The 58,691-nt window shown below is 34.2% G+C and overlaps 5 protein-coding genes and 1 long non-coding RNA gene across 7 annotated transcripts; 2 read left to right on the top strand and 4 right to left on the bottom strand.

The window, feature by feature from the left end:
• The first annotated feature begins 4,018 nt into the window (after nucleotides 1-4,018).
• Nucleotides 4,019-12,257, top strand: LOC129306135 (alpha-L-arabinofuranosidase 1-like). The gene is given in 19 exon segments (XM_054946515.1): nucleotides 4,019-4,325; nucleotides 4,906-5,091; nucleotides 5,094-5,113; nucleotides 5,731-5,785; nucleotides 6,411-6,622; nucleotides 6,767-6,888; nucleotides 6,989-7,142; nucleotides 7,548-7,617; nucleotides 8,152-8,297; nucleotides 8,409-8,454; nucleotides 8,545-8,597; nucleotides 8,709-8,853; nucleotides 9,212-9,330; nucleotides 9,456-9,527; nucleotides 9,615-9,718; nucleotides 10,432-10,488; nucleotides 10,640-10,838; nucleotides 11,230-11,376; nucleotides 11,912-12,257. Coding segments are annotated over 18 exon segments (2,025 nt in total). The 5' UTR covers nucleotides 4,019-4,325; nucleotides 4,906-4,937; the 3' UTR covers nucleotides 12,062-12,257.
• A 487-nt stretch (nucleotides 12,258-12,744) lies between these two features.
• On the bottom strand, nucleotides 12,745-13,690 carry LOC129306136 (50S ribosomal protein 5, chloroplastic). The gene is made up of 2 exons (XM_054946516.1): nucleotides 13,490-13,690; nucleotides 12,745-13,225 (listed from the first exon to the last, which is right to left on the bottom strand). The coding sequence occupies exons 1-2, from the start codon at nucleotides 13,563-13,565 to the stop codon at nucleotides 12,870-12,872; spliced, it is 432 nt and encodes a 143-aa protein (XP_054802491.1). The 5' UTR covers nucleotides 13,566-13,690; the 3' UTR covers nucleotides 12,745-12,869.
• A 1,512-nt stretch (nucleotides 13,691-15,202) lies between these two features.
• On the top strand, nucleotides 15,203-20,188 carry LOC129304531 (protein sym-1). Its single transcript, XM_054944217.1, has 7 exons — nucleotides 15,203-15,684; nucleotides 16,607-16,694; nucleotides 17,115-17,209; nucleotides 17,428-17,500; nucleotides 17,617-17,709; nucleotides 17,812-17,898; nucleotides 19,102-20,188. The coding sequence occupies exons 1-7, from the start codon at nucleotides 15,290-15,292 to the stop codon at nucleotides 19,180-19,182; spliced, it is 912 nt and encodes a 303-aa protein (XP_054800192.1). The 5' UTR covers nucleotides 15,203-15,289; the 3' UTR covers nucleotides 19,183-20,188.
• Nucleotides 20,189-27,040: 6,852 nt separating this feature from the next.
• LOC129306818 (calmodulin-binding protein 25-like) lies at nucleotides 27,041-28,251 on the bottom strand. Its single transcript, XM_054947565.1, has one exon. It carries the CDS (start codon nucleotides 28,009-28,011, stop codon nucleotides 27,307-27,309), a length of 705 nt encoding a protein of 234 aa, XP_054803540.1. The 5' UTR covers nucleotides 28,012-28,251; the 3' UTR covers nucleotides 27,041-27,306.
• An 11,011-nt stretch (nucleotides 28,252-39,262) lies between these two features.
• LOC129304705 (uncharacterized) lies at nucleotides 39,263-44,528 on the bottom strand. 2 transcript variants are annotated; one of them, XR_008591752.1, is made up of 5 exons: nucleotides 44,341-44,528; nucleotides 44,040-44,191; nucleotides 40,034-40,101; nucleotides 39,921-39,955; nucleotides 39,263-39,832 (listed from the first exon to the last, which is right to left on the bottom strand). It is a non-coding gene; the product is annotated as an uncharacterized LOC129304705 (long non-coding RNA). The 2 variants fall into 2 exon arrangements; XR_008591751.1 differs by having other exon boundaries at nucleotides 44,040-44,198.
• A 937-nt stretch (nucleotides 44,529-45,465) lies between these two features.
• On the bottom strand, nucleotides 45,466-47,380 carry LOC129306253 (nascent polypeptide-associated complex subunit alpha-like protein 1). Its single transcript, XM_054946729.1, has 4 exons — nucleotides 47,221-47,380; nucleotides 46,686-46,761; nucleotides 46,102-46,232; nucleotides 45,466-46,014 (listed from the first exon to the last, which is right to left on the bottom strand). Exons 1-4 carry the CDS (start codon nucleotides 47,278-47,280, stop codon nucleotides 45,682-45,684), a joined length of 600 nt encoding a protein of 199 aa, XP_054802704.1. The 5' UTR covers nucleotides 47,281-47,380; the 3' UTR covers nucleotides 45,466-45,681.
• Between the last annotated feature and the right edge of the window lie 11,311 nt (nucleotides 47,381-58,691).

Below are 58,691 nucleotides of genomic sequence, written 5' to 3' on the forward strand. Positions count from 1 at the left end.
TCTCCTCAAGTTTTGTGAGCAGTGTTAAGTACTAGCTAATTGATACTTAATATAAAACAAATTTTGAAAGCTTTCTTTGTATTAGAAAAATAAAAAATAAAACCAGGATAGATTTATGAAAAACACAATAATGCAGACAATAATTTGTATCACCCTCAAGGTCAAAAAATTTGTATGCTCACTCCAAAGAGTACTAAGCGCGTGTTTTTCCAATAGTCAACTTTTGCGGTGGAATTATGAAGGCATGTAAGAGAATCACAAGAAAGGCCTACGAAAAAAATTATAAAAAAGATATAAAATTTAATAAAAATAAAATAAAAATTTACTCTTTTTTATTTTTTTAATAAAATTCAAACTTTAAATCCTCAAAAAAATTACTAATATAAGTTTTTATTAACTATCACCCTTTACTTAGCACTTACTATAAAATTAATTTTAATAAAATATTAATTTAATTTAATTTAAAATTAAGGATCATTATAAAAATTGTTACAAAAGTTCAGAGTAGGAGAGAGAAATTTTACATCATTCATTATATTACTATATTTTTTAAATTGTCAAAATTTTTAGGCAATGTTTAATATCTTTTTCAGATATGATTTATATTTATGATGTCATTAGAGATTAACTTATATATTATCATCTTCATTAGTTAATGTAAAATTGATATTTGGTATTTAAGAATTAAATTTTTATCTTGTATTAAATTTATTTACACTAAAATATATTGAGTTATTTATTTATGTACATTAAAATTATTAATATTAATAGAATTTAAATTTTTATAATTAATCAGAGATATAAGTTAAATAATATAATTTAATTTTAAAATAAAATTTAATAAATTTAATAATATTAGATATAAATTTATCAATAATTTAATTTTGAAAAACAATCTTCTTTACAATAATTTACATAGCTAAATTTAATTCTAAATAAATTATCCAAACATCATCAATTATGTTAAAATTAATTTTAAAAAAATAGTATCCAAACAGATTGTGTTATAATATAATTAATTTTAATTAAATTAAATTATTTAATTAATTATTTTTATAATCAATTATACTCAACTGAAATTCAAACGGACCTTAAATAATGCACACTTAAAATAATGCTTCCGTGCGTGAATATCTTAACATACATGAATATCTTTAGAAATATTAATAAATCAGAAAGTGACGCATTCACGAACCTGTTTGATTACTTAGGGCGATGGATGCCATGACCAGTTGTGGATAAGAACTGAATGTCAGCAATGCTTAATTTTACCAGCAAGCACTTGGAGTAAACGCAAGCTAAGGCCTTGACAAAAGGAGCACACGACGCGTCGTTTATGTGCCTTCATGATTGGAGCGAACAATGTTAGTATTATTTAGGGGGAAAGGAATCCAAAAGGTATCTGAAAGTAGCCCTGCCTTCACTTAGAATATTTTGCAACATTGTTAAAATGGATAATATTCCTTCTCTCTCTTTCAAGGAATGACCATGCCTTGCTACTGGACGATTACTAGTTTACATCCCTTCAAAGGAAAACTTATTTTTTTTTGAAAGTTATAATTTCTTTTTCATTTTAATCAACTTAAGTTGAGAAAATGAGACGAAAGGCAAAAAGGAAATGGTTCCACTTGGCGTTTTCACCAATAATGATCTCATTTTTTGGGGGCCCGCAATCTCATTTTCAGGGTATAGCTTTTGTTATATGATGTAGTACAATTATTTAAAAAAAATATTAATTTATGATAATTTATAATTTTATTATATATATAATATATTAGATATGTTTAAAAAATATATTATAAAAATTTTAAATATAATTTTTTAAAAGCCGTATGAAGGTTTTATGTGGATAATTTTTTTTTGAAATAGATGAAATTTATTTTGATAATTTTGCAATAAAACATAATTTCAATTGGATTCCTCAATCCGTAAAAGTTATTTTAGATTTATTCATCTACTGTTTTCAGGAAAGATCAATTATTATTGACAGTGAGATAAACAATAATTATACAAAAAATAGTTCTAGGAGTGAAAAAAATTAAAAAGGAGGTTAAAAGCCAAAAAGTGATTGAAAGACATGGTTATATAAAAGATTAAGGAGTGATACCATATGATTTTCACCAAATCCACATTTAATAATATTTACACATTTGAGAAATACTTTTCAAAAGTTGATTTGGGATAAATTGTATTATCCAAATAATTCAAAAGTGAAAAGTATTTTTAAAATGTCGGATGTTAAATACCCAAACAAGCTCTTAATCTTGTTCGCTCAGGTTTGAGTTTTAATTAAATAATGTTTTCTTCTCATTACAAATAACTATTAACAAAGCTTGAATTTAGTGCAAGATGATAATTCATCACAACATGAGGGGTGAATGTTTGAACACTCGCCGAAAAAAATATCTACATTTAATTTTAATCATGTTTTAAATATGATTGCATTTATAAAAAAATACCTATAACTATAAACAAAAAATAATAATTAAGTTAAAACGTCATCTTTTTATTGATGGTTTCATTTATTTAATTTAATAAATATTGTATATACCTGATATTTTAAACAAAAAAATGCATCATTAGAAGAATGTTAAAAAATTATAAAAAAGGCATTATTAAGGGAATATAAAAAAAATACCTTAGTTAAAACGCTCGATTAAACTATAAAGGAAATCTATATTTGAGTATATAAGCAGATTTTCTTTAACTATTCAAATGAAAAATCAAACACATCTAAATAAAAAATAATCACGCTTTGTACCAAATGATAAAATATATCAATGACCGAGAAATAAATCCAATACCAAAAACTTGGACAGGCTGCATTACTCGAGAACAAGACAAGTAATGCAGCATGCAAATCAATTTGACACCATTATCTTACCAAACTCCTTTAAGAAACTAACTTATTTTACCTAACCAGAGATTATTGGAAATTTGCCTCGACTATTTACAGTCTGGTCTCTGGTGAGCTTCAATTTTCAACGGCCTCCAGAGCAGGTTTGTTACCAACAAAACCCCAAACTATAAAGTTAAAATTTAAAAATAAACTGATAGTAATGATTGGAAGTGATTAATAATAGTGATTTATAATACAAATCAATTAAAATGATTATTTTTTTAATAATAGAATATAGGGTGTTTTAAAAATAAGAAAAATAGAATGAAAATAACTTTAAAATGTCTCCACTTTTTATTCAAAAAACAAAAATGATAACTATTTAAAAATAATTAAATTCAAAATACTTAACTAAACAATTTTTTTTATTTTTTTGAACAGAAATAATTTTTAAAAATTGAAACCAAATGGGCCCTTATACTCTACAGAATACAAATATTTTTTTGTCTTATAAGTCATTCTGGTTGACATGCAATGCGTGTTGATAACAGCTTAAAATATTGTTCTCGTAAAAGTAATTCATACTATTAATAATTTATAAATTATTTTTTTAATAAATTTTACATTACATGCAGCAAAAGATCTACATCCAACATCTTTACAGTACTACTATTTTGTGCCTGACGGTCCATAAAGTCTGATTGAGAAGGAAATTACTGGTGATTAATGCATCATGGCGTTGTTTACCTTCAAAGTCTAAAGTCACATCCCCATGTTATTATATTATAAAAGACTTTTAGTTACCTAACTAAAATTAAAAAGAATGACCAACTTATTAATTTTATCATAAAAGTAAAATAAATTATTTATTTTATTTTTATTTAAATAAAAACATTTTAAATTTGAATTATATTCTCTGTTATAATTAATAATTTAAACATGATTAATGTTGAAAAATCCTAGTACCAATCAAGTGACTGTTAAATGTTAATAGTTAAATGAGAGAGAATTGTGTTGATGGGGCACGCGCTGTCCACTGCGCGTTTGCTTCAAACCAAGACCGCAGCAATTGTGGCAGTGGGGTACCCAGGTTCCAGAGATACAATCTTTATTCTTTAATGACTTGAAGACCAACGAAGCCGTTCAGTCATAAGTCATAACTCGCTAATCGCTTGTATTTTCTTCCTCCGCTTCTTTTATTGCAGAGTGGCCCTTCACTTATTTGCGACAGCCAAGATTAGCCGCAACAAGCGTGGAAGCAAAGGCAAATCCAAATCCTAGTCCAATAAGCCATCGCTATTTGCCGATGATCCCACGTTACCACCATATAAAGAGACAAACCTCCAGACGCTGATCCTCATCGATAACTCACTCTCTCTTTGAGTTGAAGTCCTCCCTCATCACTTCCCACCTCTTCCTGTAGCTCCGCGAATTTCAGCTCTCTTTGACTTTTCAGTAACATTGCATTTCAATTCTGATTATACTGGTGATCTCCTTCTCCTTCTCCTGCAATTTCGTCTTGTTTTAAACCTCCTCAATGTAAAAGGAGTGAACTTGATTGACTTGCTGTCAACTGTCAATTCCTTCCTCTTCGCTTTTAAGAGGATTGGTCAATTCTTTTGTGAAAAATTAGTTACATGCATTGTGCAGGATTTATTCAAAACGAGCAATTTGAGATTATTGAAAGGTTTTCGTATATATATGATCACGCATATTTCTTTTTTCGTGGGATTAAAGAGCTCTGATAACTTTTAGCCGCAAATACTGTCTAACTTTGCTTAGCTTTCCAACTCTCATCCTTTCCTCGTTCTTGGTGTTTGTCATGTCCTTCTAAGAGCCATAAAGAAAGAGAAGAAGGGAGAAAAGTGTCGGTATTTTCTGTCAAATTGTAGGATATAGTGAATATGATGCATTAGGTGTCACCTAAGTTTCTATTTTGGAGCATTCCTTATCCTGATTATCTGGAAGGTCATTTTGTTGCTAGCGTTGATTTTTGTTTGCCCTTTCTATCTCTTCTATATATTCGTACCCATCCCATTAGCTTCCATTATCTTGTGTTGTTTCAGGCTGCGTCTAGATTGAATGTTGTGAACAAACTATGGGTTTCAAGCCTTCATGCAGTGTTGCTCTGCTTCAACTCCTTATAGCTGTTTACGTTTGTTCTCAATGTTTTACTGTTGAAGTCGGGGCTGACCAGAACGCTACGCTAGTTGTAGATGCTTCTGGTGCATCTGGAAAGCCAATACCTGAAACATTTTTGGAATATTCTTTGAGGTCAGCAATAAACCTGTACCTTTGACTTCTTCTTCTTCTTCTTCTTCTTCTTCTTCTTTTTTCCCCTTTTTGCCTCATTTTCTTGATAACACTTTCTGCTGCAAACCTATCAGCTTGTAGCATCAACCGTCAAAGTTGGTCTCTCTATTCTTCTGTATATGCCATGTTTGTTTAACGTCTAATTGATTCATGCAGTTACATTAAGGTGTTTTTTTCACCGTGACTATCATGACAAAAAAAGCACGGTAATGAAAGTACCGGTGTGTCTTGTTCCCTATGAAATGCATTAACTGAGACGCGCAAAAGCCTTAGAACTTTTCTATTTTTGTTTTCGGCCCAAGGATCTGAAATTATGTATTGAAAAAAGAAATAAAAAATCATCAATTCTGTTCACCAAAAATAAATAAAAAAATAAATCATCAATCCTGTTCAGGACGTCATCTGCGTGATGTTATGTTTGATTAAACCAGACACACCCTTCAGTTAATTGTCTTGAATATTCCTGAACATTTCTTTCAGTTTTTATAGTCAACAGGGACGTATGAGGATTCAATTTGATAGCCCAGCACACTTCACATCTTGGAAAATGATTGATTTTTTTCAAATCTGTTCTGCAGGAGATCAATCATGCCGGAGCAGGGGGATTGTGGGCAGAGCTTGTCAGTAACCGAGGTCACTTCCATGATTCTAAACTTCTAAATTGGGAAAAAATATGCTGAAATATCTCTCTCAGAATTTCCTTTATAATTTTGCCAGACCACAGCTTATGTTTATGATTGCACAACATTCCTGTCTTAATTGGTGTTAAGAATAGCTAAGAATTTGGGAGAGTCCTGTAGGTGAAGAAAATATTTACTATGTTAAGAGAGGAAGTGCTAGTTTTAAAAGTTTTGCAGGTTAATGAGGTGGTTGATTATAGTGACTCCAAAGTGAAGTGTCTTTGTGGTTGTAGTATTAACATAAGTAGAAATTGGAGTTAATGTTAAATACAATCGAGTATTCTGGTAATATATTTTGTTTGGTCCCTTCCTCTTCTCCCTAACCTTTTCTCTTCTTTTGTTCTTAACAAACGGAAAACAGTTGAAGTGCCGTTCTCATCAATGCAAACAGAACTTAAAATGATGACTGAAGAAAAAATGAAGATAAAGGACTAAAATTTCACAGTCCGATATACTTTGACTATCTTCAGTCATTCAAATTTTTTGACATTTTCATTGGCAGTCTCAAAAAAGAAATGAACATCTTATTTCTTACTCAAATTTTTGAATATTGTGGTTGATGGAAATTTGTATTTCAGGTTTTGAAGCTGGTGGTCCTAACATTCCCTCCAATATTGATCCTTGGGCAATTATTGGAAATGAATCAACCATAAATGTATCAACTGACCGTACCTCATGTTTTGAACGTAATAAGGTGGCACTTCAATTGGAGGTGCTCTGTGACAGTGAAGGTGACAACATCTGCCCGGCTGATGGTGTTGGCATCTGCAACCCTGGTTTCTGGGGCATGGTAAATCTAATTGATACCTTTCACCGTTTGAGATCATGATTTTAAATCTATGCTGCTTTTAATTTTCAATCGTTAACTCACTCATTGTCATTCACGGTTGGGACTGAAAAAAACTCGTACATCGGTGCTTTTACCTTCTTTCAGAATATTGAGCAGGGGAAGAAATACAAAGTGATCTTCTATGTTCGCTCAACTGGATCAATTAATCTGAAAGTTTCGTTGACTGATTCTAATGGTACAGCAAAGATTGCTTCGACTGACATCAAGTGAGCTTGGTTTTAATTTGTTGCCTGTCAAGACACGACAGTCTTTCCCCAAAATGCCATATTTTGCATCTATGAGTAATATATATAGTTGATCTTGCAGAGCTTCGGCATCTGATGTCTCAAACTGGACAAAGGTGGAGACTTTACTAGAAGCCAATCAAACAAATCACAATGCGAGACTTCAATTCACAACAACCAGCAAGGGTGTAATATGGTTGGATCAAGTGTCTGCTATGCCCACTGACACATATAAGGTCTGTGTTTATAAGCAAGAAAAGCCTTTATGATGACCATAATTGATATTGCATTAGCTTTCATGTGATGAAACAACAACTAGGTTCCACATGCAAGGTTAACGGTTATCTTTCCATATCTCATTTCCATCTTGCGATCTCTAATTTGATCATTAGCTACACGTAATCTTGGAATTGAAGGTATGATAATGGAAATATTGAAAAAACCCACGTGCTCTTGAAATTCAACATGGGAGATGGATTGTTATTCTAAAAGTTCAACAATAAGCATATGTACAGAGGTTTTGGACTCTTGCTTAAATACAATTACTTTTTAAGTCAGTATCTGTTGCAGTGATTTACTGTAGAATAGGATTTCTTATTTGACATTCGTATTGGTGACATATATAATTTATTTTTGCTCAGGGACATGGTTTCCGAAGTGATCTTGCCAAAATGCTTGCAGATTTAAAACCAAGTTTTATGAGATTTCCAGGTATAATGAATATATTGGCTTAAATTTCATGATTATAAACTTTGGTTTAATCAAAAAAAAAAAAAAAACGTTTTATAGTGCAAATCTTGTGCATTGCCATGTTCTATACCCTCCACCCTATTTATGTGTCTCCAAAAGGCATATACTTGATTTAGATTGTGCTTGTTAGGGAGAATGGAAAATATAGTGGACTGTGAAGTGGAAGGTTTTGGTTTTCACTTCTTTTAGTTAATAAAGGTGGTAGAAATTAACAGGTGCACCCATATTCAACCATCTTTCTTTTTTGTTTTTTTTTTCCTACCAAGGAAGTGCAAAACGGAGGGATGTTCTTGAGAGCCAGAATGATCCTTTTTCTTTCTTTCTTTCCCTTCTTTTTTGTTTTGGTGTTAAAGGATCTATTGAGCCTGATTTTATGAATTTCACGTAAAATAGTATTTTTGAAATGCATCTTGAGGCATTTCATCTACTAATTCTCTCTTCCGGTTTGTGTAACTAGTATTTTAGCTAACTTCTTCTCTTCAAACATTGCTCTAGGTGGTTGTTTTGTTGAGGGAGAATGGTTAAGAAATGCATTTAGGTGGAAGGAAACTGTTGGACCTTGGGAAGAAAGACCTGGGCACTTTGGTGATGTTTGGATGTACTGGACAGATGATGGACTTGGCTATTTTGAGTTTCTTCAAGTGGGTTGCTCTTTCCAATTGTTGAGTCATGTGATTCGGATGTTTATATTTTGTGGAAAGTTTTGTAAAAATTGAACAAGTTGATTATTATTTCTTTTTCTTGTTGAGCAGCTAGCAGAGGACCTTGGCACATTGCCAATATGGGTGTTTAACAATGGTATTTGTATTTCTTGATATCTTAAATAAGGTTGACTGTTAACAAGAAGTGGTGAACTTTTGTTTTTACTGATCGAGTCTCTCATTTCAGGTATCAGCCACAATGATGAAGTTGACACATCTGCCATTTTACCTTTTGTGCAAGTATCATTTCATAATCACCCCCCCCCAGAAAAAAAAAATCCTTTTTCATTCCCTTTTGTTTTGTGTTGCCTTAAGAACTTGGAAACATCTCTCTTGGGATCTTGATTGCAGGAGGCCCTTGATGGAATTGAGTTTGCCAGAGGTGATCCAACTTCAAAATGGGGTCGCGTTAGAGCTGATATGGGACACCCAGAGCCATTTAACCTGAAATATGTTGCTGTCGGGAATGAGGATTGCAACAAGAAAAACTACCAAGGCAAGCGCACGTTTCTTATTAGTCCCTTTATAATCCATATGTGCCTTTATCTTGATGAAAGATTTCTCTTAGGTAGTGTTATTTACTTTTAATGAATACCTATGTGTACCTGATTTCCTTCTTGAATTAGTGCTTCTTCTTCTTCTTCTTCTTCTTGGTTTTTTTTTTTTTTTTCCAGTGCGCTGTGCTACACAGAGAGTTGAATATAAGTTTATTCATTTGCAGCTTTTCCTCCTTACAAATTAGTTCTATGTTGTCCTTTGTTCTTCCTATATCTCCCTATAATGCATAATTAAGAACAAATCCTAATATATTATTTAAATGACACTCGTTTTCTTTTGAATCTTTGATTGGCCAGGAAACTACCTTAAGTTCTACAATGCAATCAGAAGTGCCTATCCAGACATCCAAATTATCTCAAATTGCGATGCTTCTTCTAGGCCATTAAATCACCCAGCTGATTTTTATGATTATCATGTAATATTCTGGTTTAGTTCATGACACAATTTTGAGAAATAATATGCACATTTAGTTTTTTTTTTTTCCTTTCCATTTTTGGTTGATCTTCTTGTTTTATCCCTTCTCATACTCTATATGAATAGGTTTACACAAGTGCCAACGACATGTTTTCAAGGGCTCAAGTATTTAATAGTGCGTCACGTGAGGGTCCAAAGGTATAGTAGTCTCCTAGTAATTTTTGTGTGTGTGTTTGGGGGGGGGGTTTGATGGATGAATGCTCAAGCTGTTTGAATTCCCTACAGGCTTTTGTCAGTGAGTATGCAGTGACCGGAAAAGACGCAGGGACGGGAAGCCTTTTAGCAGCCCTAGCTGAAGCAGGATTCCTGGTTGGACTAGAAAAGAACAGGTTTGAGTCATCTCTTAAAAAATTTTCTACTATTTTAAATTTTATCTAGGACTGACAATTCTTGGTAAACCATTTAAAATATTAAATCATATATATACTGGGATTACTAGATTCTTTATAAGTTCTTGTAACGAGGACCATATTAGCTCTCTGTTCATACTTAGATGCTGATGGCTAGTTGATATTGGATACGAGTTAAATATGGGCTAAAGCAAGCCAAGCCTAATGTCAAGTTTAAATCATCTCTGTTAAGTGAGCTTCATTTCAAGCTCAGGAATTTCCTCTTTTTTGAGTAAAAAGGAAACTTCATTCACAAAGAAGTAAACTATTACAGACTAAGGGAAAAAACCCAAGAAAGGAAAGACAAAAGACCCCCTAAGGAAGCAAAAAAGCCTAATGTTGGGGCAAAAGATACAAGTTAAAATCACAAGGGACACTATGTGCTAACTTAGCAAGGTAGTCAGCATCCCTGTTGTCTTCTCTATACAAAAAATTAATGTTAACATTCCAATTCCTAATTAAAAGCCTTCTGGTAGCCAGTATTATATCATAGAAGGGATGGTAACTATGGTAACCAGGAATTTCTTTGCCATGCTCATGAAGGTGGCCTATTTGTCCTAAAATTATGTTAAAATAAGTTAGTAGGGATCTGAGCTGCCAGTTCAGTTCACCACTTCATGTCCAACCTTTTCATTTATTCTTTTCTGATGCAGTGATATTGTCCACATGATCAGCTATGCTCCGCTTTTCGTGAATGCAAACAACAGGAGGTATTTTTCTTTGTGCTACGAATGAGAACACTAATTTCTATAATCCAAACATACCCTGAATAATCCTCACATTAATTCAGAGATAACCTTGAAAAATGAGGTGTTTCTGTTGACAATGACCATGCTGGAATTAAGTGGTTTCTGTCATTAGGTGGAACCCCGATGCAATTGTATTCAACTCCTTTCAGTCTTATGGAACTCCTAGCTACTGGGTGCAACAGTTTTTCTCAGAGTCAAGCGGAGCAACGCTTCTTAACTCATCACTTCAAACATCACCTCCTTCTTCACTTGTAGCATCAGCGATTGTTTGGCAAAATTCTGTAGATAAGAACAATTACATACGAATAAAGGTAACATAACAGGAGACTTTTTGTGTTGGTTACATCCGTTTCTTTGTCATCTCACATAATTTCCCAATTGAGAATCCTGTTCTATTCGCCATGTCTTAGTGGTACAGCATCAGTCGGACTTTGATAAACCTCTTAATGAAGAGTCATGTGTTATGAGAAAGCCTAAAAGATCAAGGACACCAACACATAATGCATTTTCGATTTCACATGAAAAAATTGCGTGAAAATCTTCCTCAGAACTGATTTTAAACTGGAACAGGGTCCAAAGTTATTGTCATAAAATTGAGCAAAGTAACACATCCTATTATATCAGAAGATCAGTGGATGTTGTTATATGTTAGGAGTGTTTTGCTTTTATCAGCACCGTAATCACCCGGGAGCAATTGTTCAGGTTGTGAACTTTGGAAGCACCGGGGTGAACTTCAAAATTTCTATCAATGAACTGGGCCCAAAATCTGCACAATTGAGTTGGGCAAATAAAACTGTGCTTACATCTGCTAACGTTATGGATGAGAACTCCTTCTCTCAGCCCAAAAAGGTAGCTTAGGCTTCTCTCTTGTTTAACACTTACTGTATATAATCCTGTGCATGAATTTTTGGTTTTGAATTATAGTCTGTAGATTTTGCACAAGAAAATCTTTTTTTTGGGGGGGGGGGACGGGGATTTTTTTTTGGTAACATTTTTTGGTTTTATTGGAGGATTTGAATTCAGGATTCCACCTTAAATTTTCCTGCTATTCATATTTAAATTCAGTTTTTTTTTTTTTTTGGATTCTGTTTGAATTGAGCTGGATGGATGAGAAGGAGAGAAGAATTTTTCTTTTTTTAAATTCAAACAACAATTGTGGGGATTGAAATTTCATTTTCCATTCTTCTCAATCCAACCATGCCCTCCCAACAAATCTATATGTGAAAACTTTCATGAATTTTATCAGATGGAAAACATAACTATTGGAATTTAGATCGTTTTTTGCATCGTTGTGATTTAAAATCAAAACTAGGCCGAAGTACTGTTTGAGATGCGAACCATGCCAAACGGGCTTATGGTATTGTTCTTGTCAAAATGCATACAGGTAGCGCCAATGCAAAGTGTGCTTCAGGCTTATGGGAAGGACATAAATGTAATACTGCCACCACATTCATTCTCTTCATTTGATATATTGAAAGTATCCACTAATCTGGAGATGCCAGGGAGTGACTATTCCACAAAGTCTTCTATTTAAAGTGTCAAGAGAAGTATGATCTATATTTAAAAATAAAAGGGGGGAAAGGGATGGAACGCATTTACACGTATGGTCTTGTGCAGTAAGTTACGATTAACTATACTCGGTTGGCATTTTTGCTAGCCTCTTGCCTATGTAATTGACCCCTTGTATGTTGTACATGATAAAAATTTGGTTTCGTACAATTTCTACTTTATATAGCCGTATTGCAATTGATTTATGTTTTGTTGCTTTTTGAAATAGTTTTGTGTAACGATTTTCTATAGGAATTAAGAAGAATAGTACACACATGCACCTACAAATTTAGGTTCCAAAACAAGTGAAAGATAAATGTCAAGGGAACAAAAAGTGTCACCAAATACACACACACACTTTCCCCAATAAATCAAGAGAAAATCTCCGAAGTTTTATGCAATTGGTGGTAAGGGTTTTCAAATATATGCACTAGGTGATGCTCTAATGGCAAGGAATGTGAATTATCAATTAGCTTTGAGTTCAAATCCCTGCTCAGAGTTGAAACACCCAAAATACAGTTCATAATGATATGAATTTACCAGGATGCCTGAAAGCAGCAGTCACTTGTATTCTGGGAGGATTTAATGAAAACAACTCCATTAAGATATCAAAATGATGTATGCACCCCAAATGAAATGCCTGCCTCAGTACTAGAGTTTTAAAACCAATTGAAAACTATATAGCATATAACTAATGCAATTGATTAATGAGACAGAGATTGTTGATAGGCGAATAACAGATAATAATGACAATTAAAACCAGCAAAGAAAAAAAAAATTGCTTTAGTTCTGGTTCAGACATTCTTCAACTTCTTCATTTTAGAAGGAGGCCATCTACCTTTCTTCCTGAGTCTCCGCTTTCGGACAAGCCTTTTCCTTCGAAGCCTTATCTTCTTTGCCAATTTCATCCTCAACCTCTGTTCTTGCCTCTCCTGCAATTTCGATTCCAAGGGAAGTTTGTCAACTGGCACAACCTCTTCCTTCCCTTCCGGAGGCGATCCAACATCAGCTGCTGAAGATTCCGCCGCAGCATCAGAAGCAGCCCTAACAATGGCATCACTTACGTTCTTAACAGGAAATGCTGTTGAAATTCGAATTCCGCTCGAAGTCCTCGGAGGTAGATCGATGGGTTTGAGATGCCATCTGGAAACTAATCCACAATGCAGATTTTCACTTTAATTCTCCATTTGATGGCATAAGATTAAGTAACAGGATAAATTAACAAAAGAAACAAGGAATCGCGTCGATGAATCATGAAATTCGGCCTGCAGCATCTTCGAAGAAAGTAAAAACAGGGAATGGAATGCAGGAAAGTGATTAGGAAGAAGGGCCCTGCGAACTGAACTTGGAGATAAAAGGAAATGCAGCCAGGGAGAAAAATAATACTGGTTTTAGAAGAGAAAGAGGTTCTTACCGGTGGTGGGAGTAAAGGCCCAAGTGGATGAAGAAGGAGAAGAGAGAGTGAAGGAATTGAAGCAGAGAAGAGCCATCGTTTTGAAGTTGGAAAAGGATGAAGGGATAAGATAAGACAGTCCCGCGTGAGGTCCTTCCCTGGCGCTCCGGTCTGCTCTTGCCCTGTGTCCAGTTTCTATGCTGTTGCTGTTATTTTGATCTGGACCGTCGGTTCACCTTCTTCACCGAAAGTCAAGTTTATATTTTTCTGATAAACAAAAAAGAAAATGATTACATAAAAGGCCCGGAAGATGGAAATAGAATTTTACAACACCGTAAGCAAACTTAAAAAATTCAATAATTTTACTACATGAAATTCAAAATATATTAAAAATTGAAATAATGATTAGTATATATTAAATTTTTAATATAAAAATATTCCTATTGAAGGGAGAATAACAAAAAAGAACACCCTCAAAATATACAAGTAATTATTATTATTTAGTCTTCAGATATTTTAATTTTTGACAAAATGATATATTTGGATTGTTGACTGAAACGAAGTATAAAATGACTATTTTTTCTGCAAGTTTTGCTCATCAGTTGCAAATATTAAAAATAAATGACTCTCATATATTGATAAATAATTATTTTTATTGGATTATTAATTGAATTGAAGTAGAAAATGACTTCTTCATTTCTATAAATTTGTGATTTATAAATAAATTTTAAAAATATTATTTTTTAAAAAATAATTACTATGATTGCACTTGATTGATAAAACAAATTTGTAGGAAGAAATTAATCATTTTTTAATCAATAACTCAATTAAAATAATAATTTTTTATAGTATAATAGTCATTGAAAATAAATATATCATTTTATCAAAAATTAAAATGTTAGACAATTTCTCAAAACTAAATAATAATTATAATATTTCGGTCTTAATTATCAATTGGATATTTAAGAATTTTTTTGGGTCATTTTTGCTATTCAAAATCATCTTTTACTGAAAAAACTCGAGTAATTTTCATTTCTTCCCCTCTCATGACCTATCTTTGGTTTTTTTTTAAGTGTGTGTTTGATTGAAAATTTTTGGAGAGGAGGGGAGATATTGCTCTCTTTTAAATTAGAGTTTTTGTCATAAGGAAGCTAGTTTCTTCAACTATTTTGCCCTTACTTAATTTTTAATATTTTGAATATATTCATAACTAAAAAAAAAAAACTCTCCTACATATCAAATTATACTTTACTCTTATATTTCAATTGACTTCATTACATTTTTTTTTAAAAAGTTACATTTCATCATATTTTATTTTATATCTAGTTATTTATTTTTTATAAAAAATTATTATCATTACAATTATTGGTTTAATTTTTTTACATATTGACAATATGATAGAATGAAAGTGAATTTTTAAAAATTCATGCAATTAAATTGAGGTATAAAATTATTTTCTATATGAAAAAATAAAAATAAATAAATTAATATATAGGAATATAATAGTTAATTAGTTATTATCTCCTTCCTCTCTTCTTTTAAATCAAATAAAGAATCATTAAAAACCTCTCTTCATCCCTCTCTTCCAACAAAATTAAACAAAATAATATTAGAACCCTTCCCTTTCCTCCCTTCTCATCTACTTTATTGTTTTTCCTGAACCAAACACGCCCTAGCTAACCAAACACGCCCTAGTCAAAAGCTCCCACATTTTCTGATTTTCACTTTTTACCTTCCTGCGCAAACCCCAAACTCCAAAGTAGCCGCTTCATAATTCATAAACCCAAAACCTGCGAAAACCCTCTTGTTCGGAGCACAAGGATGGTGTACAGCACAGCGGCTCCAAGTCTAACCCAAAAATCTCTAATCTTTTATCGTGCCGTGAAATTCTCACGGGGGCCCATTTCACATTTTCGCCATCAGGGTCATCTTCTGGCAACTCCAATTCGAGCGAGTCCGACTCGAAGCTACTCAGACCACCTGCACTATTATCCTCTGAACTGTAGCCATGCAGCAGTGTTTAAGGACTTGCGTAGCTCTGGCGTGGGATTTAAGCATCTGGGTTCCGATCATTTTCGGGTTTCAGCTGTAGCGGATGATGGTCCTGGTGGATATGGGGGTGCCGGAAGTGGGAACTCCGGTGGGAGGGGCGAAGGCAGCGGCAGTGGAAGCGATGAAACTGGCGGTGGAGGAGAAAAGTGGTCCTTCTTGTCATGGTAAGAGGGTGCTTTTCCTGTTATTTCTTCTGGGTTCTGCGCATTTATTGTTTCAATTTATTCGTTTAGCTGAGCTTCTCCATAAGAAAGAATTGTCATGTAACTGAATTGCTATGCCACAATGAACAAATATGTAGAGAACGGATAAATAATGCAGTAGATTGTGTCTCCCTCTAACCAGCGAACACTTTCCTTCTTTCTCTCTGTCTTCCAATCTTCCCTTATTCCTTCTCGTTCTCCACCTTCTTTTATTCAATGGTGAAAATTTCCGTTCTAATGTCTCATAATACATTAGCATGGAAAATTGACTCGATCACTGAACTGCATATTATCAGTTATTGTCACCGTAGTTTTTGTTGTAGCTTAACATCCGGGGTGCCTTTCATTTCGTTCCGCTCATAAATACCAAGGTTCCAGCTAACAGTACTTCTTATTTCACATTTGTCTATAACATATCTGGTCTCCCTCTTAATGGTCTGCTTTATACAAATTATATATTTTTCTCTTTCAATTGATCATTCTATCACTGTGAACAACCTCCTACGGATTGGATGTAAATGTCGAAAACAGGCTATGTCCTGTTTCTGATCATTTAGGTATCCGAACACTTGTTAAAGAAATCAAAAAAAGTTCCAGGAGGTTGCTAGAAAGTAGAAATATTAGGCTAGCCAAATGCTAGTCAATTATCATGATGCTTTTGTTTCGCTAAGATTGAAGTTTTCTTTATGATTCTAACTTTAAGGCAATATTGTATTGCTATTGTGCTGTGTTTGGGTTGGACCATGTAATGCGACATTTAAGCTTAATCTAGTCATGCCTTCCAGTCTAGGAATGCAAGAACTGGTTGCCTTTACCTTTTCTTTTCAAGCTATTTATATTTGCTTTTCTCAGCTTTGAAAATGAGTCCCAACTTACACTACAGGTACATGGCTCTTCTTGGAAAGTATCCTATTTCAGTTAAAGCTCTAACATCTGCACTCTTGACATTAATTGGAGATTTGATTTGTCAGGTAATACTTATGTAGTTGCTATTGATAATTTTCTACATGTTTTTCTTCCTCCACTGGCCGGCACTCTAGCAGAAGCATGTGTAGTTCATAAGAACTATTTTTGAGATATGAAAATTATGAAAACATGACAAAACAAATGGATACTTGCTTTCATATCTTTGCATTATGGTATATATTATAAGTTGACTAATATATGACGCTAGGATGGATCCTTGCAAGGTTTTCTTTGCTGATCCCTATCTTATTGTTTCAGTATGCTTGTTGTAGGGGAAAAGCTTTAGTGGATTCTCCATTAAAATGTATTTACTTTGTATAGTTGTAGTGTCCATTGTTCCAAAACAATATTGCTGTGTTGCATGCTTTTTCTTTCATCTACATGTTTTGATTTTATTTTCTTCTGATTGGTCTTATTTTTTGCAGCTTGTGATAGATCATGTGCCATCACTGGATATCAAGAGGACATTCATCTTTACTCTGTTGGGTTTTGTATTAGTGGGTCCGACATTGCATTTATGGTAATGCTTCTGCACCCATGTTGGTATTATCAATATCGTTACCAATTAGTGCAATGGTATTTTTATCCAAGAAAAAATGGTGCAATCATATTAAACTGTGATTGCATTTGTTCTGCCAAAATGCTTCAAGAATTTATGAAGATAATTATAAAGTATTAACCTGTTAGCTTCCCTGACACCTGTTTTGTTTTTATTTTTTTAATTAATGAATCTTTTAGGTACTTATATCTGAGTAAACTAGTTACTCTGCCTGGTGCATCTGGTGCATTTTTGCGGCTTTTACTGGATCAGGTGAGGATTATTTTTATTTGTTGGTCTATCAACTATCTATTGCCACTTTGCATCTACTATGTTTTACTTTGTTTGGCAGACATTTTAATTGTTAATGCTGTGGAATATGACTGCAGTTCTTATTCGCTCCCACATTCATTGGAGTATTTTTGTCTACGTTGGTAGCTTTAGAGGGAAAGCCGTCACAAGTTATACCCAAGCTTGAACAGGTGATGCTACATTTCAAACTTGTAACTGCTTATAAAATGGTTTTCCAGAATATAATTCCCTTGTTTTAGAGAGTGCATGCTCATGCATAGTTCATTTTGTAGGAGTGGTTTTCTGCTGTTCTAGCAAACTGGCAACTATGGATACCGTTTCAGTTTCTCAACTTTAGATTCGTCCCACAACAATTCCAGGTTAGGCTATCAGGCTAAACACACGCAATGTGTTGATTTGACTTCAAGAATAATCTCTTCTTTATCACTCTGAAGGATGTTAGACTTGTAATGTGAAGGATGGAAGCTCCTAACTCATCTGAAAGTAACTGGTTCCTATATTGAGTAACAAAAATTGAGGTCTTCTGCAAGAGGAATTTTTTTGGATGCCTGTCTAGTTGAATATGTGGAGACTATCTATTGTTATTTGTATAACAAAAGGGAATAATGCATGAGGAAAAATAGAAAACATTGTTATACCTGTTTGGTTTCTGTTCTCATCTTTTGTTTTTAAAAACCGTTTTGTAATGCAGTTTTTAATGTTGTTTTTGAAAACAAAACAAAACAAAAAATCTATTTGGCTGTGTTAATTTTAAAACATTTTTAGAATTAAAAAGTTGGTCGATACTCGATAGTGATGGTCGTCGGTGATTAATAGTTATGGCTTATGATAATTATTGGTCAAAGTAAATATAGTTTTCAATAAGCAAATGTAATGTATTTTAAAAAAAAAAAAAAGAAATGAAACAGTTTTAAGATATTTCTATTTTTTGGTTTTTAAAAACAAAAAAATGAGAACAGTTTTGGAAACAATTAGATTCAAAACACTCATCCAAACAAGTTTTTTAATTTTTTTTTAAACAGTTTTTAAAAACAGAAACCAAGTAGGCCCATGTTTCCTTATTCTTTGCTGGTTCGCACCATTTGTTGTTTGTGTCTTTGGGGTTTAATTTTGTAGGGGGGTTTGGTGTTCAAGAAAGTATACGCACGAATTGAGATATTAGTTGCCCTTTTTTAAGATAAGGTGTTATTATGGTTCTCATATGTCTGCAGTTGATGTGTCATGTTCTTTTTATCCGATTACTGTTGTCATGATAGATTTCTCATGGATCAACACATGTACCCTCCTAAACGTTTAGTCTATGTGGACTCATCATAGAATTACCTCGAATCAAGTTCTTGTAGTAGAATTTAAATGCTCCAAGAACGAAGATATCTCGGTCATTGTTACATTTGCAGAATGGTGGTGTTACCTCTATCCCCATGAGCTATAAATACTGTATTCTTGACACATGATATAATGAGCCGACCATGTCTAGCATCTACTCTTTTGTTGTATCTTTGCCTTCAGATTTGATTCTCCATTTTTTAAATGTATATAACTGTTGTGTGGATCAATTACAGGTCCTTGCTGCTAATATTATATCTTTGATATGGAATGTAATTCTTTCATATAAGGCGCATAAAGAAGTTCTTCAAAAATAGGGGTGCTTTATCCGCTAGAAAGGCACACCTGATTCAACTAGCTATATTATTGTAAAAGAAGTCCTTGGATCATCTAGGTTGTCTTTTACCTTGGAAATTCATCTGTAACAGTGAGTTTATGAGAGGCAGGGAGCAGGCATTTCTTTTTACTCCTGTAATTGAACTCTAATTCATGACTGTGACAACTGTTGGCTACTTGCAGAGTGTATATTTGAACAAAGAATTCCCAAAGGAAGAGTTTGCGATTAGGGAATGAAGTTGTAAATTTCTAAGCTAGCACGAACCTTTTCCTAGTGGCGCCCCTAGCGTGGCTGTGACATTCACCTAGATTTCTCCTGGATAGTCTTTCCCCACTTAACAGGATTAGTTGTCCTTAACTTTGACTGAAACTGTACGGCAGCCCATGTGGGGTAAAACGTGCTTCAACTTATAAGTCTCGGCGTGCTCTGCTCAAGAGAACCATGGGTGGGCTATATTCATCCACAGGAACACATTCCCAGTAAGAAGCCTCTAGCATTCGGAGATGGACTTGCAAAGAATAATAGCGCATGATGCATAGTGCTTGTGTTGAAGTGAATGTGTGTGTTTTTTTTTTCCCTTCCCCGGAAGGAGTTAGGTGATGAGGATGTAGTGAAGCAAGCATGATGTCAGAGAAGGGGGGTAAAACCGTCAATTGACACAGTAAAAAGTAAAATCTTTGATGCAGACAAAAGGTGGGTATGGGTGAGGGCGACAGTTTTGACGAAGACCGAAGAAGTCAGAGGAGATGTCATGGGGGTGGGGTCCAGGATCCACATGGGCAATGCATCCTGTAAAGCTAGCCGACACCTGCAACTACTTAGGTCAACCAGAAACGCTGTCGCTTTCTCTCTCCCGCCTCACATTAATGGCCATTCGCCAACCCTATGTTTGTCTTCATTGTAATTTGCAAACACCTGCCGTAGATTATAAATTACAGACTGACTGGGATATGGAGAATTGGAGATAATTCACTCCAGATGGGAAACTCCCCATGTGCATAACACTTCCTACTTCCTATTGGATGCTGCGGCGTTCATTGGGCTGACAAACAGCTTGGTGCTCTCAAGTCTGCAACTTTCGGGCTTTTTGCCTGTCCTTCACACCCAGGAAAAAAAAAAGAAAAGAAAGAAAAGAAAGAGTGTAAATAACAGAAAATATAAATCATAGTTTAGAAAAATAGAAGAATGCATGTGTTAGAGATTCATTTATTAAGTCTTTCTTTAAAATTTGAAGATTATTTCTATTATTATTTAAGTTGATGTTTGCTAAAAAAATAGCCTGGCTTAGTTTAATTTTAAGAGGTACAGCAGTAAGTTTTGATTTGTATTTTGATGAATTGTAAAAAAATAAATTAAGAAGACTCAATATATTTTTGAGAGTTGACAAGCATGGCATTGAAAACCATGTAACCTACTCCCTTTCTATATATAAGGAGTGACATTGATATTTTAAATAATTAAATAATTTTATTCTTGTTTTAAAAAATAAAATAGATCGTTATATATTTTCTCTATCATTATCATGATATTAATTATAATATTATTAGGATAAAATTAAAAAATTATTGTATTTTTATGTGAGTTTAATTAAATAATAAATTTTTATTGATGTGCGAAATTAGTTAAAAATATCTTATATGTAGGGGCAGAGGGAGTAATTAATTAAATTAATATCTTGATTGATTTGTATTTGAGGAATCTGATTATGGTTTTAGTTATTAATCATTGAAACAATAATTTAACCGATTTAATAACTTATATTCAATATGTGATCCAAAGAAGTGAGGCAGATATGCGTGTGCGAGATGCCCATCTCCAAGTGAGAAAGGGATTGGGAGTTGCCGGAGGGAACACCACTTTTGGATGATGATGATTTTTTTTTTTTTTTTTGGGAAACAAGGGGCGGATCCTTCTGTTCTGAGTTCTCAACATCAACGTGGACGCTGGCCGTGCGGGCAGAACTTGTCGGAGTTAACAGTCAAAAGACTAAAGTGGGTCCCATCAAAGCGTGTCCGCTATGATTGCCTCCCCTCGGGACAGTAATGATGCGGAGCTTTGAATTACTGCTGAAATGGGATACATAAAATAGAACAATAATAAAGTTCCAAAGTAGCGAATTATTCACGGCTAGGTTTTCAATAAAATTATTTGTAAAGTGAATTATAAATATTAATTTAAATATTTATAAATAAAAATTTAAATTTTAAATTAATTATTATTAAAATTTAAAAAAATATAATTTTTAATCCCAACACTTTCCTCACGATTTACTATTTAAATAAAATATAGGGATCTAAAATTATATTTTTTAAATTTAAATATCATATTTGTAGTTAAAATTTTTAAATTTACAATTGTTTAAATCAATATTTGTAGTTATTTTTTTAAAAAAAATATCAAAATATAATTGTCATTAATTTCTTCTTTTGGACTTGCCTATCATTCTTTCATACATAAATGGTAAAAGTTCCATGTCTTAAATGTTAAGCACACTGTTAGATGTTTGATTTTTATTTTTTCCATATTTTTATATCTAAATCAATTATCAATTTAGTTTTTAAAATTTAATTTTTACCAATATTAATCCTTTTAATTTTTTAAAAAAATGTAGGGTGCAGGGAGTGTGACTAGAAAATACTTGCAAAAGAACTAACTCATTAAAATCTAGCTTGAGACACTTAATCTTGAACAAATTTGTGGTGTAATGGTGGATGGTTATAAAAGTTGATGAACCTAATTAATAAAAATTAAATTTTCATGACCAAATTAATTAATAATTAAAGTAAACTTAATTCTTTGAAAACCAAAAGGGAATGAATGAAGAAGGGCATGTGATGTGAGAGAAAGTGGTGATTGGTGAGAAGGAGAGAAGCTAAAAGAAGAATGAGTCAGCAAATGCAAAACTTAGTAACAAGACTGTACTCCCAAGTACTCCCGCCCCAGCCTACCTCCCTTGACCCGTCACCAAACAACTCAACTCCTTTTATCATCTCAGGCCAAAACCAAAAAAATAAAAAAAAATAAAAAAAATCCTTGTGTCATCGTATCATGTTCACCGAATATAAATTCCAAAAAAAAAATTTATTTAAAAATATAAAATATTTTTTATGCCATTAAAAAATAATTACCTACTTTTAAATTAACCATATCTTTTCATCTTTACTCCTATTAGATATTCTATAATAAATATAAAATTATTATTAATAAGGACACTTTAAAAAAAAATGATTACACATTAAAAGATTAAAAATATCTTATATTTTTTAACATCAAACTTTTCAAAAAATATTTTACATTTTTAAACAGATAGAGTAATTATCAATTTTTATAATTTTATTAAATTTTATTTTTAACTTCTATAATTTTTTTAGTATTGTTAGTCTCTATAATTTTAAAAAGATTAAGTAATCTTTATTTTTAAAGTCTATGTAGTTTCAATAAAATTATAAAAATTAAAAATAAAATTGAATAAAATTGTAAAAGCTAAGATTATATTTTCCCAAAATTCTGGCCATTGGCACAATGCTGCAGTGGTAAAGTGATTTTCTCGAAAAAGGAAAGGATGTGGGTTCAATCCTTTTGAAGTGTTGCTGTTGGTGGAAACGAAGAGAGTGATAATTTTGTGGGAGCAATAAAAGCCGCCGGTGGGACAAACGGAATCCGCAGTCCCATCCCATTCCCCATCCCCATCCAAAGCCAGCTACCTCCAGTCTCTTTTCAACTACTTACGTCATTGCTCTCGTCACCCCCCAACTGCCAACTTTCCTTCCTCTTTCCTCAGTCTCATTCCCGACTCTTCCAATCTTTACATTCTATTCTATTTAGTATTTTTTAAATCGAACTGATAAAATTTTGACTTGACTTAACTGTTTAAATTTATTTCCATGCAATTCAATTCCTATGAATCTATTTAATAATTTGATCACAAGCCAATTCCTATAAAATTGTATGATTTTCGCACATGAAAAAAACCAACAGATTAATTTCAAGAATTGAGCCATAATATAAAAATTACAAAACTAAATAATTATTTCTTTTTTAAATAAATTACATTTGATTTGAGCTTTTAGCTGGAGCTTTATATTTTGCATGGAATGCAAAAAAGATCACATGATATGTAAATAATTTGTTTTCATATAACTTTATATTAATTTATTAATTTGTTCAAAGCATATTATTTTTAAAGTCATAAAATGTCTGACTTCACATCATAAATCTCACATGGAGAATCCTTGTGAGAGAAGTAAGGTTTTTAAGTATTCACCAGGAGTAACAAGTTATTAAGCATGTCAGAAACACTGAATTTTAATTAATAACGAAAGGTCCTCAAGATCTCTTATCACAATTTATCCTAATGTAAAAAGTACATAAAAATTGATAGAACAAGTGATTGATTATTATTAAAACTTTACGAAGCATAAACGATTACAAGTCTGAATTAAAGATAAAAACTAATTAATTAACCTCAGAACTATGGGTGCAAAATGCAAGTCTTTCGAGTGCTGTCTCTTGTCCCCTTTTGTAATTTAGTGCTCTATTTATATTGACAGAGTGATGATAGCTTCTTTCTTATAGTCTGAAATGTTTTATGATTTGGTCCTCAAGCTCCCTTACTATAATTTATCTGAATGTAAAAATATGTAAGATTTGATAGAATAAGTGGTTGATTATTATTAAAACGTTATGAAGCGTAAACAATTACAAGTTCTAAATTGAAGATAAAAATTAATTAATAAACCTGAGAACTATAGGTGCAAAATGTAAGTTTTTCGAGTGCTGTCTCTTGTCCCCTTCTGTGATGTGGTGCTCTATTTATATTGATAGAGTGATGGTAACTTCTTCCTTATAATATGAAATGTTCTTATGAATAATCAGGGATCTTGTGAAACAAATGGCAAGGTCTTTAATAACTGTCTTCTGTTTTTAGTGACCAGTCTGTCTCGTCGAGATACTTGAGCACAATGACACTGTTCCCGCAAGATTCGAGATCGTGTCTTTATATACCAGCAATTCATAAAGTGGGTTTGCAATTAGTGGGATTTTGACATGCCTACCTAGCCATGGCTTCCTATTGAGTTCGAAGTTGGCCCCTTTATTTAAATTGTTGATTGGGCTTGACTTTTCAGTCACTTAGTTCATATGGCTTTATGGCCTACTCAAAACGTTTTAGCAAGCAATGTTTCATATTTAGTCCAAACACTAAGTTTTAAGAGAATTTTTATCCAACATATCAATTTTTCTTTTTTTATTATGAGCTATCCATTTAAACTTATATTCATAACAATGTTATTTTTTATGACGTCAATATTACAAAAAAGGCTTCTTACAAAAGGCTTTAATTGATGGTAGCTTGAGTGAAATGTAGTCAGGAAGAACATTAATGGGAGGTGCTTATTAATTACGAATCCGGGGATGTCAGCTCTTAAATTAGAGTACATTATTATAAATCTCATGTCAAAGAGTCTAGTAAGAAAAGTGAGATTTATTAGCAATAATTTGTTGTGTTTAATCTCTTACTCATAAGAGAAGAAAATAGATATTTTCGTCGATCTTAGAATATCTGTCTACCAAACGTGTGACACTCTGCAAATTTATTTCTTTTATGTTCTGCTCTGTAAAATTGAAAAGAGAAGTAAAAGGGGGGGAGGTGGGGAGACTTATTAATCGACCTCGTGGGAATAAATAAAATTACAAACACATGTGATACCAAGGACGTGATTTGTAAACTAGGGTCAAGATGTTTCAAGGGGACATGGAACATGCGGTAAACGTTTTTTTTTTTTTTTTTTTCAGGCAAGAGAAGGCCTCGCACGCATTCTTGATTTTATTTATTCTTTCGGCATCAAATTGTAAAATATTTTTAAAAAAATTTAATGTTTCAAAATATAAAACATTTTAATATTTTTTTAATATAATCCTTTTTATATATTCTTTTTCTTTAATATTAGTCTTTCATTAATAGAATATTAAATGAAAGGTATTTTTAAAAGTTTATATTTTTTATTTTAAAAAAGTAAAATAATAAAGTGTATTTAATGAGTTTTATTATCATTTGAGATTTTATCTAAAAGTGTCTTATAACTTGAAACAGAGTAAATATTTTTTCCCCCTTGCCTAACACAATTTTTTTAGAGCTTCTTTGGGTAACTTTTAAAAGCACATTCAAATCACATTTAAAATATATTTTTTATCAAATTCAATAAATAATTGAATCCTTTAAATATATTTTTACAAGATATAAATTGAAAATCAAATAGCCGCTTAGTCTGCCATACCTTCAATTCCATGGCTCAAAGTCAGAAAATCTCTGAGAAAATTAGAGCCTTGAGTTTCGATTGTTTTGTGTTCTTGGTGAAGACATGCCAAGAAATATTATAATATATTAGAAGGTATTACATTAAAATAATTGAAGAACGAATTGATGGCTTGATTGAAACGGTGAGGATAAAGGTTTAGATTTGAATCAAATTCTTCATTTTGATATATAAAAATTTATAAATTTAGGTTTGATTTAAATTTAAATCTAAATCTATTTTAAATTATAATTTCTTAGTAATTTCAAATTCCTTTCATACCCTAATCATTTGAAATTTTTATTACTTTAAACATTTTATTCTTTTCACATTTTTATTATTGATATATTTATAAATCTAGTATATTTTTTCATCTTTTGTCAATTAAAAAATAAAAATAAAAATATCATTTCTAATTTTTTATTTTGTTTCAAATCGCAGTTCATTATTTTAATTTAAAATTTTTAAATTTTTCAAATAATATATTTTAAATATATAAATTTTAAATACGAGATTTAAAATATAAAATATAAAATATAAAATTTAAATCTAAATCTATCAATACAAACACAACTTGAAAATATAATATATAATATTAAGATAAATTTTATATTAAATTGACTTAAGTTATTTTGACAAGAAGTCAAACATAATATTATACCTAATTCTGCAAAATTTAATAGAAAAAAAAATCTAATCTTCATTTGTTCTATATTGCAGAATTTTATCTTTTTAAGAGACATCTCAAGGCCCCAAGTCAAATTATTCCCATACCTAATTCATGATCTATTTTATTTTCGCATTGTTATGCCTTTTGACTAAAGGAGACTATGGTATGTGAAATTGTCAGAGCAGAAATTATTAATTTTTCCGTTCGATCAACTTTTACATGCATCTTCGGCTAGATTTCCATACAACTTGACAACTGCTTGGCGCAATAAAGCTTCGACATCAACGTGCTCCAGGATTTAATATTCGGTTACCCAGTTAGATCTTTTTATATACAAAATTAAAGTCAAAAAGGTTGTTAATGAAGAAACTAAGATAAGGCATTCTGCAATATTTCTATCCAACGAGAACGACAGAGAAAGAGAAACAACCGAAACGAACATGACAGTAATGGTGGCCGTATCACTAGCATAGGGGACACAGTACGTAAAGGCTAACATATTATTCACAAAGTTGACTGAGTAAAGCATCCAGGCAACTGATGATATCGCAACATTAAATGAAATGGAAATATTAAGCAGTAAATTCTATATCCTTTCAACTAGTTTACCGCAATCAAGGAACTGGGATTTGAATTTATCACACTTGTTTAAATGACAAACAGAGTACTGGCTCAACTTCTAGAACATTTATTTAGACTTTGTGTAAGGAGGCCCACATCTGCTTTATTATTATTTATTTTTTTAAAAAAGAAACTCCGTGTACCAGAGTACCCCGATCGCTTCCCATACGTAGATACCGTAATTGTGTTCAATATTTGACCGAAAGAAAGAAAAAAAAAAAAAAGGAATGGCAGAACTGAAGAACAAGAGAATGTGCCCAAGACACACCATTGTTAATGCATAAACTTGAAATGATCCAAGAATTTAGATTAATCTAAAATAAAGATACCAGCAAGTCAGAAACCTCAGATACAGATACCCCCCAATACTCCCAGGACAAGGTTATCACAAATGAACATAAGTACTAGATCCCTCGTCTTCCTCGAATTCATACACGTCTTTCGGATCAGGGTTCAGAGCACTAACGCCGACCCTGTTCCTAAGGGCCGAAAATCCTAAACAGAAAAATGGGGGAATCCCTCACATGACTTTCCACGATTCCAGAGTCGGAAAGTGAGTGGGAAAGTTCAGGTAAGTGTCGAACTCCGAGGCGGGAGATTCAAGATCAGCGTCGACCGCCCCGACGGATGCTTCAAAAGTAAGCGGGGCCGGCCCAGAAATTGCATGCCCGGCCGCCGACGTGAACCCCACAGTCTCCTGCTGCTGCTGATGATGATGATCCAGAAAGAAGGAAGAAGTGTCCAGCGTCGGCAAGAACAGTTCGCCGCTCGGCAACCGGCTACGGGGTCTCTGTGGCTCCGGCTTCGAGATCGGCGCCATTGGCATCGGCGAGTTGTCCAGTCTCGCTCCGGTCACCTGTTGCACCATTTGACGGAAGTTCATCGGGTCCGCCGCTATGAACGTCGTCTGCGACCTCTTAGACGCGCGTGACTTCCGCTTCGAGACCTTACCCGTGGCAGAAAGAACAGTGTTTTTCTGGGGTTTTGGGGCCGTTTCCTGGTCCGAACCGGAGAGGCCCGAAACGGTGGAGGAGGGCGTCGTGTCAGGGTTGACGAGGTTCAGGAACGGGGGAATCGTATCAGAGGAGGAACCGGAGAGGGATTTCTGGAGGGCTATAGTGACAGCTTGGTAGTCGCAAGCGAATGCCTCTGGGAACAGCGAATCAGTGAAGCTGGGTCGCAAGGTCCAGGGCTCGATGCTGGCCAAATTATCCGAAGACGCCATTGTTGTATAGTTGGTTTTGGGTCAGTTGGAAAGAAGAGAAAACAGATAAAAAGATTAATTGAATCAAATGGAAATGATTATTGCCATGCTGTGAAAAGAAGCAAGGATTGTGTGGAACGAACAAGTTGAAGTGGAAGTGAAAGGTGGAGGGAAGAAGGAAGAGAGGAGGAGCAAGGGTGAGAGTGAGAAGAGTGAAGCAGGGAAGGGACGACGAGGCAGAGAGGAAGGGAAATGAGAGATTTGGAGGAGGGAGGAGATGATAAATAGGGCGGTGAAGGAGATGAAACCGCGTTGTCCGGGGAACCAGATGACACGCGTCATCTTGTCTGTACGGAGTGTGCGATAAGCTGGCCATGGTTCGTTACATTAAATTCGGTTCAACTCTCACTTTTCATCCTCTAATTTAATACTCTCTTCGTTCAAAAATAAAATACAAAACTTTTAAAAATTAAATATTTATAAATATAAAATATTTTTAATTTTTTAAAATATAATTATTATTTTTTTTAAAATAATATTCTTATTAATAATAATTTTTTATTTATTATAGGTTATTTAATATAAGTAAATATGAAAAGATAAAATTAGTTTAAAAGTAAGTAATTATTTTATTAGAGGTGAAATTCGATTAAAAATACTTTATATTTTTAAACGGACGGAGTACAAAATTACAATTTAATTTTTCAATTTTAAAAACTTTATTTTCAATCATATAAATCTAACACTTCTAATTCTAAATAATTATTTTTTATAGTAATTATTATTGTTTTAAAAAAATTAAAACTTAATATGTTAATATTTAAAAATATTTCTTCAACATTTAAAATTTTAATGTATAAAATTGTTGTCATGAAACTTGATATGTAAACAATTTTTAATATTTATTTTTACCTTTCTATCTTTGTTTGAGCTAAATATGAAACATCGCTTAAATAGGTCACAAGGTTAGTTGGACCGAGTAATTAAAGCGTTAGGTCTAATATAAATAAAAGGCGTCAGCCTTGAAGCTCAATAAAAGCCACAACAAGTAAACATGCCGAAATTTCGTAAGCTGCAAATATTAGACCATTAGCACGAAAACGCGATCCTAAGTAATGTCGAAATCTACGCCCAAGTAGTTTGACGAAATGGGTTGGTTATCAAAATGGAGAGACCGTGCCATGAGTTTTGCGAGATTCTTGATTCTTCGATATACCGTGCTAAGTTTCAAGGAAAAGGCTTCCGCTATTCTTACACTAGAAATAGAAAGAGAAAATACAGAAGAAACTACTCAACACTCTATCAAGACTCGCACATTTTACATTTGTTAGCCTTTTTCAGTTTTTAGTTTTTAGTCTGTAATCTTTTTACACTTCAATAAAATCATACACTTGTTCTACCAAAGCCTTGTATCTTTTTACATCCAAGTGAATTGTGATAAGGGAATTCGGGACCCTTTTTGTTATTTATTGAGACTCAGCGTCTCTGGCATACCTAGTATTTGTTATTCAACCTCGAACAATTTTTGGCACGCCTAGTGGGACTTGTGTAACAAAGATGGCAATGACGCAAAAAGATAAAAGGACTGATTAAACAGGTATTGGAACCAAAAGGGATCTCTGTGTACGCAGGATCAGAACACTTATCGCCCGATGTTGAAGTAGTTGAACATCACGAGCACGTAGTGTCGGTGACAACAGGTAGCAGTAACGCGAGCCTTTGGTTAAAGTCAGGAAGTGGACAACCCAACCCACTGATCATATCCAATGGACCTTTGGTAGAAGTGCTGTAGGGAATTCAAGATCGGATGGATAAGCAGTTGGAAGAGAACTAAAGGTTCTTTGCATTATCCTTGGAAACATCAAAAATGCAGGGAGAAAGAACGATAGCAGATCATGATGCTGGCTCTGCATGAAGGCATGAAGAACATAATTGCATCATTGAGAGGCACTCATTTACAAGTAGACTTAATTGTAGAGCTGCTTGGAGGACAGCAAGCAAGAATCAATATATAAGTGATGGCTATCGAGGTCGCACACTTGTAAGAGACATCTTTAACCCCTAAATTTTTGCCCATACTCATCCTTTAGTTAATCCTTCATATTATCTACAGGAACCTGGCACGAGTAGCATGGGGGGCACGGCGGTGATCCTAGAATGTCAAACTGAGCCTCAAAACCAACTAGTGAATATGGAGGCCTAAGGGACGCCATCCAAGATATATATGGACCAAGGTTGAGGCCAATTGGCTGTCCCACCTTCTCAAAACCTTATTTAGAGTATATAGACAGGGACAATCCATACCCTCAGGGACAGGATCTCAGACTTCACGTTGTTCTCAGGAGACAAAACACAGTCAATACTGGAGCACATTGGGAGGTTCATAATCCAATGTGGTGAGATTTCTAATTATGAGAACTTTGCTAACTTGAAGCTAAGATTGTTCCCGAATACTCTCACGGGCCTGACATTCACATGGTATACGTTACTACCCCGTAACTCAATCATCAACTGGATGGAAATAGAGCAGAAGTTCTACATTCAGTTCTATAAAGCAGAGCCAGAGGTTAGCATAGCAGAACTCTGCAAGCTCACACAACGGGCTGGAGAGACGGCAGACCAATACTTAGTGAGGTTCAAATATCTGAGGAGCAGGTGTCACGTGCCGCTTCTAAAAACTAAATTCGTTAAGCTAGCACAGGCAGGACTAAATATAGAACTCTGAAGAAATTAGGGGATGAAATTTTAAGATTTCTATGAGCTTACAATTAAGGTATGGGGTTATGAGGAACTACTCAAGAAAGAGGACCATCACCGACCAACTACAGTAGGGACCTATTTTGGAGACCTAGATGTCATAGTGGTAGAACTAAAGAATGCTGGTAACTACATATGCCCAGCTCTCGTAAGGAAGGCTGGAGAACTTCCCACAAGGCCGAATGCAGTTTAGTACACCTTTGTTACTACTAAAACAGAGAAAAATTTTTATTTCCTCCTTAAAGAAAACTTCATCTCCCTACTTATGAATCATAAAATCCCTCCAAAGGAAGAACAGAGAGGGAAGAAATACTGTAAGTACTATCACTCGTGGAGTCACAACACTAAGGCATGTTGGGGATTCAAGAATGTCATTCAAGACCGGATCAACAAGGGAGTTTTAAAATTCCCTAAGGAAAAATCAATGATTGTAGACGAGGACCCATTCCTACCATTGCTACAGTCAACATAGTGGAGATAAACTCTGGCAAACGATGGCCTAGGAAGAGTGATGGTATACAGAAGGATGGGAGACCCTGGAACGTCTGGAACAAGGATAAAGTAACTTAAGGAAACTCTAAAATAGTATAAGACTGCCTGAGAAAACCTACAGCCAGTCCAATAAGAACAAGTCTTCTAAATGGGACGTAGGCCTGAAGGGGCAGAATATGAAAAGCCTAGATGGCTCTAAGGTAGTTTGGGACCGCTTGGGGGAAACCCAAAATGAAGACAGTCAGTAGAAAATGAAGAAAAATGGTAAACAAACCTCAAGATAAGATATTGGCCTAAGGGGATTGATAATGATAGAACTAGATAGATCTAAGATGGTTTGGGATCGCTTAGGGGAACCATATGGAAGATTCGACTTCTTCATAAAATACTCAGCGCCCCCTCGAGCAAGTAAACCATTCATGAGGACACTAATAGGTTAGGATGTAGGCCCCGACGGCCTAACGTTATCGCCATTAATGACATTAGAAAGCAACGCAGAGCTTCCTTACACTGCCTGATACCATGCTGCTTCTAAAATAGAGAGTCGTGAGGCACAAGAAGTTCCCAGCTACCTTAATAAGAACCCAAGAGTGACGTCTTCAATGAAAGTGTGCTACACAAAGGTACTTTGAACAGTAAAAAATTGAGGTATAGGATAGCCCCGACATTCAACAGGAGGCTAGCAAATTCAGAAGGAAGTCCACGAGGATCAAGACAAAGGAAGCGGGGTCAAAAATTAAAAAAATGGGACCATTCACATTAAAGAGATATCGCTCAACCTTTGCTGCGTGCTCTCGTTAACACTACCTTCTCAATTTTGGTCCACCACTAGTAGTACCAAGGGCCATCAAAAATAGAACTCCTTGGGGCCGACATAGATGGGCCCATATCAATATTGCCTAATGGAGCCAAGAGAAGAAGAAGGGTATGAACTTGTAAGCACGCAGGCATAGAAAGAAGAGATTGCAGAGCTCGTCTGCCAAGTTACTTTGCAAGCAATAGAAGAAAAACTAAAGCGAGCCATCCTGGAGAAACCCAGCATGAAGATGACACAGCACCTGAAGCCTTTATACATTAGGGCACATTTTGATGAGAGGCTAATGACTAGGGTCCTCGTGGACAATGGCTTGGCATTGAACATTCTACCAGCCTGTATGATGATCAAGATGGGACAAGAAAAGTATGATCTGATGTTGACTAAGGTATCAATTATAAGGTCTACCGGGACCACATCTAAGGTCCTTGGCATACTACCATTACAGGTTGATGTCAGGACCAAGTCATTATTGACAGCTTTTTTTGTGATCAGTACCACAGGACAATACCAGGCCCTCCTAGGTCAGGATTGGATCCATGCCAATGAATGCGTACCTTCTTCATTGCACCAAATGCTCCTTATGTGGAAAGGAGAGGAGGTAGAAGTAGTCTAAGCTGAAGACAAGCCATTCATAGTAGCCATTGATTTCATGGATGCGAGGTATTACAACACTGATGTAGGCCCGTTTATGTTCTGAAAGGCTCAAGGAATCCTTTCATGCAGAACAACAACGGACGCTATAGTGCCTCTAACCTCACAGAGGCATGAGCCTATCATAGAATTAGTTGATGACTAAAACAAATAGAGGAAAGGCCATAGCAGCCGTGGCTATTCAAAAGCTATGGTTGCACAATATACAAGAGAAACTAGAAGACTACAGACCTGAGATCTGTAGGACCGAAGTCGTACATGAAGATGAAACCCAAAAGATAGCACAACTGCACGAGCTAGACCCTGCACCTTTGAAATTTGAAGACATAGCCCCAGAAGTCTAGTATCCACTAGAAGAAGTAAACATTGGATCCCTAGAAGAGCCGAGGATCACATTCATGAGCTCACTACTAGATAAAGAACAAAAGAACGCCGTCAAGCTAACACTGCTAGAATTCAAGGACTACTTTGCATGAGACTGTTAGGAAATGTCTGGGCTGGCTAGACAGCTAGTTGAACACAGGCTTCTTATAAAGCCAAACTATAGACCACACTAATAGCCTATCAGGAGAATGTCAGTCGAAGTGGAGCTACGAGCAAAGAAGGAGATCAAATGCCTCCTACGGGCTGAATTCATATGGCCCTGCAGGTATGTTCAGTAGTTCTCAAACATAGTCCCAGTAATCAAGAAGAATGGGAAGTTATGAGTTTGCATAGATTTCTAAAACATAAACATGGCCACACTTAAAGATGTGTATGCAATGCTTATTGCAGACAAGTTAATAAATGTTGGGGTTAAAAATGCTTTATTGTCATTTATGGATTACTTTTCCAGATACAATCAAATATTTATTGCAAAAGAAGACATTCACAAGATCGCTTTCAGGTGGCCAGACTCCATTGGAACATTCAAATGGGTAGTTATGCCCTTCGGTCTGAAAAATGCCGGGGCCACCTATCAGCAGGCTATGAATGCCATCTTCCATGATATGATAGGAAAGTATCTAGAAGTATACATAGATGATATAATGATAAAATCTAAGAAGGACATGATCATATTGAGCATTTGAGGATAAGTTTTCTCCGAATGAGGGAGGTCGGCCTTAAGTTAAACCCACTTAAGTGTGTTTTTGGTGTAATTGCATGTAACTTCCTTAGATTCTTGGTCCATAGAAGGGGGATTGAAGTAGACCAAAATAAAGTATGGACTATTTTAGAGGTAAAGATGCTGAGTAACAAGAAAGAATTTTAAAGGTTCCTGGGGTAGGTCAATTATCTCAGGCATTTCATCCCGAACCTTACATGGAAGACGAGAGAGTTTTCTAAACTCTTGAAACTTAAAAGTGCCAAGGAATTCACCTAGATTGAATATCGTCAGGCAGCCTTTGACAAGATTAAAGAATACTTGACAAAACCTCTTGTCTTAGCAGCCCCAAGGGAGAACACTCTATTTTTATTGTATTTAGCTACTACCGCTACGTCTATAGGTTGTATGTTAGCCCAAAATCTTGATGGGAGACGTAAGTAGGCAATCTATTATTTAAGTAGGTTTTTAACTCCAACAGAGGCCAGATACTTAGCTATAGAAATAGCATGTTTGGCGCTATATAATAAACACAATTGTGTATGTGGTTTCCCAAGCTGATTTAATTAAATACATGCTTAATTGGCCAATCATGATGGGCTGTATAGGGAAATGGAGCTTGGTCTTGGAAATTTTTTTTTAATATTTTTGTCTCAAAAATCAGTAAAGGGCTAAGTGTTAGCAGACTTCCTAGCTAATCATCCCTCAACCGAGCTCCTTAAAGATGAGCAGGAACTACTTGTGTTCTTAATAGATCTAGGACCTTAGGTGATTAAGTTCGACGGATCTAGTACTGAACAGGCATCTGGGGCTAGTATAGTGATAACCTCTCCTGCAGGGATAAACAATACTATCTCTTTAATTAAATTTTGAGTGTACTAACAACCAGGCAGAATATGAAGTACTGCTCACAAGGCTTAAGATTCTTTTAGAAATGAAAGCCCATGATGTGGTCATGGAAGGGGATTCTTACTTAGTCATCAAACAATTAACTAGCGAGAACAAGTGTACGAGCCCGATTCTAGTAATGTATTATGCTAGGGCTTCCCAGATTCTAGAAGAGTTCGAAACGGTAATGTTGGCTTATGTTCCTTGAGCTCAAAACTGAGAAGCTAATGAACTAGCTCAAATAGCATCAAGGCTAAGGCTATCACCCAAACTCACTAGAAAGGTAATTGTGGTGGAATGGAAAGAATATCCCTCGATCACTTAGCGTCGTTTGATAGTACGATGTAGTGTCGTCTCGCAAGGGTTAGCCAGGGATTGGTGAGATGATTTTAAAAGTTATCTACAAGATCCCAATCAATGATACCCTTACAGAACAAGGATACACACTCAACACTTCATTTTAATTGAAGATGAGTTATACAAAAAGGGCCACGATGGGTTATTACTTAGGTGTTTGGCCTTCACTGATTATATGAAGGTTTTAAGATAGGTACATGAGGGAGTTTGTGGGGCTCATCAGTCGAGGCCAAAGATGCAATGGTTAGTATATAGGCATGGATACTATTGGCCATCGATGACAAGAGACTGCATTTAATACACTAGGAGGTGCAAGAAATGTTAGACTCACGGGCCAACGCAATAAATACCAGCATCAGACATGTATCAATCATCAAACTATGGCCTCTTTGAGGATAGGCTATGGATGTAATAGGAAAAATTTATCAAGCCTCAGCCAAGGGCCACTTATTCAACTTAGTAGCCACAGATTATTTCACTAAGTGGGTCGAGGCCGTCCCTATGAAGAAAGTAGAATAGGGTGACATTATTAATTTCATACATAAAAAAATCATGTTTCAATTTAGGATTGCTCAAACGATTACAACTGACTAGGGGACAATATTCACTAGAAGTGAATTCAAGGCCTTTATCGAGGAAAGTGGGATTAAGTTATTGGCATCTTCGTCATATTATCCTCAGGTAAATGGACAGGCCGAAGCTTCCAACAAGATCATCCTCAAAATTCTAAAAAAGACAATTGAAGAGAATCCTCGAGAATGGCACGTACGATTGCCCGAAACACTATGGGCATACTGGACATCTAAGAGAGAAGCTACAGGCATGAGCCCGTATGTGTTAACATATGGGTATGAGGTCATTTTGCGTATAGAAATAGCAGTCTCTTCCCTACATGTTGCGAGTAGTCTAGAAAAACCATCTGATGACTACAACGAAGCCATGATGAGTGAGTTAATTCAGTTAGACGAAATTTGCTTACAAGCACTCGATCATATGATCGCTTAGAAGAAGAAAGTTTCAAGAATATATAATAAGTGGATAAGAAGGAAACACTTTCAGGTGGGCGAGATCGAGTGGAAACTTGTGTTACCACCTAGTTCTAAAGACTAGACACTTGGTAAGTTTTTGCCTAATTGGGAAGGACCGTTCAAGATAGACGAAGTACTTAAAGGGAACACATACATGTTAACTAGCGTCAACAGGATTCCATACAGACAGGCCATAAATGGGAAGTATTTGAAGAAATATTGGTCATCGTTATAATAAGAAAGTGATAAAGAACCCGAGGCCTAAAATGGCCTCTGGGCATACAAAAGTCGCATAATGAGAAAAATCATTTGTTCTTTATTATTATGTTTGAATTGTGTTACAAAAAATAAATAAATAATGAAAAAAATGTGTGTGTATATACACAGATACACTATTTACAAAGATTGCACATGGTCTCTCACGTCACCAAAGCCGAGTCCAGATCCGCAAAAAGGGTTTGATAGCGAGTAAGGGCCATCTCAAACTCAAGCATAGATTGAAGCTTAGCATCCGAAATGGCTCGTGTCTTATCTAAAACCTTAGTGGTGACCTCTAGTTTAAGTTTAGCTGGACCGTCTTTAGCTTTAGCTCTCACTAACTCTTCTTCAGCTGCTGCGAGCTGGTTCCTCAAGTCTACCACCTTAGCCCGTAATGCTTGGAGGTGATCCACGCAAGGGGCAATCTCCTAAACCTGATCAGTAATAGCAATTGTCCGGGTCTTGGCAAACAAATACTCATCCCTCACTAACCAATTATTCTTCAAATACTCTGACAAGAGGGGGAGTTCTTTGCAACACTAGCTGATAATGCCATAACATGTCAGGACTTGAGCTCGTAAGAGCGCCAACTCAAACATAGAGACCGCCTTCTCTATAGCCTCAAGAGCCCAGATTATCTCCTCAAAATTTTGTTCAAGGATAAGGAATGGATCGTGGCTGAGTTGGAACTGTACAACCCTCCAAGCATCCAACATAACATCTGTTTTAGGGACGTGAATGCGGGATAAGAGGGCATCAGTAGGCACTACCTCCAATGCAACCAGCTGAAGAAAACAAAATAATGTTGGCAACAAAAGACCAAGAAGAAACTGGAAAGACTAGAAAGGAAAAAGAAAAATAAAACTATACCTGAATTGGGTCTACGAGTACTTTGTCTTTGCTCATGGAAGGGGGAAGAGTACGTGCAGATCGTGCCGCTGAGCATAAAGCCTTCTCTACACAGCCCGTAAGAGTAGAGGAGTTATTTTGACCCTGCACTGAGCCACCTTGGGTAGGGACCAAAGCAACCAAAGCATTATTCACAGACGTCGTCTGGCATCCCTCCAAGGATGTCTCAGAGCTCCTAACCTCTTGAATATTTGATGAGTAGGAGGGAAAGATCAAACTGATTAGGGAGACCATCTGGGGGCCCTCAGTAGTAACAGGACCTTGGACCCTAAAATCCAACTTATCAATTGAGGCTATGGCGAAAGCCACTCCCTGATTAAGGGCGGCCCCAATGTCTTCTGAACTGCTTGGGACTGCAGTAGACAAGGCAACCCCCACACCTTCATCACATTCTGTCACCTCCTGAGCGACTTTAATTGGGTCCATAGGTGTTGGCTCAGGAGTGGCAGTAGCGTGGAAGTGACCATTTAGAGTTCTAAGAGATGAGTCTCTTTCTCCCCTTGTTGAACAGGACTCACTCTGCCATCGTCAAAATCTGCTGACAGGATTATCGTCCGTTGGGGCTTTGCGTGTGCTTTCCTTTTTGAGGCATGGGGTTAGTCAAGAGAGGGGTAGAAGAAGGTTGGTTGAGTATAGGGGGCCTCATCTTCTTCCTCCTCTTAGCTTCAGGTAATGGAGATAGAGCCCACTTCCTCTTATCAGGAACATCTCCTTTGTCGGGACGATTGGAGGAGCTCTTCTTAACCCCGAGCTTTCTAGAGATTGGGGGAGCAGGAACTTAGGAGGAAGCATCATCTTGCTTCATCTCCTGGACCACGGTCCTCAATGAGGGGGCTGTTTGGGTCTTAGAAGCAGTGGAGGCATCAATTTTTTCCCTTAAGAATGTCATCAGCACGTGGGATTGTGTCTAATCACGGCTTACAAAAAATAAAGCAGGTTTAGTCTGGGGTACAAAATAAGAAGGATAAAACTAAGACAAATGCAGGAGATAATACTTATTGGTATGGCTTTTTATTATGCGCCTAAAGCGCTAGAGCCACCATTTATGGAAGCAGAGGTAGGCGTCTCTATCTATAAGTTTCACCTTGCACTGCCTCTGAGTGGTAAGTGGAACTCTCTGGTCGATAGCCTCCCTGTCTAGCAGCTCTATGTTAATTCGGGGGGACAAGCCCCGAGGGATACATTGGCTCAGTCCAAACTAGCCCACCACCAATTGAGGATGGTAAGACTTCAAGTATACCCTCAGAGACATGAAAGAAGAGCTAGGGTACGGTAGCCATATTTTTCAAGGAGTGGTGGCTGAAAGGAAGATTTCATCCCTTAGGGGATTGGCGGGCCTGTTCTTTTTATCTACTATATACTTATACTAGGTGCAAAGGTGGCGATCTAACATGTTAAAAGCTTTTAAGGTCCTCCCCAAGGACCAACTTTGCTGACAAGAAGTTCTTCTGCTTGGTCAGCGAATGACTACTCAGGAGACAGGTGAAGGGATGGTTAGTGTGGAAATCGTCTGGGAACGGCTTTCGCCAAAGATTTAAAAAGTAGGCCATTGTCCATAACTTTAGAAACCAGACGGGCCCATGGAAGTTGCTGAAGGGCTTCTTGGTTAACGACTTCCTCATACCGTTGTAGAGATGGCATAGAAACATAGTCCTCAGGGCTATTTGGTTGTTGCACAGCATGGACTGGGTGATCCTTAAGTGTAGCTGCATGGGCTTCCCTCCCTCCAAGGCCAGGATCCATTAGCTCAGTAAGATCTATATGAAGACCCAATGCTCCATAGTAGTGATGGGCTCAGAGGTTGGCTTCTCGGAGAGTAGCTCTATAATCTTTGTGTAGAAGCCCGCACTCTTGATCTTACTCTCCAAATCAATAAGGAGGGCTGATTTCTTTATCCAAAAGCCTTCCAAAAACATCCACAAAGCTCCATAAATACTTCTAATTGAAATTTCAACCAAAATAATATGAAATTAGGCCAAAAATATCAAATCAAAGCTAAGAATACAAATCCAAAATAAAATACACGTTTTCCTAATTTGGGCAATAAAAACATACACAATTGAGCTAAAATGGCTTAGAATCTAAAGAAAATATGATGAAATGACATGAACTTCTAGAGGTTAACAAGGGCAGTGTAGGAGTTGTGCCTCCAAGAGATTTACGTAGAAGTTCTCCTCTCCAATGATAAGTAGCCCCAAAAACATGAAGACATCCCATAGTGTAAGGAACATCAGGCTAAGCTTGAAGATGAAGGCATTGTAGCCTGGAGCCCAGAAGCTGAGGATGGCCATTAGAAGCTCCACAAGGACATTAACGTCGGCCAAAGATAATTGGATAAGATCATATAAACCTATCTCCTTCCATTGAGGTGTATGTTCTGACTTCAAATGCTTACCCAGTTAACCCAAGTGCGAGGAGACCGGGGCCAGTTCCTGAACTTTTTGCAGGATGACTCAAGGAAGGGCGAGGTCATCCGGGCTAAAACCAAGTTGTGAATAGAGGTCAGTGGCATGGGTTTGGTTAAGTAGGAGCAGTAACTTCGAACAAGTCAGGAGAGATTGTTAGGTACTTGACGTTACTCTTATTGGAGATTTGAAAACTCTAGGGCAAAGTGTTGGAAAAAATGAAGCACAGTTAGAATACTTTTTAATAAAATAGAAGGGCTAAACACCAGAAGCAAGAAACTTACCAAAAACCCATTAATTCGTGGAATGATGAATCCTCCTGTAAAGAAATGAATCACTATTAAAATGGGAAACCAATCTAAACGAAAAAAGGGTTTTCAAACCATTAAATACATACCATCACGAGCCCGCCAAGCGGGTTAACTGGGTTCCGGATAGTCGCTAGAGAATCTGGCAAACTACTAACTGAAATAGAAGAAGGAGCGGTGGTAGAAGAAATGACAGGAGCGGAGGAAGCCATTTAAATGTTAGGGTAAGAGAAATGCAACGGATTGAAAACTTAAAGTTTAAAAAATGACAAAGAGGGCAAGAGAAATGACCAGAATAAAGAAATGAGTTTATATCAGTAGAGGGCGCTCAAAAAGTGAAGCAGTGTTTTAGTTTTTTCAAACGTGCTACATGGCTTACATTACCAGCTATTGGCACACGGGGGGCATTGTTTGGGCTAAAAATGAAACATTGTTCAAATAGGTCACAAGGCTAGTTACGCTGAATAATTGAAGCGTTAGGTTCAATATAAACAAAAAGGGTCGGCCCCGAAGCTTAATAAAGGCCACAACAAGTAAACATGCCGAAATTTCGTCAGCTACAAATATTAAACCATTGGCACGAAGACATAATCTTAAGTAACGCCGAAATCTACACCCAAGTAGTTCGATGAAATGGGCTAGTTATCAAAATAGAGAGACCGTGCAATGAGTTTCGCACGATTCTTGATTCTTCAACAGAACGTGCTAAATTTCAAGGAAAAGACTTCTGCTATTCTGACACTATAAATAGAAAGAGAAAATACAGAAGAAACTAGTCAACCCTCCATCAAGACTCGCATATTTTACATTTGTTAATCCTCTTCATTTTTTAGTTTTTAGTCTGTAATCTTTTTACACTTTAATAAAATCATACACTTGTTCTACCAAAGCCTTGTATCTTTTTATATCCGAGTGAACTGTAGTAAGAGAACTCGGGACCCTTTTCATTATCTATTGATACTTAGCGTCTCTGGCACGCTTGGTATTTGTTGTTCAACCATGAACAATGTTAAAAATAATTTTTTTTGTTTTTATTATGATATATATGTGGAAACTTATTAAATTATAAAATACAAATGAAATTTAAAATTTTTCTTATTTTTAGCAAAACAAATCAGAAGTGACTTACAAATAGTGCTACAGGTATATATTATAGACAATTTTTTACACTACTTAACTGCTCTCTCTGAAATAGCAATTGATTCCACAATCAGACAAAACACCAATAACCCGACTACCCAAGCCTTGCATGATGATTGATATGCTTAACTCAAACGATCAAAGAATGTCGTGGAGGATTTGTGGTTATGGGCTGAGGTGAATTAAAATGCAAAGTAAAAATTAAACAAGCTGTATATATTTAAGGGTTAATATGTAATTTAAACTTTAAACTATAGGTTCAGGGGTGATTTGAACTCTAAACTTTTAAAAGGTACATTTGAAACTCTAAACAATTAAAATTGAGGCAATTTCATCCTCACTATTAAATTTAACAAATGTTTGCTGAAATTTGATGGTAGGGCAAAATTGCCCCAACTTTAATTGTTTGGGATTTAAAATATATTTTTTAAAAGTTTAAAATTTAAATCACCCTTAAACCTACAATTTAATATTCAAATTATATAGTAACCTTATATTTAATAACTTTATGCAGAGAAGTTAAGTCCAATCTAAATTGTAGGAATCATTGCAATCCACGTTGTCATTTGGAGGAAATAAAAAGATCACGATACTAGAGTTTAGAAAGGTAATATTTTTTGTATTCCTCCTATTATTTATTCAACAATAATTATGTAATTTTTTTTTTTCATTTAATAGTAACAAAATCTTATCTAATTGCATAAAAAACTCATTACATTCCATGTAGCAACGAACTGATAAATTAAGAAATCTTATCACACCCCAAAAGTAAAAGGTATCCAGCACGGATGCAAACTATATCATATAATCTCGTAAGCCTTAACATGAAAATTCATTTTGTTTTCTCAAAAAAACAATTAAATTATATAAAAATTCTAACACTTTTAATATTAATTAGCATAATAAAGCTTCATCGTTTTTATAGAAATTTTGACAACATCTTCCCTATAAATAGAATCTCCTGAAAATTCTACAACAAATTTTTTTCACAAATACAGTATCAATCAAGAGCTTAGCTCCTTCTAGCTAGCTACAGTATATATATAAATCAAAATAAAACCCTAATGATAATCTATATGGAGCACTAATCTTTCTTTTAAATCAAAAATACATGCGACTTATATATTTACATCAAAAGTAACAGTACCAACCAAAATTTTTACCTAATGTAGTTATATTGCCCTTCAGAGGTCGATGGTAGGATCAACGTTAGCTAACAAATATGAGGCCAAAATATGTTTTCTAGTGAATAACATTCCCAAAGTAGAATTTAAAATTTTAAATTAACAAACTCAAATAATGGTGTAAACTAATTAAAAATAACTCAACAAAATAAATTTATAAATCTGTAAGTCGCAACTATAATGGTAAAATGAGAGTAAATTGAAAGCAATTCATTTTTTATCATGCTTAAAGAAAATTAATTATTCATACATAAATCAGAGTGATATAATTGCTAGCCAAAATCATGTAAATTTTGAAAACACATATTAGTCAACATTTAAAATTTTGAGAACTCAACAGAACAGGTAACAAATGTGGACACACAGTCCACGAGAATAAATAACCAAACACAGCTTATGTCACGAAAATAAATGTGGATACACAATTCATGAGAATAAGTAATCAAACACAGCTGAAGCCACAAAACAAATGTGGACACACAGTTCACGAGGGTAATACTAACCAAACATAGCTCAGACCACATAATCAAATGTGGGTACAAAGCTCACAAATATCAAACATAAGAACAAAGCCCACGAAACAAACTAGCTAATTTTTAACCACAATGTGCTACGAGCTAACAAAACTGCCGTTAGTAGCAGTGTTCTATTTAAAGTCCTTTTAAAAATTATGTTTCAAACATGCAAGAAAAATAATTATTGCTGTAATAAAATTACCATTCTCAACGCTAAACTTACATGAATTGTTTCAATTCTCAAAATTTATGAAAATCATACTTTATAGTTAATATGCCAAACTTACAGTAATTGAATAGCCAATACATTTCAAAGCTTAACAACCATACAAGAATGCTTTCATCAATCTTGAAAATACACTTTTGAAAGTAAATAAATGCACATATCATAACTCATTTGTCCTTCATTAATATTTCATAATTTTCAAAATTAATGTAATTCATAAGAATAAAATATTTCAATAAAAAACTATTAAAAATAAATTAAATAGAATGTTATTAACTAACTCGTTGGAATTCTAAATTCTCAAAAATATTCTTGTTTTAATTCTTGTCAGGGTCTTGTTCTTCCACACACCCTATAAAAATATAATTAAATACAATTTTAATAACTTTTTAATTTATAACACAATCTCTACCAACCACCATCTAAAATTCAAAACCAAATTTATGATTTAAAGTTAGTTCAAGCATTATCATTCATTTCTCTAATTTCCTCCATAAAACTTTAGCCATGCCATTCTATTTTCTTGGAACAAAAGTTTTCTCCCAATCTTTGCACCACGTACCTTAGTTGCACTACTTCTATCTCTTCAATTTAAAACCTTCAACAATTTATCAAAAATCAAACAAGCTCCAAATATACAAATAACTACGTCCAAGCCCATAATTAAATTCCTTCATAGTTCTATAGGTTAATTCTTAAACCAATAATTTCCATCAATATTCAAAAGTTAAATTTTATTTCCTCATACAAGCTCTTCAACAACATCTCATAGGCACCAACAATATATCTAAGCTTTTCTCCTCCAATTCCACCTCAATAAATTCTTTAACATCAACAAAATCAATTTAACTTCAAAATTATGACCCATATGTATCACCATCATTCTTTAATACTAATGCATATTTTTGTTATTCAGTCATGGATAGCAACAGAAAATCAAGAGATGAAAAAAAAATTCAATATTATCTCATCACACACACAAGTGCATTAGTTATAAAGAAGAAAGAGAGAAGAGATCAAGACTTTTTACCTCAGATGGACTAACGACATGCAACAAGGGAGGAGGAAAATGAAATTCACAGCTAAGCAAGAGGAAAAAAATGAAGCACCACTCGAAAAAAAGTGAAGAGAATAGAATCCACATCAACTCCAACTCAACCAATACCACCAATTTCCAGCGAGCTGATTTCTTCCATTCATCAGCAACATGTGAACGAAATTTGTGAGAACATAGTAATAATCAAAATTGAGTACAAGGAAGCATAACAAACCAAGAACATAGTTGAGAAACTTGACAGTAGCACAAGAAAAAAGGATCCCATAATCTGTACCTCACCCAGCAATATGCTGTAGGCTCGAACAGGGAGGAAGAAAAGGATTTTTGCTAGCGTTCAGCAACAAGAAAATGAGCTCCACTCTAGCCAACTGTGGACAGATCAACAGCAAAGGCTCACACCAGTAACGATTGAGAACACAAGGGAAGGAAGCGAAGACACAGAGGAAGAGTGAAGGAATGAAGCATGAGGTAGAGCACTTGACAGATTTGGAATGATTGAAAAGGGGATGAAAATTTTTTATTAGATTGAAGAGGGGCAGTTTGGTAATTTCAAAAAATAAAAACAAAATAGAATCCCCCTTTTTGTCTCAGCCAGATTCAAACTTGCCCTGATGGTTGGGTTGCTTGTATTATACCACTACACCAACCCTCCATTTTGTTATTGTTTTTCTAAAAATTAATATAATTACTATTGAAACATAAACTTATATCTCTAATTATTGTCAAATTTTTTCCCTTGGTTATCACAAATCCACTAAGAACTTGAAAAAAAAAATAAATACATGTCAAGTTTGTAGCTTCTTATGCGAAAAAAATTCCTTACATGAGTTTCAGACCAGCCAACTCCTTCCCTTTTGGATTAGCTCATTCACTGAAGCTCCTAAAGGATCTCAAATAAACTACAATAGCAATTTCAAAACCTTGGACCATGTTTAAGCTCCAATTGAATTTGTTGGTAAAGGAGGCAGAAGCCAATATCCTTCCAATCTGGTAGCATGTAAACTTCCTTATGGGCAAGAGGTCACAGGTTCGATTACGTTTGTAATCTCACACCATCAACACTTGCCCCCCTAATTCTAATTTAAAAAAAAAAAAGGCAGAACATTACACAAAGGCTAATGGTGCATGCAGGCTCCAACTTCCAACTATTGTCAAACTGGCGACGTCCAATTTCACAGGCCTTGAAAATCATTTGCATCACCCAAAGTGATTATACGTAGATGAGACTTGTCTGAATGGGCTGCCATTTTTGTCAGTTCTAACAGCATACCTGCATAACCAAGGTTATTCAAAACCAACGAGATTCTCTTCTCCTGTTGCATGAGAACTTGAGAGAAGAATCAAACCCATGCTAAAACAAAGATGTGCCCAACCATATTGTAACCCTTCGATAACCATGTAGGCAATAATGTCAGCCATTCACTTCATAAAACATGCTAATGAGTTTCATCGTTTTCCTTTCATACACACACAACTATAGAAAATAGAAAACAATGACTATTGGCAGACAGCTATTTCAAATCCAAGGAGAGCAAAACTTAATATAATGTACTTCAAATCCAACAACAAATTTAGCTCCACATTTGAAAACCTAATATTCTCCCAAATCTGCCCATCAAGTAGTGAGCTCCATAATGGCAGCAACAATGTCTCCATTGGCAGCTTTGAGGGCTTTAACAGCCCTTGGTCTTGATACTCCAGCCTGTGTCATCACTAACTCTATGTCCTTGGGATCTACACCAGTCTCGTCCACATCATCATCATCTTGAGCCATTGCTGAGGATTCAGGCTTTAGTCCTACATTGCTCAAGTTAGGAGCTTTGAACTGCTCTGCAGCCTGAGTTTGTAATTGTGAGCTCAAGTCTTCAATCTTAGCTTCCCCAAATATAATGTATGTATCTGAAGTCGGGCTCTTAAATACATCTGGTTTTGAGATGACAAACAGAATCTAAACAGAAGTTGTCAAAAAGTTAGATTTTATAACCAAAACTAGGGAATCTGAAGCAGGGGGAAACTAAAGATGTTTGACACTTACATTCTTGCTCTTCTTTACTGTCACACGGCTGACACCTGTGACTGGTTTCATTCCAAGCTTTAGCATTGCCTTGCGACTCTTTTTCTCACTTCTGGTCTGCTTAGACCTACCACTTACATCACCTTCTTGTCCTGTATACAATACAAATTCTAGTGAGATAGTGGATTGGCAGAATTGTATCTGTCAAACTTCAATAACATAAAAAGATACAGCAGCATTAAATCACTTCGACTGAAGTGATTATTCCTGAGTCCCTGATGAATAATAAAATGGCCAGTAAATTTCACCCAATTTATTTATAACACTAGCATGATTCATGACAACTAAAAAATCTGGTTTCCTATAGAATGGTGGCAGAAATTGCAGCCAGCTTCATTTAGGGGTGCATTGGAGGGTCTAACCAAAAGATCAACCATGTTGTATGATTTAACTTATTGTAAACACTCAATACCTCTGCAGACCAAGACCATAATTTTTACAAAATAGAATATAGTAAAACGTTAGGTTTAAAGATCTAACCAAGCCTTTGCAGTTGTAGCAAGTAAAATGTAGCATAATTCAACTATTCCTATTGGTCAGCTTACCATCAGCATTTTCATCTTCATCATCCTCATCATCCTCATCCTCGTCATCTTCATCCTCGACCACCGGTTCATCAGGCTACAAAAGATATTATTCAAAAGTTCAAGTATTTGATGATAACGAACTCAGTATGGCGTTAGATTTGGGGTTCAACAGTACTTTAGCTCCATTTATTGATTAAAACGCAATATAGTCATGAGAAATGATTCAGTTGTTGAGATCAACCGATATGAAAATGTAGTAACTACTTATTAAAAAAAAATCCATCTCGCTTTTGATTTAAAAATTGCACCCATGGCCAATTCAGCAGTTCAGACACTAATTTGTGGATCATCTTAAACCCAAGAGCCCTAATCGTGAGCCGCCTTAAATGTATGAGCAAAAGGCGAGAGCTAAATCCAAGACTACTAATAACAATCATAATCGGTGCTCTCGCTTTCTCGGGGATCGAATTTAGAGCAGGAAATTGATCCATTGAAAGGCGAAATCAGAGAAACTAACACAAGAGTGAAGTGAGGATCAAAGAAGGTAAATTACATTGATCTTCTGCTGTTCGAGGTGGGCCGCAAGAAGCTCTTCTTGAGTCTGGGCAGTCATAGCTTTCGAAATTGTATGTGATGTGTTGGTTCCGTCGAAATGTAGTCTGGAAACACACCCACTGTACGGTAACTAGGCGACTCCAAACCCTAATACCCCACAGCTTATAAACGCACCCGCTCGAGGAAATGGCGATAATCCGGATTTCTCTCGGGTCAGACCCGACTTGAAATTCCGGTCGCCCCTCTCCCTCCAAAAATTAGGTGGGCTATTTATTTATTTATATGCACATATAAAAAAATTCGTGTCAATTACTCTACTCATTATAATTTATAATTATAAGTAATTAAATACATTGTATTAGATTTAATGCAAATTGTGTATTTATATTAATGATTCTAAAAATTAACATATTGAGCGCATGCATTGAATAAAAATATTTTGATAAAAAACATGCATAATTATATAATTCAATATATAAAGAAAAAATATATACAGGAGTGAAAATATAATTTTTTATTCCGAATGTTATAGTTAACTCATATCAAAATATTTATAACTTTTTTATTAAAGAATCAATTCTTAAAATTATGATCAACTTTAATCAATATTGCTTTACGGATAATGTATTATTGACATTAATAATAATAAACACTTTGACTAAAACTGGTAGAACTTTAAAGATTGGTTTGTTACGGAAGGAGATACAAAAGCCTTGATTCAAGTTGATTTTTTTATAAAAAAAAATAAAAATAGGGTAAATCATTTGTTCTCAATATGCGTATAAAGGGAGAAAACTTGTATCGATGTGGATGTAGTTAAACTTGTCACTTTCAAATTTTTTAACCAAGAGAAAGCGCCATTTCCAACCATGGAGCTCTGGGGAATGGGGCAGAAATGGTAGATAGAGCAAGGAAGGAGACTGTTATAAGAGGACATCACACCAATGGGCAATATCTGATATGATGGTTCTTCATCTATGGGAATGGATTCAACGGCAATGTTCATTCTCTCTGAGATTTTTGTGACATTTATTACTCAATTACTTCCCACACTGGATGGACTTTGTGGGAAGAAGAGTGATCGAGAGGTGAGTTTTGATGGGACTTGCTATGAGTAAACCAAAGATGATATGTTAAAAATACCCAGATGCCGCCGCCGCCGCCAGTTGAGTGGATAACCAGCTGACAAAAGGTACATGAGCAACCAAGTTGATTTCCTTCAACTTGCAAAGTGCTTGCTTGGAGTTTAGGGAAGAAACTGAGAAAGGATATTGAAAAGTCGTCGATCGGATATCACATGATATATACTCCTCTAACATTATTTATAAATTACTTTTATTATATTTTATGAATATCAAGTAAAATATTAAAATTTATTAATTTTATTTTAAAATTTAATAAGTTTTTAACTTTACTCATATTAAATATACGCACTTTAATAATATATTTGTTTCTTCTAATGTTCAATAAAAAATAAAAAAAATTATAATAAAAATTTAATGATATAATTTATAAATAGGATGAAATTTTTTTTTATTTATCCTATAAATAGAATTAGAAGAAATAGTTGTTTAATTTCGATGGGATACAATATAATCATTCTCTGTTGATTAAGTTCGGTGGAGAATATCACGTATTAATTTCCACACTTGTCGATGATTATAAATGATGTCACTGCTCCTGTAATGTTTTTTCCCCCCTTTTTGGACAAGATTAAAAGAACTCTTACTTTTCATGTAATTAAGAGTGACACTTATGATAAAAAATCTCCAGCAATTATCTTCTTTATGGATCATGAGGAGCATAACTCAATGCTCATAATATACATGTAATACACTGAAAAGTGTGGCTGACTGGATTAAGTGAAATGAGGGCAATTTGACTCGAACGAGATGTCTAATGGAGGTGTTTTGCTATATAGTTCACACTTTGCATGGCAATCTGGACAATTCAAATTAAAATTGAAAGGTACGGATTTAATATAATTTTATTTTCATATTTTGAATAGTTTAAAATTTTAATAGATGCCAAATTTCAAATAACGGTAATATCTCAACTGTTATTTCTTTAAAAAACTATTTTTTCACATTATCAATAAAAATTAAATTTACATAATGTTTGCATCAAATTTGGTGCACTAATCCTACAACAATAGTTAGACAAAGCCCAGTTCAATTTGAAGGAAATCCCGACCTAATAGCGAATCAACCTTGTGAATTTAAGTTGAATGCCGCCTTTAGGGGGCTCAATGACTTGGTCTTATCCACTCTATCACTGCTAAGTTTCGTGAGGCACTCACTCTCATCGCTCCACAGATGAAGCACATCCTTGGTGATTTAATGGTGCAGACTTTAACATCCTCATTTTAATATGAATTTAATTATAAGAAATATGGGTTTAATTGAGGATTTATCCTAGGAATTATAATTTTATTGATGTTAGATCAAAGAAACATGGGTTTAGTGATGGTTTTGGCGCATACTTATAGACTAAATTGGGCTTAAAGACATGTATAGAGATTAAACAAGGACCAAATATAAGCATTGGGCCGAATTGGGCTCAAATAGTGGGCTGAAAATGAAGCTATGTATTTTGCACTTCTCGCCATGGCAAGTAGCACATTCGTCATGGCAAACGATGCAAAATTCTTAAAGACATGTATAGAGGCTAAACAAGGTCCAAATATAAGTATTGGGCCGAACTAGGCTTAAATAGTGGGCTAAAAATGAAGCTATGCATTTTGCACTTCTCGACATGGCAAGTAGCACGTTTGTCGTGGCAAACAATGCAAAATTCTAATAAGTGCTCTATTCGACAAACAAACACAAACAGGGAGATTATTTAGGCTTCTCATGCAAAAATTTTGTGGTTCTGTTAGGGTCTAGGTCTCTCTATTGTTAGAGCTTGATTTTATGGCTTTAAAGACTTAAGGTAATGACTATAATCTCATCCTCACCTTATCTTCTTTATTTAGAATTGTAACATTTGAAAAATTTAATCATTAATTAAATTAATTTAATGAGTATAATTGGTGTAATCAATTGTAATTTCAGCTCTAGAAGTGGGTCAAGAGTGAAGGCGGGCTACTCGGACAAGGAAAGAGGAAGAAAAAGTAAAGAGAAGCCCTCTGTGCTACACACTGCAGTGTGTGGTCAATCCATCGCGGCACACAGAGGCAAGTTTACGTGCATTCGGCCTCTCTGTGCCACACGCCGTAATAGGAGGCTATGTGTGCCGCGGCGTATGGCCAAAAATTAAATAAAGCCAATTCATGTTTGCATGTGAAGAATAAAGAAGGAGGAGGAGAAAACACAAAGGCACATCTGAGGTTCTGCTAGAGCACGATATTGGATCCCATTGGTGACTTTCTGAGGCTCCCAAATACTCAAGGTGAGTAGTTCATGCCTTTCTCTTCCCTTCTCTCTCTCATTTATGAAATTTGAGTTAGGGTTTAAGTTGAGAAGTTGATTTTTGGTCCACAGGAGCTATGGGTTCTAAACCATTGGTTAAAATGGATATAATGGGAGTTGTTTGAGATATTTAAACTTTACATTAATGATTTTATGTATGGTTAGTTAGGTGGATCCATTAATATGCGAATTTTGTAATTAATTTGGTTGTTGGAAGTGTTTGAGGCTCATTAATAATGGTTTAAAGACTCAAGGATAGTAATATGCATTAATGAAACTTAGTGAACCCATTAGGTATTTATGGGTAGTGAACTTAGGAAATTGGTTAAGTAGAAAATGTAGAATTAATGTTAATAAATCCCTAAGAGTGAGATTATGATGATATCCTTGATTATGATTCGTATTGGCACCATTCAAGCTTGTGAGAAGTTTTAGAAGTGTTTATTGTGAGAGGTAAACCTTTAACCTCTCAAAGGTTTGAGATAATCGAGAAAACCTAGTTTTTATAGTTGAATATTAATTGTTTAGTTGTGTAACATGGTTGATGGTTTAAATTAATGATGTAATTTGGCAATGTGTTTAACTTATGAAATGGTTGTGGAAAGGGAAATCTCATGCATGCCATTTATTGTGATTGATGTTTTGGTTGATGACATGTTAAAGTGAAAGTGATAAATGTGATATTTTGAAAATCTCTACATGTGATATATTGGTTATGGTTTAATAGGAGTAAGAGGTCGATATGAATTGCGTTAGTTGTGAAGTGAGTCACATTTGCATTTATATGTGGATGTGCATAACTTGATCATTGATAGGAGTTCGCTTAAGGAGAAGAGTGGGTGGTTAAATTCATATAGTATTAGCAATGACTGTTGAAATCGGGAGGTAGCTCTTTTCTTATAGTTAATTTGAGACTGTCCTACTTGTTCTATGAGGGACTCGAACCTACCTAGCCTCCATCGATTCATGAGGAAGCTTAATTAGGGGTATGATACCCTATGGTTATTAGTATTGAAAGAAACTGGATTACACAAGTGAATGAGTTAACCCTGACCCGGTAGCTCCTCACAAGTAAAAAGCTAGGTTAGTTCGTAAAGGATGTAGTCATGTGATAGCCATCAGTTTCATGTCAAAGGTAACAGGAGGGTATAAGATTGACATTTGATCATGTATATAAATTCAGCCACATAGTTGTTATTATTGTGGTCGGGTATGTGTTAGGAGAGAATGATTGGTATTATTATGACCCAATATTGGGCATTGTAATTTTATACGGATATATGTGCTTTGGGTTTGATCACATGGTTGTTAATATTATGAACCATGGCCAAGTCTATCATATGTGTTGTTATTGTGTGTTCTTGCCTATTTACATCTATTTACAATTGATATGTAACTATATAGATTAGGTGAAACTTGATTACTGAGTGGTTGTACTCATCCCTTAATTTTTAATATTTTTAGGGCTTAGTTTATTGAATATAGTTTGGGGAAAGCATTCTGAGGTGTAAGATTGTGGTAAAAATCTACTTTCATGCCTCTTTACTCTACTTTTATGTATTAATATTGTGTAATTGCCAACTAGGTCACATGTCATCATTTTTGTACTACTTGCATTACTATAGTGGATAACTTGTGTATTTTATATCTTTGGTTACTGAGTTTTGGTTATAAAATAGTGAATATGGCTAAAATACTTGCACAAGTAAGAACATGTGTAATTTCAATGGTTTGAAATGAAAATGATAATTGTATGCAAAGTTTTCCTTCCTCATGTATTTTATAAAATTTGAGGTTGAGTAGTGATTTTGAAATTTATGTGTTTTTAGTTGTGTATGATGCATTACACGGGTCTGGTAGAATCTATGAAATGTGGTCAAAAGGTTGATGTAGGCTCTTGACACTGGTAGTTGATTTGGGACACTAATATTGTGTGTTTTATGTGAAAAGTGATAAAAATAGGTTTTAGTATCTAACTTTCTATAAAAAATAAATTTGAGTGTGAAACCTATGCCATTAGCTAGAGCTAGAAGAAAGCTCTGTGTAGACACTAAAACTACCTCAATCGAACATCGAATGAAAATTTGGGATGCATTTGAAATTCACTCCCTGTGCTGTCAAATTGATAGCTGATATTTGTCGAATTCATGTAATGCACCGCGATGCATAGCATAGAGGCAAAATATAGTTTTGAGTTTTGAAACTCAAGGTTTTGGGTCTCAATCAATTTCTAAGTTTTAGTATTGTTTTAGAATTTTGATTTGAGCATGTTTAGTATTTGTTAGAGATTGATAATATTAAATTTTAGGATCCCATTATAAATGATTTGAGAATTGTTCTCGCTTTTGAAATTTTGTAAACTTGGTAATTTACTTAGGTTATTTTCATAATTACCTCAATTTTAAAGTTAATGGTGGTTTAGTAAGGAAAATCTTACAGGAGTCAAATGTTTTCTCAATTAAAGCTGGGGTTGTGTTTTTATGGGTACCCAATCTATAGTTTCAAATCATATGGGTGTTTTAAGGCTTAATGACTATTATTTAAGTAGTTGGGAGGCTGATGAATGCAGTAGTTAAGTTGAATCCAAAACCCTAGGCTTTGTTAGATGAATTTAATGATGATTTGAGTCATGTAAAGATGAAATAAGTGTTTAAGGAGGGTAACAATGATGATTTCAAGTGAGTTTGAGGTTATGAATGGTTGTGACAAAATGACGTTATTAAGATTGATTGACCTACCCTTAGGATTAAGGTGTGATTAGTGTTAATTAGCACTTTATTAACTATAGTTAAAATTGTATAGTATATAAATTATGGTAGAAACATCAAAGAGGCTGAAGGTGCTCTTGTATGGGGAGTGTTAATTTCAAGGAATTAAGTACCATTATTAATGTATGATTATGTATGCTTTGTTGCTTGTTATGTGTATGTTTTTGTTTGGAAATCAATATATGAGAAAGCATGCTTTATTGTTCAAAAAATAATTGCCAAGTTAGATGTTTTATTTGCATATATAATGACATGCAAATGGTTGGATTTATATTATGAGAAATAATTTCCAAGTGAGATGCTTGGTTTTTGTTTGGATATTATTGTTTGGAAAGCATGTTGTACGCATTACTTAGCAATTGCATGATAGGTTGCATTATATATACTGTTGCATGTTAATTTTGGTTAATAAGGCTTTTACGTCTCACTCCTCATAGTTAATACTTTTACAAGAAATAGTTTAGTCGGGGAAGCACTAAAAGCTTAGCTTATGTAAGTTGACACCATTTGGCCTAATCGGCCCCTTTTGATTTAGTTTATGTGCATTTACCAATCTTAGGCCATTTAAATTGACATTGCGCATGTGACTCTAATATTTTGGTGGAAACTTGTAGTTGATTGCCATGAGGTTGCTTTTTATGACGTTCATGGCTTCTGAGTTATGATTTATGATTACTAAATTTTAAAGTGAAAGATAATGTGATCTTACCTAGGTGTTACTAATTCTTTTTTATAACTCAACTATAGGAATATCTCATGCATGTGTATGGAGACCATGAAAAGTTGTTGTTAATATAGTGTTTAAGTTGGTTAAGCATTTCACACATTATTTGAGGCTTTAGTTTTGGTTTAATAGTGTTGGGTGTTTAGAAATTGAGCCTCTGCCTAAAAATGAGATTTAAAGTTTGTTTGAATTTCAGTTGGACATAATTAATTATAAAAATAATTGATTAATATGATTGATTTTGACTATAATTGATTATGTTATAACACAATTTATTTGGATATTATTTTTTTGAAATTAATTTCAACAGAAGTGAAGATGTTTAAATAATTTAGTCAGAATCAATTTTTAACTATGCAAATTACCCTAAAGGATATTACTTTTCAAAATTAAATTATTAATAAATTTGTATATAATATTATTAAATTTGTTAAACTTTATTTAGGAAGTAAAATATACTATTTAACTAATATATTTGATTAAGTATAATTATTTAAATTATATTAATATTAATATTTTACCTACATATCATGAAAGGATGCAATGATAATATTGAAAAATGTGGAGTAGACAGTGACAAGTTACAATCTTTGCGAGGGGGCTTTGCAACTTTCCTTTATTATTTTATTAGCTTGAAACAATTTCTCATCCAATCATCTAAAAACAAAAAAAGGCATAATCAATTATCTAGTTCACGAAGCTATGCCAAATAGCTTATTACAAAATGTTATTCTTCCTATATAATTGATTATATGATTAATTATCCTGTTTGGGTTTTTTTTTTCAAACGATAGTTTGCTTTCAAATAATCAATTATGTGGCCAAACCAAATAGGCAAATGGTAGATAAAACCCTCATTCAAAATATTTTTTTATCAAATAAAAGCCATTAGCTAAATTTTTAATTAAATTTCATATAAACACTCGAATCACTCTCATTTGAGTTATGTGTGAAAATTGGTGTGGGTTTAAAGTCTGATTTCCATCAAATGCTGTTGTTGTTGTTGATGTGCCTTGTGTGGCATGTTGCTGTTGTTCACCATGGCACATAACGCCTTGGCCGCGGTGAATAGCCATTAATGTTGGCATGGCAACATGTCAGTTTTTTTCATTCTGCTCTAACTCAAAAGTATTTTACAAAGTGGTCCTTTTTACCCCTCTTATCCTATTACAACTTAGTTTTGAACAAATTAAACTTCTGGTAACCATGCTTCACTCTTATTTTATTGCAAAATGTTTTATAAACAATTTATTTATTGTTTTCAATGGAATCTCATTAGGCACACTTTGATATAAAAAATTCCTAAATTATCATAATAGAGTTATTTCATCAAGTTTGATTCTTTCTACCACGATAAATCATTTTCTATCTTGGTAGTCAAATTGTGAAATATTTTAATATAATAGAAACCCTTTCTATCATGGTATGTTTTGTAATAAATGGCTTTATTCATTTTCTACCATAGTAGTATATTTTCTATCATGGTGTTTTTTGAACATCATATCCAAAGTTTTTTTTACCATGATAAACCTTTATTTACCATGATAATGTTTTGGAAAACTAAGTTGTATATTTTACTATCATGGTAAACATTTTTCTCTCATAGTAAGTATTGATTAACTCTAGTTTAGATTAATGAATTATAAATTTGCAAAAAATCAATGTGAAAAAATTAGAGTGTTACACAAATAGCTATCTACTCCTTCTGGTATCAAAGTTTAAATTTGAAGGAGTGCACTATTATTATTTTTCTATAAATAGGCAGTAAGAATGTAACTCAAACAATCTTGACATTTTGCCAAATTTGCCAAACTTGCCTAGTACAAAACACAAATATTGACCTTGTATCACTTTGTTCGCCCAGTGAGGATTGCATTATCTAGGCATGCTCAGCTTCTTAAGCTAGTTTGTATTCATCTCTTTTCCTTTATTTTCACATAGCATTGGTTATATTAATACATCAATAATGCAATCAAAGCCTTGCACGTCACTTGGTGTACTTATAATTTCTCACATTTACTTAGCACTCTAAGGAAACTATGGTAGAGAACCTTGAGAATCAAACTCACATAGTCATCTGATTTAACTCATATTTTTTAGGACACTCTCCTCTGGCATGTCTAGCAAGCCTCTAATAGGTATGATGCTCCAACTCAAATCCCTAAAACCAAGCCGACAGATAATTTAGATCTCATTGTAACGATGAATATCAAAATCTAACCACCAATAGAAGACCATCCAGGTTAGAGAAAATTAGAAATTAAAATGGTGCACAAAACATATCCAAAAATCATGTAATGATACGCTAAATGTTTGCCTTCATCGTAGTGGCGAGACTATGACCTAAAGTCAAGGAGTGAAAAATTTTAATTTAAAAATTAATAATTTTTTAAATAGTAATTTAAACAATTAATGCTAATAATAATTACACCTAGACTAAAATTGTAATAATATAAGTAAATTGATAATCATTTGTCATTGTAGAAAATTCTATTGAACATATTAATATGATTTTTTATATAAATATGCTCTTTATATCTTATCTCAATCATAAAAATATTTAGTAAGTTTTTGATCTAAAATATATTTTATTTAGCTCAAATGGTGAAAAATATTAAGAATGGAGGGTACAAAGTTACAAATTTGCATATCATACATGTAATTTTTTTCAAAGTAGGGGTGCATTGCTTGCCCTCACCCAAACATGGCTTCTCCATTGTCCATCGAATCCAAATCCTCTTAGAAATTCTTTTCTTTGCATCCTTGCACAGCACAATATCCATGCCATTCAATCCATCTTATGTCTCATGCCTGGCCATGTCACCCATGCTAAAATAATTAAATTTGATTATTTTTATTATTTATTTCATCAATTTAAATATTTCTTCATGAGTGATTTGAACAATTTTTTTAATTCCTTGTTTTCAAAAACTTAGTTCAAAAAATTAATTTGTACATTTTTTAAATAAAATTTTATTAAATAGGCCAGGTTATAAGTCCCCTATAAGCATATTTAATTATATCAAACAGGCTTATGCAAGATACTAGGTGGTCTAAATAGGCAAATGGATTTTTTTATTTTAAAAAATTCTTTTAAATAGGCTAAGTTGTAAGTCTCTACAAGCACATATTTAAATTGATAAAATAAATGATAAAAAATATTTTTTTCAAATTAAATTATTTTATTATTAAATAATGTGGCAAGGCACGAGACATAAGATGAATTGAATGGTAATGATGTTGTATTGTGTTGGGATGTGAAGAGAAACACTTAGGAAGAATCTCATTTAAGGCCTCCAAAAGTAAGAAATTTGCAAATAAGGCCTAATAGAATCTGATATTACTCTAAAGGCCTAAAGGCATCATTTACAATTATCTTTCTTAATGAAATGACCCATTTTTCCCTCCTAAAATCTACTGATGTTTGACTATTTTCTTCTTCGTCACTCTTTTGTTCCTTCATCTTTCGACATTGATTCAAGTGATGAGAAACTCATGCATAGAATAATAGATTCATTGACCTGGTGGTTTGCTTTGTTGTGTGGCCAGCTAGTTTTGAATTTAAAAGAACTTTCTCTCATTCCTACTCTTAGATTTTTATTCGTGCTATAGTTAACTTGCTCCCAATATTTTGTTTGGTTTTAATTTTACAATGTTGTGATTTTTCAATATAATAGCTTTATGTTTTGTATTTTGCATGTTGAGACTACTGAAATTTTCATCTTTGTTTTGGGAATAAGATTCACTCACCGAAGAAAGTAAATCACGATGAAAAGAACATTCAAGCACTCCTCAATGATCAATTATTTCAAATACTAGTGTTAAAAATGCACCAATCAAGAAAAGAAGGCTTCCTTTAGTTTAAGCTTCATCTTCTTTTGAGAGTCTACAAAGGAACACTTCCAAACATTTGGATTATGTGTTGTAAAAATAATGACATTGTCATGTTAAAATTAAATATTTAGATGTAAATTTTGAAAATTTGTTGCTGATATGATTTGACTTGGTTGTTGATATAATCAAACAATTAGATTATGTGATTTGGTTACTAATAAAGTTTGACTTGTTTACTAAACTTTAAGTTGGTAGTAAATGTTTTGGAGTTAATTATTCATTGTAAAATTATGATAGTTTACTTATTCATATTGGATGCTCACATTTGAATTGGAGAATTTCATGACTTGTCCATTATTGTGATTATTAGAAACCCTAGATCATGTTGTTTATTTTGAATCTTTAGTTATGAGAAATAAAAGTTGGGTTTTTATATGTGGACATTTTCTTATATTAATTTTTCCGTCGTAGATTTATATAAGAAATGGATTATTTTGATAATCATTTTCTTGTTTTGAACTTTGCTAACATGAACTTGTCTATTTTAAACCTTTGCTTGTGAATATATAGATTTTTACTTATAAATATCTTAATATTGGCTTGTCAACATGTGAACCTTTTGTTGTTAATACATGGATTTGCTATTGACAAAATTTGAATAATACCTTTATGTGATTTAATAGATGTCTATATTGGTTGCATTGCTAATTTATGTAGATGTATAAAATGGTCA

Source organism: Prosopis cineraria, unplaced genomic scaffold (assembly GCF_029017545.1).
Source record: "Prosopis cineraria cultivar Desert tree isolate PC_DT_omini unplaced genomic scaffold, ASM2901754v1 PC3, whole genome shotgun sequence".
Taxonomy (NCBI): domain Eukaryota; kingdom Viridiplantae; phylum Streptophyta; class Magnoliopsida; order Fabales; family Fabaceae; genus Prosopis; species Prosopis cineraria.

Excerpts from the sequence above, each read along its gene's own strand:
- LOC129306136 (XM_054946516.1), bottom strand. The coding sequence starts at position 13,565 with ATGGCTCTTCTCTGCTTCAATTCCTTCACTCTCTCTTCTCCTTCTTCA. Across the intron at positions 13,226-13,489 it reads GGCCTTTACTCCCACCACCG|TTTCCAGATGGCATCTCAAA; the intron begins GTAAGAACCTCT and ends ATTGTGGATTAG.
- LOC129304531 (XM_054944217.1), top strand. The coding sequence starts at position 15,290 with ATGGTGTACAGCACAGCGGCTCCAAGTCTAACCCAAAAATCTCTAATC. Across the intron at positions 16,695-17,114 it reads TTGGAGATTTGATTTGTCAG|CTTGTGATAGATCATGTGCC; the intron begins GTAATACTTATG and ends TATTTTTTGCAG. Across the intron at positions 17,501-17,616 it reads TGCGGCTTTTACTGGATCAG|TTCTTATTCGCTCCCACATT; the intron begins GTGAGGATTATT and ends ATATGACTGCAG.
- LOC129306818 (XM_054947565.1), bottom strand. The coding sequence starts at position 28,011 with ATGGCGTCTTCGGATAATTTGGCCAGCATCGAGCCCTGGACCTTGCGA.
- LOC129306253 (XM_054946729.1), bottom strand. The coding sequence starts at position 47,280 with ATGACTGCCCAGACTCAAGAAGAGCTTCTTGCGGCCCACCTCGAACAG. Across the intron at positions 46,233-46,685 it reads TGAAGATGAAAATGCTGATG|GACAAGAAGGTGATGTAAGT; the intron begins GTAAGCTGACCA and ends TATTGTATACAG. Across the intron at positions 46,015-46,101 it reads CAGTAAAGAAGAGCAAGAAT|ATTCTGTTTGTCATCTCAAA; the intron begins GTAAGTGTCAAA and ends ACTTCTGTTTAG.